Source organism: Durio zibethinus, chromosome 27 (genome assembly GCF_047325235.1).
Source record: "Durio zibethinus cultivar Kanyao isolate XHJ-2024 chromosome 27, ASM4732523v1, whole genome shotgun sequence".
Taxonomy (NCBI): Eukaryota; Viridiplantae; Streptophyta; class Magnoliopsida; order Malvales; family Malvaceae; genus Durio; species Durio zibethinus.
In genome coordinates this window covers 16,419,765-16,491,853 of record NC_143188.1, presented here as the reverse complement: position 1 = coordinate 16,491,853, position 72,089 = coordinate 16,419,765, and the positions used below count along the sequence as shown (strand labels likewise).

Here is a 72,089-nt window from a genome sequence, read left to right as displayed (position 1 = left end):
AAACTAATTTACTTATTTCAATTAAATTTGTTATTAAAATGTTAATAATATTTTATATTAATATTTTAAAATTAAAATTTAATTAAAATATATTATTTATTAATATAATAAAATTCTCAAGTTGAACTCAAGTTTCAAAAATCATATTTAGGACTGGATCCAAGTCTTTTGACCAATAACCTAAAAAGTAGTTGGGTTTAACAAGTACTCCAACTATACAACTAAGAGAACGATTGTGAAATGAATGATTTTTTATCAAGATTGATCATCGATACAAAAAATAATAATAATCAAAACAATTAAATAATAGAAAATTAGTATATTTATAGAAATTTTAAATTAAATCCAACATATATACAATGAGATTTGATCATAAAATCTAATGCTTCCAATCCCTCTTTCTTATTATTGAGACAAAACCTTATATATATATATATATATATCTATATATAGCATGAACAAAGTTTTAATTTGTGGAAAATAAAAGTCTATTGCTTGATTTTTCACGTAAAGGCACGCACTTGTCTCATTGCAAAATTTTTTCTAAATTATGTCAGCCACTTTCAAGAGAGAGTGATTTTAGTGACTAATTTATTCAAGTTTCAATTCCAAGAACAGTAGAATTCACCACCGATAGGAGAAAAAGAAAGAGACTAACACTCCTTTTGGTAAGAAGGAAAGGAAGAGGGAATTTTCTTTTCCTTTCCCTTTTCTTTCTTTCCTACAAAACAGAGTGTAAACGAGGACCTTGACTTGCCAACGTTTCCTTGACTTGATTTCCTTACTGCACTGTCAATATATATTGTTTTTGAATAAAAAATAATAAACCAAATTAAAATATTTAACAAAATATTCTGTAGACAAATTTTAATCAATTTATATTCAAAAGCCATTTTATAGGGATGGCTATTATTGCCAAACTCCTCGATTGTCTATATATATTAAGCTCGATGCAAGGCTTATTATTATATATTTAGAAGTAGCAGTTGAGAGAGAATTGAAAATATAGAGATCATATATAAAGAAAAAGAGATGATGGAACCCAAATGGTTGTGGTTGAGTGTGTTGTTGTTGTTGTTAGAAGGATGCAGATGGTATAGCACTGATGCGTGTTGGGAGGATGAGAGGATTGCTCTCTTGCAACTCAAACCTTTCTTCAACCATTATAATGATCTGAACAGCTGGGTGGAGGAGGTCAAGGGTTCAGATTGCTGCCAATGGGAAAGGGTCGAATGCAACACCTCCTCCTCCTCCTCCAGGCGAGTCATAGGACTCTCTCTTTATCAAACAAGATGGTCCGACGATGAAAGATGGTATCTCAATGCCTCTTTGTTTCTCCCTTTCAAAGAACTGAAGCGTCTTGATTTATCAGGGAATAGAATCGCTGGTTTTGCTGAAAATGAAGGTCCCTTTTGCCCTTTCATTGCTAATTTGCAATATGAAAATTCATTCATAACTTTTTCATTTTTACAATTTCATATTTAATTCTATTATTGTTTTATTGATGAAAAGCCACTAAGTCCTTATTATATATTTAAAAGAACTCTCTTGTAGGTTTTGCGAAGCTAAATTTGAGATCCTTGATTTAAGTGACAATTACTTCAATGATACAATTTTATTATCTTTGAGTCAGCTTTTATCTCTCAAGGATTTATATCTAGCAGGAAACTTGTTCACCTGGATCCAGTCATGCAAACGGTGGAATTAAATTAATCTAATAATGATTATGAATGATAAACAGTAATTAAAATATTAATCTGTCTTCATTATAGGTTTTCAATGGCTTTCAAGACTTAGTAAGTTGGAAACTCTTAATTTAAGGTACAACTCTTCGAAAAATAACATATTGTTTCATATGAATGGTCTTTATCTTTAAGGACTTTAAATTTGAGTGCAAATCACTTGGAAGGAACCATTCATATTCATGGTAAACTTGCTTTACCTTTCTTTTACATTCAAATCAATTGTTGTTTCAGGAAAAGGTGTTGCATAACATTTGCTTTTATACATAATATTAATTGCTCTTTGGTATGGAATACGATTGAATAATTTGATAAATTTGGATAACTTAGATTTAAGCTACAATAAAATTGAAAGCTCCTAACCATCAAAGCAAGGTAAAAATATATATTTCAATTCACTCAACTAAGTTCTTAATTATGTGATCAATGTATAAAATTTCCCATTAACAGTAGCATATAATAGAAATATTCTTCTACAGGAAAGGAGATAAAACTAAGGATGACCAATTTGGAGGTTCTTGATTTAAGTAATAATCTCTTCAAGAACGACACTTTTGCAATCCTTTCTGGCCTTCCAAGTCTAAAGTCCCTGCATATGGGGAACAACCAATTGCAAGGCTCAATAGATATTAAAGGTAAAGCTATTACAACTCCCTTTTTTTTTTTTTTTTTAATTCTATTTTAGAACCCTTTTGCTCATCAAATAGGTAAAATCTCATATCACATTTGGGGATTTTTCCTCTTCATTTAAAGCTTTAGATTTGTTTTGCCGTTTATTTCATTGTAAAGTCATTAAAAATATTCAGTAAAAGATTATTTGAGTAACCAGGCTAACATAATGATTATTTGAATTGAACTTGGACATAGAATTGAATAATTTAAAGAATTTGAAGGAGTTGTATTTACACTCCAACAAAATTGAAAGCCTTCAATCCTCACAAGGTATGCATTTATATTTGTTCAATTAGTCAAGTTGTTATATATAATTAAATATTATGTAAATCTTTTTTTAGTGATGAAATTATGTAAACCTTATGTAGATAGTGGGAGACAGCTGAACTTAACCCATTTAGAAGAATTTGATTTGAGTGATAATCTCATTAAGGACAGCATATTTGCATCACTTAGCGGGCTTTCAAATTTGAAGTATTTGGATATAAGCTCCAATCAGTTAAATGGATCAATAGATATGAAAGGTAAAATTACTTTTTTTGCAAAAATTTTGAATTTGTTAACAAAAATCTTAATTCATGTTTCAAGATAATATAACAAATAAGTTTATCTGTCTCTTTTCTTTAATGATGAAATTATGTAAATTATTTATAGATACTAGGAGACAGTTAAAATTGACCAATTTCTTAAAGCTTGATTTAAGTCATAATCTAATTAATTATTACTTTTCAACCAAAATTTTAACTCTGTTATAAATACTTTAAAAAAAAAAAAACACATTTCGTGTTTTGAGATGATTTAATGAAATTTATATATTACTTTTTTTTTTCAGACTTAGGTGCTTTTACCAACATAGAGGAACTGGTTATGAGCGATAATGATTTGAATGAATTTGTGGCCTGTAAAGGTATGGATTTCAATAAATTTTTTTATTTTTATTTGTGAGGTTTATAATGGTGTAGATGTTTTAATGAACAACAAATTTAGCATATTAAAATTTAATGCTTAATTTTTTAAAGAAAGAAATTAATTATTTATTATATACTTTTTACTACAATATTACAATTCTCTAATTATAATAAAGAATTACATAAGAATCCACCATTTATAAGTGTGACCTCCACATAAAATTTTGTTAGACCTCACACAATTTTGAATTGTGATTACTTAATTGTATTACAATAATTGTAGGTGAAATGCTCTCATTAAACCTAATTTTTTAAAGGAAGAAATACATTATAATTTGATTACTAATTAGAAATGACATATATTTGCATTAGGTAATTGCATTTTTTAAGAAGTGTTGCAGTTGCATACCAAATATTTCCATTTTTATTTGTATTAGCTTGTTGTGTTTTAGAGTTGGACTTGTTTGCTTTTTGCCATTCTGTTTTAGACTACTGCTCATTCTTATTCCCTTTAAAAAAATTTTGCCTTTTCATGTTATAGTTTTGTTTGATTTTCATCTTCTTGATTGTTTTGTATATTAAAATTTATATTAAAAATTGTTACCGTTTCAATATTCTTCTCTATTAAAAATTCATCTCGCATAAATCTTGGATATATAATCTTATCTACAAAAATAAAAATTTACACTTGTTTATTTTTTCCATTTACAGAATATAAGAGTTTGAAAAAGTTAAAAGTTCTTTATCTAAATGGGGTTTTCACCAATGGAAGCATTCCATTACTACTAAAATTAGTAGAGGCATTCCCATCGGTTAAGACCTTCGTTCTACTAGGGAATTACTTAAACAAGACTATGACTACTCAAGATCAAGGTAAGTCATTAATTTATTCCAAAAGGACTAAAAATTAGTAGATGTTTGTTGATTAACATCTAATAATGCCTCCATGCTATGATTACTCAGAATTGCATGTGTGGAGCAATGTGGAGGAAATATTTCTAGACGGTTCTTATCTCAACAACAACATTTTGCAAAGCATTGGAGTATTCACTTCTCTTAAAACTTTGTCTTTATCTGGCTGTGGACTCATGGGTTCCTTGCCTAATCAAGGTAAATTAAAGACTCCATAATTTCTCCAATATAACTTACAGAATACATCTCTTTCTAATAATCCTTTATTCTATTTCTTTTATCTAATATCTCCTATATAATTTGACATGGAAATTAAAATTTAATTAGAATTTCTTCCATGAATTTATAAAATTTTCAGGTTGGTGTGATTTAAAGAACCTTGAAAAGTTGGACATCAAAGAGAATGCATTTGAGGGGATACTTCCTTATTGTTTGGGTAACTTGACATCTCTTCTTGAGTTAGATATCTCCGACAATCAATTTACTGGAAATTTGACTCATTTAGCAAATCTTTCATCACTTAGATCTGTCACCCTTTCAAGAAATCGTTGTCAAATTTCAATGCCATTCCTATCACTTGCAAACCTTCCAAATCTCAAGTTTCTCTTGGCTGATGAAAACAATATAGTAATGGAACCTAATTCCTTTCATACTTCAATTCCAAAGTTTCAACTAAATGTTTTCAGCTTGTCAAAGTGTACAACAGATAAAGGACTTAGCCTACAACCTCCTAAGTTCCTTTATTACCAATATGACTTGAGATATGTTGATCTTTCCTATAACTATTTCAGTGAAACAGTCCCGTTATGGTTGTTAGAAAATAACACAAAATTAGAAAATCTCTTCTTGTTGGGCAATTCTTTCACCGGTCCTCTCTTGTTACCACAACTTCCTAATCCTAAAGTGTCTGTAATTGACATATCTAATAACAAATTGCAAGGCCAAATTCCGACAAATATATGTTCAACTTTTCCAAATTTGGAATGGTTATTGTTATCTAAGAATGCCTTTGAAGGTAATATCCCTCCTTGTTTAAGTAGCATGGACACTTTATCATTTTTAGACCTATCGGACAATCATTTGTCTGGAAGATTACCAGAAGAGTTGATCATGGGAAGTTCATTAGATATTCTTAGGCTATCAAATAACAACCTAAGTGGAAAGATTGTTCCTATGATGTTCAACACAAGCAAGTTGTCAAATTTGTATTTGGATGGCAATAATTTTACCGGAGAGATTCCTGATATTGATGTCTCTGCTTCTGATTTGTCATATTCATCACTAGAGGATATTGATCTCAGTAATAACAGTTTTAATGGAAAGCTCCCAAGATGGATAGGGAATGTACCGCATTTGAAGAGATTGGCTTTGTCCAACAATCATTTCGAAGGTTCTATTCCAATGGAATTGTGCAACTTGTATGAGCTTGAATTTTTGGAGCTTTCTGAAAACAATTTATCTGGCTCTATTCCTTCTTGTTTCAATCCACCATATTTGAGACATGTCCACATGAAGAGAAACAGACTAAGTGGTCCATTGACACTTGTTTTTGATAGCTCTACATTAGTGACATTAGATCTTAGAGGGAATAATTTGACCGGTAATATTCCAAAAAGGATTGGCACATTTTCTACTTTAAGCGTCCTTCTTTTGAAAGATAATCATTTAAACGGTGAAATTCCAGTTCAATTATGCAAGTTGTATTCATTGAGCATCATAGATCTTTCTGGAAATATGTTTTCTGGTCCTATACCTTCTTGTTTGGGCAATTTAACTCTGGCAATGAAAGAGGAGAAGTCTCTCATAGATGATTATTCGTCTATATCAAATCGAATACAGGATCCACTAGTACCAATAGACATTTGGTTTGATTTATCACATATTCGTCCTCATAGCTGCATGGAAGAATGGATAGAGTTTACAACAAAGAGTGTGTCCTACTCATACGGTGGTGACATTCTTAAGTATATGTCTGGAATTGATTTATCTTGTAACAGGTTAACTGGGCAAATCCCAGTGGAACTGGGAAACCTGAGTGAAATCTGTTCGTTAAACTTATCACACAATAACTTAGTCGGAGTTATACCTTCATCATTTTCACAACTTAAGCAAATTGAGAGTTTGGACCTTTCTTACAACAACTTGAGTGGGGGAATCCCTATACAGTTGGTTGAGTTGAACTTTCTAGAGGTTTTCAGTGTGGCACACAATAACTTGTCAGGTAGTACTCCAGAACCAAAAGCTCAGTTTGGGACCTTTGATGAAAGCAGTTACGAGGGAAACCCTCTTCTTTGTGGGCCTCCACTGCAAAATAACTGCTCTAAAACTGACTCACCAACAATAGTACCAACTACAGCAGATGATGAAGGAGAAGGTAGTTTCATGGACACATATGTTTTTTGTGTGAGCTTTCTGGTTTCATATGTGATTGTTTTATTGGTAATTTTTGTTGTTCTATACATAAATCCATATTGGCGACAAGCATGGTTTTCTTTCATTGAGAGTTGCATCACAACTTGTCGCTACTCAGTTGCAGGCAATTTTCTTGAGTTATACATCTTCAAAAGATGTGTTTAGGTGTCATAGGAGATCTTATGATTTGCCCTTAGTTTGATTGTAGTGAAGATTTGGAAAAAGTTTATTTTTGTTGTCAAAAGAAATTTGGTGATTTGATCTTTTAAATGAGGGATTTCTTTTAGCTGATTATTCTGTTAAAATGGTTGTAGAAAGAGTTGTGGATTTGGTTACTCAGATTGCTTAGAAAGAGTACTTTGATGATTTTGCACTTTCAACAGAGCTTTTTGTCTCCGTTGGAACTCTGTTTTTGGTATTTGTTTTGTTTGGAAGGAAGCACTGTCTTTTGGAAATTAGTATTACTTTACAAAATGAGCCAATTCAGCATTGATCGATGAAAATGATCGCAAAATGCATTTATTTTTTTATAGGGTTACAAAATATTCCAAAATAAAAATAATAATAATAAGTTGATATATCTCATACGCAAGAAAATCCCATCAAATAAATAAATTAAATGCATAATCTTTCAAAGCAATAATAAATATAGGGTGTTAGCTACTGGGCCAAGGACTTAGTATAGTTTGTTAATTAATTATTTTATGATTGTAATTTGATTATGATGTAATAATTAATTATTTAATTAATTATATGATATAATACTTGATTATTACTATAAAAATTTTTAAAAAATAATTAAAATTTCTGAATTCATGCTTTGCATGGTTAATTTTTATTTACAGTACTACTTTTTTTTATAACTTAAAATTTGTTAAATGTAAAACTTTTACCATTAAATTTAGTGAAAATACATTTATTTATTTATTAACAAAGAATATAATTTAAACTTATTTTATTTTATTCTTTTAAAATAATCAAAAATATTTTCAAAATTTTAATTGGATTTATTTTTAGATAATTTTAAAAATATATTCTTTCACATTGATTTGATAATTTTGATGTGTTTTTTTTACAAAAGTCTTATTTTAATTTTTAATGAAAATAATTTAGTAGTAAAAGAGGAAGATTAAAATGTTTTATGTGATTTGATTTAAAAAAATTTTAATTGGATATTTGAATTATAATTTTTTTAATTAATATGATATGCTATTTATTAATCACATGTCATTATTTAAAACTTATAAGATTAAAAGTAAATATCAAATTAATTAATAAATTTATAATTTAAATTATTAAAAAATTTTAAAATTAAAATATTTAGTTTTTTATATTTAACTTAAAAATCTATTCATATATTGAAAATAAACCCCTAAAAAATGATCAAACTACCCCTCTCTTGGTTTGATAAGAATTTGACATATAACCAAATTGATTATTTTGCCTTCATACCATAATTAAAAAATATCTTTTTCTTTTATAATTATTTACTATAATACTCCATATCATAATTATAGAAAATTCTTCTCTTAAATTAATTATTATACTCTCATACCATAATAAAAAAAATACATATTCTCTTATAATTATTTATTATAATATCCTCGTACCATAATTATAAAAATGTTCTTTTTATTATTAAATTACAAAAATACCAATTCTCTTATTATTGACTCAAATTACTATAATACCTTCCTGACATAATTATAAAAATACATTTCTCATAATTGATCAAAATTACTATAATACTCTTTCACCGTAATTACAAAAATGTTTTTATGAATGCTTAATAGAAAGTTGACATGTGATACTTTGTTTCAAAATTAATAACATATATTAAAACAATCTTTTTGATAATTAGTATAACAACCCTTTGTTTTTTTGATATGATATCGATATGTATCTAAATTTACTATAATACATTTATATCATAATTACAAAAATACTTATCTTTTTATAATTAATTAAAATTATTATAATACTCTCTTACAATAATTACAAAAATACCACTCATAGTATAATTGACTAAAATTATTAAAGTATGGTTCTTAATAAAATTACAAAAATACCCCTACCACAAATGGCAAAAAATTACTATAATGCCTTTCAAATGGAAATGCTTTTATGAGTACTTCATAAGAAGTTAACATGTGGTATTTTGTTTCAAAATTACTATAACACATCTATTAAATTATATATTAATTTTTAACATAACATAAAATTAATCACATATTAAAGTACTAAAATATCATTACAATTGGTTTATAAAAATTTGACATGTGATATTTTATTTAAAAATTACTATAATATCATTATTAAATTACATATGAAATTTTAACATCATATAAAATTAACTACATTCTAAATTACTAAAATACCTTGGCCGTTGCTTAATAAAAATTTGACATGTGAAATTTTGTTTTAAATTCACTATAATAACCCTATTAAATTCTTATTAAATGTTAAATAACATATTAAAATAATTCCCGTAGAAATTGTTATAACACCACTTTGTTTATTTGATGTGATTTTGATATGTATCTAAATTTATTATAATGCTTTTACATTATAATTAAGAAAATACCTTTTTTCTTATAATTAGTCAAAATTATGACAATGCCCTTCTACCATAATTACAGAAATACCAAAATTACTATTATGTCATGCTATTATAATTACAAAAATACTCCTTATTATATTTAATCAAAATTACTATAATACCCCTCATCCACGCCTACTTCACTGGATCCTTTTTCCCATTTAAGGCATCAATCTATTTTGGTATCATTAATTATTTTCTTATCGTCAAGGTTTACCTTTGGTTTTCCTGGAGGATCCAATACCAAAGTGGTACCATGATACTAGGATAAAAGGCTTATTGCAAGTAGAATATCAAATTATAATGTGGCTCTCTGAATTCCCTGTCCTTCCCTCCCTGGATTTAGAAGTGATAAAATCCATGTAGCGCTTCCCGGAATTAAAATCTTATGGTGAAGTATTACTTAGCCGTGCTAACTGAAGTCTTCCAACATTTGCTCTCCTTATGTGGGAACTAAGCTAAATAGAGAACTCAATTATTTTGTTTGCTTAGAATGGCAAGGTTATTTTCTAAAACCTTCTAAAAAATTGAGGTGATAGAGGCAAAGCCGCTTAGAGGATTGAGGTAGAATATAAAATGAGAGAAGAGTGAGCTTACCACCTGTGGCTGTGTTTATTCTAAACCTTTTAGCCTTTGTTATGTGTGCTTGATCGTCAATGATGAATTATTACTTTCTTCCTTTATCCTTTTTCAGGGTCTGTTTTTATTTTTTTTTGTTTGGTATCAATGTAAATGATTGTTGATAAGCTGGCTGGCATTTATCTTGGTCCCTCTACCGTTTAGCTTAGGGTAATTGTGCTTTGTAATAATAATAATAATTTTTTAATTATTGACCGTAGTTGAAAGTAGGCGGTATGAACTTTACCAACACTGTATGCTATTCTTGTAGTCTATGAATTTTAAATTGGGTTGAAGTTCAACTCATGTCTTATGTTCTTTTTTCTGTTGGTTAAAAGAAAAGGGAAAAAGGAAAAGCCAGTTATGTTATTGATATTCTTTTTATGTTGTCCAGTTGGTAAAAGAGAATTCAGTTGAGAATAATATGGTCATTACATGTATGTTACAGGATTTGGAAATCATTTAACCTGAAATGCCTGTATATATGGTGTTGCAACGTGGATATCCACCAACATCGACAGGTCCTAAGCCGAACAAACTACTGCAAAAGAATAATGTAATGATAACAACTTAAAGTTGTGATCTGTGTTTTCAGTTGCGAGGCTTGCGTGATGGTGTCTCAGCTCTCTCAGCTAAGTTTTGCAGACCCTTAGTCAATTGCTGGGTCGATTGGAATGGAATTGGGGAAGAGGGGAGTTTGCAAAATCCAACAGTGGCACTTTCCAAGAGATGGTTTTGAGAACCAAACTCAGGTAAGTGATGAATATTGAGTTGAACATTCCAAAAGATTTGGGTTTCCGTGGTATTCTAGCCTTTCCTCTTCTCAATACAATCGATTTGATCCATTTTTTACAAAAATAACAACACCTTACGAAAAGAGGCTATTTTTTACAAATATAACATTCTCTTACAAATAGAGTTGTGCATGAATAAGTTGGATCAAATAAAATAAAATTCTATTGATATTTTTAAGTAGAATTGATAATTCATGTTATTATATTATGTAAAATATTATATTCATATCGTATTTTATATGAATATAACATATTACAGTTTTACGAAAACATAAAATTTAATTTTTTAATTTTATTAAATTTATTTATAATTTTTTAAAAAAATTTAAATTATATTATTTTTACATCTTTTTGTTGTATCGTATTTTAAAATGACAAATTTACTTTTAAGTTTAGGATCCATCTGACCCATCTATTTATATCCAAATCAATCATTTTTACTGTTTAAAAATATTAAAAATTATTTTTAAATTAATAATTTTAATATGTTCTAAAAGATTTGAATTTTAAATTTAAATAAAAAATATTTATTACCGTAAAAATAATCCATTGTTGCCCAAAAAAAAAAATCCAGATCAAATCAAGTAAAACCTGACCCTTAAAATCCAACTCCAATGAAATTCGATTAGACATTAAACTATCTTTTTTATACCAAAAGGTTTATCTTGCAAAGTTTAGTTCGGTTTTTAGAACTTCTTTGTCATGTAACATTTATACACAACAATCTAATTTCCCTATCTTCTCAACTTATATTCTCACCAAAAAAACATATATTAAAACAAATCTAGAAAGGGAACCATCCGAACCTGAATTTTTACTGTAACATCAAACAATCTGCTCCTTAGAAATCAACTCTAGGCTTGATTTTGTAACAACCAAACTGCGATTCTTTTTTAAGGCTTTATGAAAGGTGCTTGGTCAAAAATTTGCACCCGGGTTGTGTGTGAAGAATTATAAGTTGTCCATTTACACTGTAATTAACTAATTAAGTTTACCTTAGTAAATCAAAATTCATGAATTCATAAATTCTGAAGATTGGACAGTCCTCATAAGCTCCTTCAAATTTGCGAGCACACGTCGCGGTCCTAAGCTCTTGATGCCGATGAAATTCAAAAGTTGCTCTATATCCTGCAAGCACAGGGAAGACTTTTGTGAATTCATTTCAAAATGAATATTTGAAAATATATATATATAATTAAAATGTCATGCATCTCAACAAACATTTTTTTGTACAAAAAAAAAAAAAACCTGTAGCCTAAAAATAGAGAAAGAACTTGTAGGTACTAAAATTTGAATCTTATATCGGTTAAATGTCGCTTATGATTGCATAAACAATTGATTTAACTCAAGAAACATTTTGCAAAAAGGAACATTGACTAACTCTTAAAAACATTATTACAACAAATTAAGACAAGGATGAATGCTAGCTTGACCCATTGAGATTTGTCACGCACCCATACATTCATATGAATATGAAGTTGGTCACAAATATACATTTCTAACCCATTTGCAGTATGTTGGCCTTCTATGCTCAGATAACAAAATTTAACATTAATATTTCAAGATTCCTTAACAGATAATTATAAGGTTAGTATGTGTTAGTCTCATTTGAGAAGTATCCACTCTTTCTCTACTTTTGTTCTTCCTTACAAACCCCTCTTAACCTAAAATGATATTTGGCCTTAACCATATTCAGTAAAATATAAATAGACCATGGAGACAAGCAACTTAATCTGGTCTACCAATGATTGACTGAACTCCCTTCTATATAAGTGTTCAGGTTTAATGCTTGCTATATTTGAAATTGATTAACAACATCATAAAAACTTCAATAGTTAGTTACCATAAAATGGCAATTTCTTTCATTAAAATGTTACAAATATCAGAACAGCTAGAAGATATACAATGGTAAAACAAGTAAACAAGCAGAATGTTACATAGTGGTTTACACTTGATACACTAATGTAACAATTACAAGTGGATTGGGAAACTATTTCCGATTAAGGAGTTGGGAATAGAATTATTTTATATGACAAAACAAAGATTAAAATTTTAAAGAGAAGGGGACATAAGAGGAGAAAGAGAAGGGACCAAAATTGGAAACTCAAATAATTTGCATGTTTCCCAATTAGCCTTTTGATAATTTAGGAGAGAGGAGATTTTGAGTGCTATTGGATGTAAGGTCTGACCATCATCACGGTTTTTCCTATTTAGTGAATAATCCTATATCAGACATTTAAGAATAAGGACTGAGCAAATTAAAATTCATTGATGTGCAAGACTTAGATTATTAGAACAAACAGAAACTTAGTAAAAGATAAACCACATAGAAAGTTAGAAGCAGTGTAAACTTATTACAATAATGTAAGTGGATTATAAGTGAGCATTTCTCCTTAAGGAATTTGCAACTAAGGCATTATAAACAAAAGAGAAGAAAAGAATAAACTTCTGGAAAGAATTTTCAAAGTAGGGAAACAAGGGAAGAGGAAGAGAAAGGGCCAGAAACTGGAAAAACAAAAGTTTGGTCACTACCTTTCCCATTTAGATGTTTAGCTGAGTTATGGGGAATGGGATTTGAGTGCCAGACCTCTTTTAGACGTAAGGTGTGGCTATTATCACATTTTTCAAATCTGTTGATAATCCTTCATCTCATCTCATAGTTAAAAATAAGGATTTAATGTTACACTCTGATATGGCTGGTGACATTTATAGATTGTCTTAAGAGCCTATTCCCTGAAACTGGATGAAATTAAATACAAAATCTACGGACTTTTCAACCATGATGATGAATCTTGATTAGCCACGGCCAACAACATAATATGACTTGTAAATGATATATATTTGCCTTAGATAATTGCTTTCTTTAAGAAGTGTTGCAACGGCATATCAAATATTTCCCTTTTTGTTTGTATTACCTTGTTGTGTCTTAGAGTTGGACTTGTTTGCCTTTTGTCATTCTGTTTTAGATTACTACGTATTCTTATTACCGTTTAAAAAATTTTGCCTTTTCATGTTACCGTTTTGTTTGATTTTCATCTTTTTGATTGTTTCGTATATTAAAATTTATATTAAAAATATTTAACGATTCAATATTCTTCTCTATTAAAAATTCATCTTGCATAAATCTTGAATATATAATCTTTCTACAAAATTGAAAGCCTTCATTCCTTACAAGCTATGCATTTATATTTGCTCAATTAGTTAAGTTGTTATATATAATTAAATATTATGTAAATCTTTTTTTAGTGATGAAATTATGCAAACCTTATGCAGATAGTGGGAGACAGCTGAACTTGACCCATTTAGAAGAATTTGATTTGAGAAATAATCTCCTTAATGACAGCATATTTGCATCGCTTAGCGGGCTTTCAAATTTGAAGTATTTGCTTATAAGCTTCAATCAGTTAAATGGATCAATAGATATGAAAAGTAAAATTACTTTTTTTCCAAAAATTTTGATTTTGTTAACAAAAATCTTAGTTCATGTTTCAAGATGATATAACAAATAAGTTCATCTATTTCCTTTCTTTAATGATGAAATTATGTAAATTATTTATAGATATTGGGAGACAGTTAAAATTGACCAATTTCTAAAGGCTTGATTTAAGTCATGATCTAATTAATTATTACTTTTCAACCAAAATTTTAACTCTGTTATAAATACTTAAAAAAATATCTCACCTAAAAAAAATCCTCTCTGGCTTCGGCCAGAGTTTGACGTTGGACCGCCGCGTCGGTCGCAGCCTGGGTCACCGTCGGTGGTAGCCGTTGGTGGTCGTCGATTGCGAAAAATATCAAAATACTCCCAAACGTTCACCTCAACGCCCTCTTTCTAGATCCGATGTCTGTTTTACCAGAAACAGCCCCGATCGACATAAATCGAGGCTTGAAGTTTTCTACCTTTTTTTTTTTTAAAGAGACTAATGTGATTTTTTCTTTTTGCTTTTGCACGTAGGGCAGCGCTGGGTTCCTCCCTGCGGGGAGGATTATGTTTGTCCTTTTTTTGTTTCTTTTTTTTTTTGTTTGGGTATTTGGGTATAGTTGGTGTGGGTTCTATTTAGGGTTGTTGAAGGGAGAGGTTTCATCTGAGCTTGGGGATTTCTAGTATTCGAGTGGAATGAATGGGCTTTTGATATTCGAAAGAGAGAGAGATCCCAAGGAGAAAAAGCTAGAGGTTTTTAAGGAGCTTCAAAAGGGGAACATTTGGTGGCTATAAAGTGGCTGTAGGTGGGTTGGGGTAGGTTGTAGAAGTGGGCTATAGGGTGGCTAGTTGGTGGTTGCGGCACCGTTCACCAGCCACCCTACTTTTTGTTTTTTTGTTTTTCCCATTTTCTCTTTTTTTTTAATTAATATTTTTAAAAAAATATATATTAGTATTATTATTATTATTATTAATTATAAAAGATCCGGACAAAATCTGGTGTCTACACATCTAAAAATATCGAACATAATTAACACCTTAAAATTTTATGTTTGGTCAAATCTTCCATTTCATTTTTTATTTATTATTAAAATATTAAAAAGATTTTTATATTAATAATTTACTATTTTTAAATATATCTTAAATTAAATTAACAATATTGTTTAACGAGAACAAAATAAGCAATTAACCTTAATAAAAACTTTTAAATATTTTGTTCAATACTTGATTGAGTTGAAACTAGCAAATGGTCCGACACATAGACGAGTCTAATAACAAGCTATCATAGAAACATTTACATTATTTTATATAGCCAATGTTCAATTTATGGTGACAAATTATAAAGATGATTAATATTATGAATGGTCTTTAAATTACAAAAAAATATTTAATATGTTACTTGAATTTGGAACATTTCTAATATAGCACCTAAAATATAATAAATTTTAAAAATAATAACATCCTAATCGTGTTATTTGCAAGGAGTAATTGTGGAGCTGCAAAAATAATTGGCTTTCTTAATTCCCTAAAAATATATTATTTGAAAAAAAAAAAGTGTCCATGAACTAAGAGGAGCCGACCGTGGTTGACATATAGAAATCTTAGGTTTGGTGGGCTCTGCATTTCATTTTTATTTATAATTAAAATATTAAAAATATATTTATACTAATCTTTTAATGTTTTTAAATATATTCTAAAATAAAATTAAAAAATAAATTATTTTATAATATAATAACACAATCAATCTGAACTAGACTTAAAAGACTTTGACAAGTCAAGGTCCTTGCGTAGACTCTGTTTGGTTTCCTTTCCTTTTTACCAAAAAGGAGTGTTAATGTCTTTCGTTGTCTTCTCTCATCGAAGGTAAATTTCGGGAATTGAAACTTGAATAAACTAATTTATTACTAGGATCACACTAAGATCACACTTTCTTGAAAGTGGCCGACATACTTATAGAAAAATTTTGCAATGAGATAAAGTAAGTGCCTTTGCGTGTAAAACGAAGCACAAGACTTTTTATTTTCCACAAATTAAAACGTTATTCACGCTAAACTAAAACTAATAGTGAAGATATGACTATAAATAATGTGAAGTGTCAAGCAAGTTGGAGTTAATTTCTCAATAACTTTCTATGGGGGCTGGCCAACAACCAATGTTGCAGTTGCTTTTAAGTGACCAATATTTACTTTTTGTACTTAGTTTTTTCTATTTCCATTTTCCTTTTTTTCACTTTTTAGGACTTTTTTTTTTTGTATAAAAGCCAAAAGTGCAATTGGATATTAAAGTAAGTATTTTTTGAAAACTAAAAATTAAAAAAAATATTTTTTAAAGTATTATTATTTATCATATTATTCAATTTAATATTATTTTTTATAATATATTTTTTAAGAAAATCTCATGCAAAGCGAGGGCTTTATTCTAGTGATATATGAAAGAATTTTTTTATCCTTTATTAATAGTGTAGACACCCTATTTTGTCCAGGATTCTTTGTCAATTGAGACTAATCCAAGCTCAGTTGCAGGAATTTTTATTCATTTTTATTTTATATTTTTTTATTTCATATTTATCATTTTTTTATTATCTGATTATTTTTTAAAAAAAAAAGGAAAGATTGAGATTAAGTTGGATGATGATCAAAAAGTATGATTGGTGGCTAATCTTTAGCATTGGAGGACTAAGTGGAATAGAACTGAAATTCTATAAAAAAACAGCATAGTTTTTATAAAACGAAAAAAGAGGGAGGAGAAATCGGAATAGGAGAGAAGAAGAATCCGAATAGGAGACGGAAAAAAAAGGGGAGAAAAAAAAGAGAGAGGAGTAATCTGAATAAGAGGAGGAGTCCGAATAGGAGAGAAGAAAGAGGGGGGAAAGCCCCCATCTCCACCAGCCCTCAAGGCCTCTCTTTGGTGGGCGATCTCCCCTTCCATGAAGTGTTTAGAGACCAAGACATCGCATTTGTCAATGGTGACGTGCCTTTGACTGCCCTCTGAGCAAACGGCAGATGTGACATAGCTTGGAACCTCGGGTTGAGCTGCTGAAATGGAGAAGCTAGCTAGACAGCCCGTGTGTGACCATGTAAAGGCGAAATCATTGAAGCAGGATCTTAAGAGGGAAAAGGAATTCTGGAGATGTCAGTCTCGGGTTCAGCGGCTTCAAGCTGGTGATAAAAAGACAAGTTCTTTCCCATGCTTCGTGTGTTCAGAGGCGAAGGCATAATCAAGTCAGGGATTGGTTTTTATGACAGTGGTATGTGGAAAGAGGATCATGAGGGTATTCGGGGTGTGATACATGACTTTTCCACCATTTTCACTTCCTGCAGTCCGTAAAATATTACAGAAGCAGTGAGTGGTATATCTCAGGTATTACACCCACAATGAATGATGATCCCGTCCGGGATCATGGTCTATCGCAAAATCAAAATCCTGAGGGCATCCCGTTAGATCGAGGTGCTGGAGGCACCCTCTCGAGCCAAAACGAAGTTACCCAACGAAGGAGATCACGAATGCTTGCTGGTCAAACATTAGCGGCTAACCCCTAGGGTCCAAAGGAGACTTGCAATTTACTTTGTCCTTTGAATATCTTGTTGACGAGGATACTGAATAAATTCTGCATCTGATTTATTGCTGGAACGCAACCGTGAACAGTGTTTGGTTCATCTTTTGGTTCCTTCTCTTGCATTGCTGATCACTCTTGTGCAGAAAATTACAGGAAGCTAAGGAGCAGCAACAGGAAGAAAGATCCAGAGATCAGAAACTGAAAAAAAAAATTCCCCTGATCCCGCTACCAATTTTGCTTGAGCGCATGAGCAGGTCTGTTGAGCAACAAAAGTTGGCACAGGCGCAAGCTGAGCCCAATCGCAGCTGTCTCGGTCTCGAACTCAGGAGCCGTGGCGATAGTCCATGAAGGAAGGCTTTGCTTCGAAAGAGGAGGTGGAAGATCACCTGTAGAACCTGCTTTGGAGAACACGTTGGAAAAGGCGCTCCACTTTGTTACGTCGAGCAACGTGTATGGCTAAGATGGTGGAATGTGCAACTGATCCTCCTTTGGCTGCTTTTCAGAAGCTGTGTCCAAGGACTTGCAAGCTGTTGAATAATCAGAATTTTATGGCTAAGGCTTCCCTTTTGGCGGTAGTGGCGAGTTTGTCACAGGAGGGAGCAATTGCACCTCAGAGCTTGGAATCCTTGCGGCAAAGCATCCATGAACGCCTTGGGAGCACAGATTGGATGATGCGAAAGGCAGCAACTGATATCACAGATGCAATTACAGACTACTCAGCTGCAGCAACAATTGGGTTTGCAACAGCAGCCCAATCAATTACACCAAAATATGCAGCCAAGGATTCACACATCAAGCTTGGAGTTTTCAACAACAAAGCTTCGTGTTATTCGAGCAGTTGCTGTCCTTGGAGGTTTTCTTCAAAATTTTCTCTTCACGTGTTCGGGTGGTATAACAATTTCGCTATATGTTTTTTGCAGTTATGTGGAGGACTGTGCTGTGGGTTTGCTGTTTGCTTTACTTCAATTCTAGGTGGCAGTTCTGGTGTCCTTCAAGGAGTACTATCCACGACTAAATCGTTGACTAAGGAGCTCTATCAGTTGACATCCATAGCATTTTTGCTTGCTTGCTGTTTGGTGATGAGCTGGGTTCATTTGTTGCTGGAATGATGATATCAACCTCTGATTTGAATCAGCATACACTTGAACAAGTTGAGCAAATTCGCAATTGCTTTGTTGCTCTCTTCCTGGCCAGTATTGGGGATGTTGATTCATGTGCATTTCCTTTGGAATCACGTTGATATATTGCTAGCAGCTGTAATATTAGTGATTGTTATTAAAACAATGGTAGTTGCTGCAGTTGTTAAGGGATTTAGATACAGCAACAAAACTTCACTTCTTGTTGGGATGCCTTGGCCCATTTGGGGATGCAGCTTTGTTTTCTGGTTTGCATCGCTACTATAACATGAGGTTCCTTTGGATGTCCTCCTGTAAACTAACTCATCAAGGTTGTCAGGAGACTGTCCATGTTACGCCTCGCCTAGTGGTTGAAGTGACTAGGTTTGCTGTTGAGAAGGAGATGGTTGACTTTGTTGAAACATTATACATGTATCGGTGTCTTAAAGGGTCAAGAATCGATGCACTTAATTCAATCACCATCTCGTAAGCAAAGGTGGTGCAAGAAGATGTTCATTTGTTCTCGTGTTGGATACCAAGTAAGTTTAAAATGTTTCACAGGAAATTTTGATCTGTCAAGCATCTTTTAAATAACTCTTGAAGATAAAACGATTAAAAAAAAATATATTTTTGAGGAAAAGTTGAAAGTATCAATTTTCCTTAAAAATAAATTTCCAAAAAATTTTTGGGGAAAAGTTGAAAGTATCAATTTTCCCTACACAAGAACAATCATCCTTTCCTTCCTTTCTATTTTGATTTTTATTTTGATTTTTCTTTAATTAATCCGACGACGGAGCCTCTGCAAGTGAAACAGTAGTTCTTTCTTGCATACTCCTGAGGTGAGGGAATTTTCTCAATTTTCTGCTAAAAGTATTAGAGTCAATTGAGAATAATTTCCAACAACTAATTACTTGGTAAAATTTTAAGGCTTTTTGGATAACATAAATTTAAGCTGGTACCATCTTTTAATGGGCGTTGTGAGGGTGCTATAACCTTCCTCACACGTAATCGAACTCCCGAACCTTGTTCTGGTTAGCAGACCTGAACCTATTCTTTTAGGGACCCTTAAACTTAGGTGTTCCCTGAAAGGACAGATTCCATAGGTGGCCAATCGCACCTAGATAAAAAAGATTGGTGGCGACTCTCTAAAACCAATGTCTAGCGATAGATCCCCGGATCTAGACGTTATGACAGCTTGGCGACTCCACTGGGGACTTTGAGAGTCAGGCCAGCAAATAATTTGTGTTATCCAAAAAGCCTAATAAAATTGAACCCTTCTGTATATATGTGTTATTATTCATTCATGTTTATTTACTTTGTTAATTATGTCATTCATGTGCATGTGCATAACATGAGCTCTACACCCGAGCTCCGTCCCTCTAGGAGGGAGTAAAGTACCTATTGCTTTCGTGAGGTCTAATGCCTCCGCAGTGGCTAGCGAAATACTCTTACTCAAATTGAACCTTTTTCGCTTGTAGCCTGTAATGGGTGAGGATTAGGGTATCTTACTAGTCTGTGATGGACAAAGATGTAAGGAACAATTTGAGGACCTTTAGACTCTGACCTTAAAACCGCATGTAGTGAACCTTAAGAGTGCCTACACCTAAGATAGAGCCCTTTCTACCCAATGATAGATATACCTTGAAATTAGGACATAAAAATGGTGTTTGTCTAATCATTTTGACTGTTTAACTTTGTGTATTATTTTTATCATATGTAACATTATGCATCAGCATCACTTACATTTCATCCACGGAACTAACTATGTTGTTTTTCTGATTGTATGCATCTGTATTCTTTTCATGATCATGTTTCAACACAATCATTTGCATTCATTTCATACTAGATTTCATTCAAAAAATGTACATTTCATTTGTGTATCAAAGCATCATACATAAGGCACAGCATAATATTTCTAATCATAAGTATGGTACTCAAGGTCCGAGGATAGCTCCATCTAGCGAAAACTCTGCTCATCCATACAACACAAGATCCAGAGCAAGGCAAATGGAAGAAGAAAGTTCTCATAGATTTGAAAAGCTAGAAAAAGCATAAGAAAAGATTGAAAGTGAGCTAAGCAAGATTCTGGAAGCTTTTAATAACATAAATAAAGGAAAAAGAGTTGAAGAAAGTATAAGCCACCAAGTTCCCCCATTACAAGAAGTGGCTGACCCTCTGTACCCTCCAGGTTTTGGTCCACCTCAAACTCATTCTGCTCAAAAGGTCCCGCCACAACACTTCGCATATCCAACATATCCGAGAATGCCATCAGCTTTCAACCCAGGGCAGTATAACAGCAATATAAATCCTGTCTTCACTGAAAAGATAGCAGAACCAATTCCTGATCTAGAAGAGAAGGAGAAGGAAAAGATAAGGGTGGAAGCTGAGGAAAGCTCCAAAATTAGCATGATAAAGCAAAGGCTAAGGGCTGTGGAAGGATTTAGCTTTTATGGGTCAGTTGATGTTGCTGGGCTCTGCCTAGTTCCTGATGTGGTTATCCCCTATAAGTTTAAAGTACCAAAATTTGAAAAATACGACGGTACAAAGTGCCCCAAAACCCACATCACCATGTATTGCAGGAAGATGGCAGCTCATGCTCATGATGAGAAACTCTTGATGCATGTTTTTCAGGACAGTCTTACTGGCTCTGCAGCCAGATGGTATGTTCAGCTGGATAGGACTCGCATTCGCTCTTGGAGCGATATGGCACATGACTTTATCAATCAATATCGACATATCATCGATTTGGCCCCTGATCGTTTGTCTTTGCAGAATCTGGAGAAAAAGTCAAACGAGTCTTTTAAAGAGTATGCCCAGAGATGGAGAGATATAGCTTCACAGGTATAACCTCCTCTGACAGAGAAAGAAACTACAGTGTTATTTGTCAGCACTTTGAAGCCTCCCTATTATGAAAAGATGATAGGGAATGCAACGAAGAATTTTGCCGACATGGTGATCTCTGGAGAAATTATTGAAAATGCCATAAAAAATGGTAAGTTGAAAGGAGGAGAAACCAAGAAGACATCAGAAAAGAAAGAAGCTGAAGCTCAAGCTGTGAGCTTTGATAGACAACAATTTAGGGGTTATCAACCCTATCCATCCCAAGGTTACTCTTCATACTATCCTACTGTGAATAATGCCTCATCCTACCCATACCAGTTAGCTCCACAACCATCTTATTCATCCACTTACTGCCTTAACATTCAAGCTCCTGTAAGAACTCAAGTTCGCCCTACTAACCTAGCAAGTGGCTCACGAGAACAACGGACTACTCGAGAAAAACCTGTATTTGATCCAATCCCTATGACTTATACAGAGTTATATCGAGAACTCTATAATAGCCACTTGATTGCCCCCAGCCATATGAAACCGCTTAAACCACCCTATCCAAAGTGGTATGATTCTACAGCCCGCTGTGATTACCATTATGGAATTACTGGCCATTCTACTAAAAATTGTACTGTTTTAAAGTATAAGGTGCAACGATTGATCAATGATGGAATGGTAAGTTTTGATCAAGGAAAAGCAACAACATCTAATGTTAGCGCTCTGAGTGAAAGTCAAGAACAGAAAGGGTTCGAAGAGTCACAATGAATTGGGGGGCAAGATGTCAATAGAGATTCTTCACCTGATCGCATAAGGGGACAATTTTAAAAAATGGAGATAAGGCTGGTTGAAGGTTTCTTCTGTCATTTTAGGATTTCTTTTCAAATAATGTTAGATTTCTTTTTGTAATATGACTTCACTTGTTATCATTTTAATAAAGGCAAGTCAATGCATTTCATTACATTTTTCTCTTTCACTTGACCATTACTCCATGCTCCGTTACCTTTCATAACTTTATACTCCCATTCCTAAATTTCAGATGATGAATATTTAGACAATGATGACAGTAATTCTGGGATTTAATTTTGAGAACTCATCCACATTAATATGGAAAGATGATTTGAGCAAAAAGTAAGCTGTTACTGGAGGTGAAATAGATATGTCTTGAAGATGTACAATCTTTTATACAAGTTCATGAGCTTTGTTCAATAGATGATGTTCAAGAAAGGTATTCACAATTGAGATGAAAAATGGCCATTTTTCTTTTACCATTTGAAAAACCATTTATTGTTACCCCTTTGAGCCTATCATTTTTTTTCTGAAGAACCCCAACCAAGGATCACCCTCTACATTGGAGGGTAATTTTTGAAAAAAAAAAAAAAAGAAAAAAGAAAAAAGAAAAGACACCACAAAAGGTCTCAAAGATGGAAAAAGGAAGAAAAGCAAAAGAAAAATAAATGCCACACATGACTTGGGGCAAAGTAATGAGAATCCTTTGTGTGATGAAAGAAAAAAGTAGTGAAATGATGTGGGGGCAAAATGCCAAGCTGCATCAAATGATCCTTTGGTTTTGAACCTTTTTAATACATGTTTTGAGCCTATTATATCCATTTTTTTTTATGACCCTTCATCTTGGCCTACATTACAACCTTGAAAAGTCCATTTGGATCAAGTGTGAATACTCAACTTGAATGGTCATATGTTGAACAAAGACGTGCTCATGATGTAGCAATGGAATCATGCTACATTGCTCTAGAGTTTGATGTATGAAAGATATCAACAATGAATAAAAAAATGAAAAAAAAAAGAAAGATGATGAAAAAAGAAAAAAAAAGAAAGAAAGAAGAAAGAAAATGAAAAAAGATTGAGATTGAAAACCTGAAAGGTTGATAGAAAAAGATCCAAGTCAAATGGCTCACATGAATGGAAGATCCCTCAAAGACTGGGGTAAAGTTCGCCAGGCTCAAGATGACTTCAACAGTAAATGGAATGAGTTTTTGAAAAAGAATCCTAAATTAATGTTGAGAATTGTCTGAATATTCATCATTTGGACATACCATCCATCTCAATGACATCCAATTCATTTCCTTTCCCATTTGTTTTATACCAAAATAGATCTCCATTGATAATTCACCTTGTTTTTTCTTATTGTTTCACCCCTAGAATGAATTGAGAAAATGCTTGATTGCATTGTATTTGTCAGGATTTGAAATGATAATGAATGAATGAATATACGCTTAAAAGAGTCTTGCATTCATTTGAAAAGAAATCTAAGATGATGGTGGTAACAAAATGAAGAAATGATGATTTGGAAGGATATATGATGTGACCGAATGAAGAATATAATGGGGCAAATCTTGAAAAGTGATGAGTACAAGGATGAATTGGTCGATATGACTTGCAAGATATGATTGAATGATGAGAACAATCAGTGGACAAAGTCTGTTTTGGATTGGTTAATGCTGAGACACCTGTGAGCAATGACTCAGTGATGGTGGATGAAACTTGTTTTGAAATTGGTTAGTGCTGAGAAATTCATTGAATGATGGTCAAGTGATGATCGATTGATGAAGCTTATTCCAAAGTATTGAAAAATAGAACAAGGAAGAATCTGAATGGAAGAGACAATTAAGAACTACACTGGTTCGATCCTAGAAAAGCAGTGTAATTGGATCCTTGAAGAATCAAAGGGCTTGACACCCAAGAAAGAAAAGAGCTTGAGAAACTTGAGTACCATACATTGAACAGGAATTGATTGACCAACATTTGCATAGCATGCATTGAAATTCATATGCATTTGCATAGCATACACTACTTTCAGGAAAGTATAGTGTACAAATTCAAGAAGCAGGGGTGTTCCAACATCCCACATGGAAAAGATAGATATGAAAAGACTTTGCAAGTTTGAGAAGAAACTTGTCAGGTAAGTTCCTAATCCTTGAAATAGGACGTCTCTTGGTATCAGGGTTGATTTATAAGACCTTTGGGCATAATCTCCTGAAATCCCTTCAAACACAACTTTCAACTCCTTTGGACATGATTGTCAAAGAGCAATTTACTTTCAAAGTTCGTTGCCTCTGTTTAGAGGAGCAATTTACATTTCAAAAGTCGTGGTACCTCTGTTGAGAGGAGCAATTTACTTTCCAAAGTCGTGGTGCCTCTGTTTAGAGGAGCAATTTACTTTCCAAAAGTCGTGGTGCCTCTGTTTAGAGGAGCAATTTACATACATTTCAAAAGTCGTGGTACCTCTGTTGAGAGGAGCAATTTACTTTCCAAAGTCGTGGTGCCTCTGTTTAGAGGAGCAATTTACTTTCCAAAAGTCGTGGTGCCTCTGTTTAGAGGAGCAATTTAATTTCCCAAAGTCGTGGTGCCTCTGTTTAGAGAAGCAATTTACTTTTCAAAGTTCGTCGCCTCTGTTTAGAGGAGCAATTTACTTTCCAAAAGTTGTGGTGCCTCTGTTTAGAGGAGCAATTTAATTTCTCAAAGTCGTTGTGCCTCTGTTTAGAGGAGCAATTTAATTTCCCAAAGTCGTGGTGCCTCTGTTTAGAGGAGCAATTTTACTTTCCAAAGTTCGTTGCCTCTGTTTAGAGGAGCAATTTATTTTGTTCAAAGTCGTTGAGCCTCTGTTTAGAGGAGCTTGGGTAAAAAAAAACAAAAACATAAACAAAAAAAAAAAACACAAAAAAAAAACAAAAATAACAAAAAAAGTTGCCTATATTTAGAGGAGCTTTGTTTATGTTTTTCAAAATCATTGAACCTCTGTTTAGAGGAGCTTTGATCAAGATTTTTTTATTAAAGAAAAAAAAGAAAAAGAAAAAAATGAAAAAAAAAAATCTAGTTGAGTCTTAAATGGGTGTCTACGTCTTTGCACAATTTCTGTTTCACAAAAAATGTGCAAAGAGGGGCAGCTGTAGACACCCTATTTTGTCCAGGATTCTTTGTCAATTGAGACAAATCCAAGCTCAGTTGCAGGAATTTTTATTCATTTTTATTTTATATTTTTTTATTTCATATTTATCATTTTTTTATTATCTGATTATTTTTTTTGAAAAAAAAGGAAAGATTGAGATTAAGTTGGATGATGATCAAAAAGCATGATTGGTGGCTAATCTTTAGCATTGGAGGACTAAGTGGAATAGAACTGAAATTCTATAAAAAAACAGCATAGTTTTTATAAAACGAAAAAAGAGGGAGGAGAAATCGGAATAGGAGAGAAGAAGAATCCGAATAGGAGACGGCAAAAAAAGGGGAGAAAAAAAAGAGAGAGGAGTAATCTGAATAAGAGGAGGAGTCCGAATAGGAGAGAAGAAAGAGGGGGGAAAGCCCCCATCTCCACCAGCCCTCAAGGCCTCTCTTTGGTGGGCGATCTCCCCTTCCATGAAGTGTTTAGAGACCAAGACATCGCATTTGTCAATGGTGACGTGCCTTTGACTGCCCTCTGAGCAAACGGCAGATGTGACATAGCTTGGAACCTCGGGTTGAGCTGCTGAAATGGAGAAGCTAGCTAGACAGCCCGTGTGTGACCATGTAAAGGCGAAATCATTGAAGCAGGATCTTAAGAGGGAAAAGGAATTCTGGAGATGTCAGTCTCGGGTTCAGCGGCTTCAAGCTGGTGATAAAAAGACAAGTTCTTTCCCATGCTTCGTGTGTTCAGAGGCGAAGGCATAATCAAGTCAGGGATTGGTTTTTATGACAGTGGTATGTGGAAAGAGGATCATGAGGGTATTCGGGGTGTGATACATGACTTTTCCACCATTTTCACTTCCTGCAGTCCGTAAAATATTACAGAAGCAGTGAGTGGTATATCTCAGGTATTACACCCACAATGAATGATGATCCCGTCCGGGATCATGGTCTATCGCAAAATCAAAATCCTGGGGGCATCCCGTTAGATCGAGGTGCTGGAGGCACCCTCTCGAGCCAAAACGAAGTTACCCAACGAAGGAGATCACGAATGCTTGCTGGTCAAACATTAGCGGCTAACCCCTAGGGTCCAAAGGAGACTTGCAATTTACTTTGTCCTTTGAATATCTTGTTGACGAGGATACTGAATAAATTCTGCATCTGATTTATTGCTGGAACGCAACCGTGAACAGTGTTTGGTTCATCTTTTGGTTCCTTCTCTTGCATTGCTGATCACTCTTGTGCAGAAAATTACAGGAAGCTAAGGAGCAGCAACAGGAAGAAAGATCCAGAGATCAGAAACTGACAAAAAAAATTCCCCTGATCCCGCTACCAATTTTGCTTGAGCGCATGAACAGGTCTGTTGAGCAACAAAAGTTGGCACAGGCGCAAGCTGAGCCCAATCGCAGCTGTCTCGGTCTCGAACTCAGGAGCCGTGGCGATAGTCCATGAAGGAAGGCTTTGCTTCGAAAGAGGAGGTGGAAGATCACCTGTAGAACCTGCTTTGGAGAACACGTTGGAAAAGGCGCTCCACTTTGTTACGTCGAGCAACGTGTATGGCTAAGATGGTGGAATGTGCAACTGATCCTCCTTTGGCTGCTTTTCAGAAGCTGTGTCCAAGGACTTGCAAGCTGTTGAATAATCAGAATTTTATGGCTAAGGCTTCCCTTTTGGCGGTAGTGGCGAGTTTGTCACAGGAGGGAGCAATTGCACCTCAGAGCTTGGAATCCTTGCGGCAAAGCATCCATGAACGCCTTGGGAGCACAGATTGGATGATGCGAAAGGCAGCAACTGATATCACAGATGCAATTACAGACTACTCAGCTGCAGCAACAATTGGGTTTGCAACAGCAGCCCAATCAATTACACCAAAATATGCAGCCAAGGATTCACACATCAAGCTTGGAGTTTTCAACAACAAAGCTTCGTGTTATTCGAGGAGTTGCTGTCCTTGGAGGTTTTCTTCAAAATTTTCTCTTCACGTGTTCGGGTGGTATAACAATTTCGCTATATGTTTTTTGCAGTTATGTGGAGGACTGTGCTGTGGGTTTGCTGTTTGCTTTACTTCAATTCTAGGTGGCAGTTCTGGTGTCCTTCAAGGAGTACTATCCACGACTAAATCGTTGACTAAGGAGCTCTATCAGTTGACATCCATAGCATTTTTGCTTGCTTGCTGTTTGGTGATGAGCTGGGTTCATTTGTTGCTGGAATGATGATATCAACCTCTGATTTGAATCAGCATACACTTGAACAAGTTGAGCAAATTCGCAATTGCTTTGTTGCTCTCTTCCTGGCCAGTATTGGGGATGTTGATTCATGTGCATTTCCTTTGGAATCACGTTGATATATTGCTAGCAGCTGTAATATTAGTGATTGTTATTAAAACAATGGTAGTTGCTGCAGTTGTTAAGGGATTTAGATACAGCAACAAAACTTCACTTCTTGTTGGGATGCCTTGGCCCATTTGGGGATGCAGCTTTGTTTTCTGGTTTGCATCGCTACTATAACATGAGGTTCCTTTGGATGTCCTCCTGTAAACTAACTCATCAAGGTTGTCAGGAGACTGTCCATGTTACGCCTCGCCTAGTGGTTGAAGTGACTAGGTTTGCTGTTGAGAAGGAGATGGTTGACTTTGTTGAAACATTATACATGTATCGGTGTCTTAAAGGGTCAAGAATCGATGCACTTAATTCAATCACCATCTCGTAAGCAAAGGTGGTGCAAGAAGATGTTCATTTGTTCTCGTGTTGGATACCAAGTAAGTTTAAAATGTTTCACAGGAAATTTTGATCTGTCAAGCATCTTTTAAATAACTCTTGAAGATAAAACGATTAAAAAAAATATATTTTTGAGGAAAAGTTGAAAGTATCAATTTTCCTTAAAAATAAATTTCCAAAAAATTTTTGGGGAAAAGTTGAAAGTATCAATTTTCCCTACACAAGAACAATCATCCTTTCCTTCCTTTCTATTTTGATTTTTATTTTGATTTTTCTTTAATTAATCCGACGACGGAGCCTCTGCAAGTGAAACAGTAATTCTTTCTTGCATACTCCTGAGGTGAGGGAATTTTCTCAATTTTCTGCTAAAAGTATTAGAGTCAATTGAGAATAATTTCCAACAACTAATTACTTGGTAAAATTTTAAGGCTTTTTGGATAACATAAATTTAAGCTGGTACCATCTTTTGATGGGCGTTGTGAGGGTGCTATAACCTTCCTCACACGTAACCGAACTCCCGAACCTTGTTCTGGTTAGCAGACCTGAACCTATTCTTTTAGGGACCCTTAAACTTAGATGTTTCCTGAAAGGACAGATTCCATAGGTGGTCAATCGCACCTAGATAAAAAAGATTGGTGGCGACTCTCTAAAACCAATGTCTAGCGATAGATCCCCGGATCTAGACGTTATGACAAATAGCTTATGTAAATTTTACAATCACAGTTATGGCTTCTGGTATTATGTTATTAATCGTTTGTTACTATCTTATTCATCATTTACAAAGAAATAAAGAAGAAAATGAAAAACTTATAGGCAAATCACAATATTTTATATTCATATATACTTTAAGAATCCAAGTATATATTCCAATTAAATAACGTGGATATCACGGCAATGTGAATTTCAATGTTGACAGCAATGTCAAGATCCTCTCAATCAATATAATATTTGATGTTATAGTCTCATAGACTTAAAAATAGATATGAAATGCTTTTCAAAAAAAAAAAAAAAAGAAAATGGAACTTGCAATAAAAATTCTTCTTTCCACGAAGAAATAGAATGTAAGAAGAAACCACAAGGAAAGGGTGGAAAGAATTTTTTAACCCAAACTCCACGATTTCATGTAAAAGTCACACTACGAGCTAAAGTATTAATTACAAAATAAAATAAAAAAGTATATCATTTACAATTGTTATAGTAACTAGTTATAATTAAAATTTATATGAAATTTATAAAAATTTTATATGAAATTCACATTTATAAGTGATAGATCCATACATAATTCTTTAAGTAATTGAATAATTATAGAATTATAATAAAAAGAATTGTAGGTGAAATACTCCAAAGTTGATTTACCTGTTATTAAATTTGTTATTAAAATGTTAAAAATATTTTTATATTAATATTTTAAAATTAAAATTTATTATTTGTTAAATAAAATTCTCAACGTTGAACTCAAGCATAGAGGTGTTTATAGGCTGATCTAGGTTGGGTCAATTTTTTATATTAATAGTTTATATGCTTGCTTAGGTTTGGTTTGGTCTGATATTTTGAGTCTCAAAAATTTTTTTAAGGTCAACCAAATTTGAAAAAGTAAATACCAAGCCCCTCCATTAAACCTAATTTATATAACAAAAATTAGAAAATCCTTTTTTTAAATATATAAAAAAAATTTCATATATTTATATATATTTATATAATTATAATATTTCAATTATATATATTTTATTTGAGTCGGATCGGATTCGGATTTTAATTTTTCCATACCCAACCCGAAATTTAAACAAGCTTATAAAAATGTGCCCATGCCCATTTAATATACTTTTATTTTTTGTCTAAACTTTTTCAAAATTTGACGAGCTTTTAGGCTTAGCTTGACTTTAGAACAAATCTACTTAGGTAGAAAAAACATATTTAGGATTGGATCAATGTCTTTGACCAATAGCCTAGATAATAATTGGGTCTATAAACACCTAATAATTAACAACTACTTCAACTATAACAACTAAGAGAATGATAGTGAAATGAATGATTTTTAATCAAGATTGATCATTGGTAAAAAAATAGTATATTTAAAGAAAAATCAATAAACAAATCAATATAAACCAACATAGAATTAAATTAAATCCAACATACATGAGATTCGATTATAAAATCTATTGCTTCCAATCCCTTTTTCTTATTATTCAGACAAAACTTTATTGATAGTATGAACAAAGTTTTAATTTGTGGAAAATAAAACTCTATTGCTTGGTTTACATGCAGAGGCACATATTTGTTTTATTGTAAAATTTTAGTAATAATTATACATAAGTTTAATAAAAACAAAAATATATATTTTATATTTTTATGTTGATATAAATTATGATATATAATTTTCATATAAAATACAATACAAATACATAAATTTTGATATTTAAATGATACGAATACACAAATGGTTAAGTATAGTCTAATAACAAGATATCATAGAAGCATTTACAATGTTTTATATAGACAACATCTAATTTATGGTAGAAAATTATAAAAATGATTAATATTATGAATGATTTTTAAATTATAATAAAGTATTTAATATGATATTTAAATTTTAAACATACCTAAAACAATATAATATCTATAAATTTTAAAAATAAAGTAACATCCTAATCATGGTATTTGCAAGGGATGATTAACCGTGGAGCTACAAAAATTATTGGCTTTCTTAATTCTCTAAAAACATATTATTTGAAAAAAAAAAAAAAAAAGGTGTCTATGGACTAAAAGGAGCCGAGTTTGGTTGAAACCTAAAATTCTTAGGTTTGGTGGGTTTTGCAATTCATTTTTATTTATCATTAAAAAGATTTTTATATTAACAATTTACTATTTTTAAATATATTTTAAATTAAATTAACAAATATTGTTTAACGAGAACAAAATAAGCAATAAACCTTGTTAAAAGCTTTAAAAATTTTGCTTAAGACTTGATTGAATTGAGACTAGCATATGGTCTGACACATAGACAAGTCTAATATCAAGCTATTATAAAAATATTTACATTATTTTATATAGCCGACATTCTGTTTATGGTGGTACATTATAAAAATAATTAATATTATGAATGATTTATAAATTATAATAAAATATTTAATATGATGCTTAAATTTTAAATATTTCTAATATAACACTTAAAATATAATAAATTTTAAAAATAGTAACATCCTAATCGTGTTATTTGCAAGAAGTGAGTAATTCATGGAGTTGCAAAAATAATTGGTATTCTTAATTCTCTAAAAATATATAATTTGAGGAAAAAAAAAAAAAGGTGTCCATGAACTAAGAGGAGCCGAGCACGGTTGAAATCAAGAAATCTTAGGTTTGGTGGGCTCTGCATTTTATTTTAATTTATCATTAAAATATTGAAAATATATTTATACTAATCTTTTAATATTTTTAAATATATTATAAAATAAAATTAAAAAATAATTTTTTATAATATAATAACACAATTAATTTGAAGTAAACATAAAAAACTTTGGCAAGTCAAGGTTCTTGCGTAGACTCTGTTTGGTTTCTTTTTCTTTTTGCCTAAAAGAGTATTAGTGTCTTTTGTTGTCTACTCTCATCGATGGTAAATTTCAGGAATTAAAATTTGAATAAACTAATTTATTATTAAAATCACATTTTCTTGCAAGTTGCCGACGTACTTTACAAAAATTTTGCAATGAGATAAGGTGCGTGCCTTTGCGTGTAAAACGAAGCACAAGACTTTCAACAAATTAAAACGTTATTCACGCTTAAGTAAAACTAACGGGGAAGAAATGACTGAAGTGTCAAGCAAGTTGGAGTTAATTTCTCAACAACTTTCTTTTAGGTTTGGCCAACAACCGACATTGCATTTGCTTTTAAAAGACCAATAGTTATTTTTTTTATTCAGTTTTTTCTATTTGTATTTTTTTTTCACTTTTTGGAATTTTTTTTTATGTAGAAAAGCCAAAAGTGCAATATGATATTAAAGTATTTTGAAAAACTAAAAATTAAAGAAAAAAAAAGTTTTTTAAGTATTATTATTTACCATATTATTCAATTTAAAATTATTTTTTATAAATGATTTTTTTTTTAAAAAAAAATCCCATTCAAAGCGAAAGCTTCATTCTATTGATATATGAAAGCATAAATTTCTTTTATCCTTTATTAATAGCTTATGTAAATTTTTAGTATTAAAATTATGAAATTTAATATCATATTATTGATCGTTTACTACTATTTTATTAATCATTTACAAAGAAATCAGAAAAGAAAATGAAAAACTCAGTAGACAAATCACAACATTTTATATTCATATATACTTTAAGAATCCAAGTCTATATTCCAATTAAATAACGTGGATATGAAGACAATGTGAATTTTAAGGTTGACGCCAATGTGAAGATCCTTTCAAACAATGCAATATTAGATGTTGTAGACTTATAGATTTAAAACTAAATATGAAATGCCTTTAAAAAAAATAGAAATCAAATGGAACATGCAATAAAAGTTTCTTCCAGGAAGAAATAAAATGCAACAGGAAGTCACATGGAAAACGTGGAAACAATTTTTAACCCATACTCCACGATTTCACGTAAGTCACATTATGGCCTAAAGTATTTATTACAAAATGAAAAAAAAAAAAAATCAATTGTATCATTTACAATTATTATAGTAGCTAATCACAATTTAAAATTATGTGAGATTTATTAAAATTTTATATAAAAATCACACTTATAAGTGGTGGACCCATATATAATTTTTTTAATGTAATTAAATAATTATAATATTGTAATAAAAAAATTATAGGTGAAATGTTCCCAAACTCATTTACTTATTTCAATTAAATTTGTTATTAAAATGTTAAAAATATTTTATATTAATATTATAAAATTAAATTTTAATTAAAATATATTATTTATTAATATAATAAAATTCTCAACGTTGAACTCAAGTCTTAAAAAAATCATATTTAGGACTGGATCTAAATCGTTTGACCAATAGCCTAGAAAGTGGTTGGGTTTAACAAGTACTCCAACTATAACAACTAAGAGAACGATTGTGAAATGAATGATTTTTTTATCAAGATTGATCATTGGTACAAAAAAAACTAATAACCAAAACAACTGAATAATAGAAAAATAGTATATTTATAGAAAATTTAAATTAAATCCAACATATATACAATGAGATTTGATCATAAAACCTAATGCTTCCAATCCCTCTTTCTTATTATTGAGACAATTTTGCTCTAAATATGATTTTTAATTTGAGGAAAATAAAAGTCATTGTCTTATTGCAAAATTTTTTTCTAAATTATGTCGGCCACTTTCGACAGAGTGATTTCAGTGACTATTTTATACAAATTTCAATTCCAAAAATAGTAGAATTTACCACAGATGAGCGAAGACAAAGAAAGAGACTAACACTCCTTTTGGTAAGAAGGAAAGGACGAGGGGAAAAAAGTTCTAATATTTTTTTTACTTTCCCTTTTCTTTCTTTCCTACAACACGGAGTCTAAACGATCGAAGACCACCTTGATTGTCTATATATATTAAGCTTGATGCAAGGCTTATCGTTATATATTTAGAACTAGCAGTTAAGAGAGAATTGAAAATAAAAAGATCATATATAAAGAAAAAGAGATGATGGAACCCAAATGGTTGTTGTTGAGTGTGTTGTTGTTGTTGTTAGAAGGATGCAGATGGTATAGTACTGATGCCTGTTGGGAGGAAGAGAGGATTGCTCTCTTGCAACTCAAACCTTTCTTCAATCCTCAGAACGATCTGAACAGCTGGGTTGATGAGATCAAGGGTTCAGATTGCTGTCAATGGGATAGGGTCGAGTGCAACACCTCCTCCTCCTCTTCCAAGCGAGTCATAGGACTCTTTCTTAATTATATAAGATGGTCCAAAAACGAAAGATGGTATCTTAATGCCTCTTTGTTTCTTCCTTTCAAGGAACTGAAGCATCTTTATTTGCCAGGGAATAACATCGCTGGTTTTGTTGAAAGTGAAGGTCGCTTTTGCCTTTTCATCTTCAATTATTTCATTGTTAATTTGCAATATGAAAATTCATTCATCAGTTCTTCATTTTTACAATTTCATATTTAATTCTATTTTTGTTTTATTGATGAAAAGCCACTAAGTCCTTATTATATATTTAAAAGAACTCTCTTGCAGGTTTTGCAAAGCTAAATTTGGAGATCCTTTATTAAGTTACAATTACCTCAATGATACAATTTTATTATCTTTGAGTCAGCTTTCATCTCTCAAGGATTTATATCTAGCAGGAAACTTGTTCACAGGATCAACTTATGCAAACGTTAGAGTTAAAACCAATCTAATTATGATTATGAATTATATACATTAATTAAAATACTAATCTTTTTTCGATACAGGTTTTCAATGGCTTTCAAGACTTAGTAATTTGAAAACTCTTGATTTAGGGGACAATTCTTTGAAAAATAACATATTGTTTCATATGAATGATCTTTCATCTTTAAGGATTTTAAGTTTGAGTACAAATCACTTGGAAGGAACCACTCATATTCATGATAAACTTGCTTTATCTTTCTTTTACGTTCAAATCAATTGTTGTTTTAGAAAAAGGTGTTGCATATCATTTGCTTTAATATGAACTATTAATTATTCATTGGCATTGAATAGGATTGAATAATTTGACAAATTTGAAGAACTTGGATTTAAGTAGCAATAGAATTGAAAGCTTTCAACCATCAAAGCAAGGTATAAATATATATTTCAATTCACTTAATTAAGTTCTTATTTATGTGATCAATGCATAAAATTTCCGATTAACAATGGCATATAATAGAAATATTCTTCTACAGGAAAGGAGATGCAACTAAGGATGACCAATTTGGAGGTTCTTGATTTAAGTAGTAATCTCTTCAAGAACGACACTTTTGCATTCCTTTCTGGCCTTCCAAGTCTAAAGTCTCTGAATATGGGGGACAACCAATTGCAAGGCTCAATAGATATTGAAGGTAAAGCTATTACAGCTTTTTTTTTTTTTTAATTCTGTTTTTTGAACCTTTTTGCTCATCAAATAGGTACTTGCTTTATCTTTCTTTTACGTTCAAATCAATTGTTGTTTTAGAAAAAGGTGTTGCATATCATTTGCTTTAATATGAACTATTAATTATTCATTGGCATTGAATAGGATTGAATAATTTGACAAATTTGAAGAACTTGGATTTAAGCAGAAATAGAATTGAAAGCTTTCAACCATCAAAGCAAGGTATAAATATATATTTCAATTCACTTAATTAAGTTCTTATTTATGTGATCAATGCATAAAATTTCCGATTAACAATGGCATATAATAGAAATATTCTTCTACAGGAAAGGAGATGCAACTAAGGATGACCAATTTGGAGGTTCTTGATTTAAGTAGTAATCTCTTCAAGAACGACACTTTTGCCTTCCTTTCTGGCCTTCCAAGTCTAAAGTCTCTGAATATGGGGGACAACCAATTGCAAGGCTCAATAGATATTGAAGGTAAAGCTATTACAGCTTTTTTTTTTTTTTAATTCTGTTTTTTGAACCTTTTTGCTCATCAAATAGGAACTTGCTTTATCTTTCTTTTACGTTCAAATCAATTGTTGTTTTAGAAAAAGGTGTTGCATATCATTTGCTTTAATATGAACTATTAATTATTCATTGGCATTGAATAGGATTGAATAATTTGACAAATTTGAAGAACTTGGATTTAAGCAGAAATAGAATTGAAAGCTTTCAACCATCAAAGCAAGGTATAAATATATATTTCAATTCACTTAATTAAGTTCTTATTTACGTGATCAATGCATAAAATTTCCGATTAACAATGGCATATAATAGAAATATTCTTCTACAGGAAAGGAGATGCAACTAAGGATGACCAATTTGGAGGTTCTTGATTTAAGTAGTAATCTCTTCAAGAACGACACTTTTGCATTCCTTTCTGGCCTTCCAAGTCTAGAGTCCCTGAATATGGGGGAGAACCAATTGCAAGGCTCAATAGATATTGAAGGTAAAGCTATTACAGCTTCTTCTTTTTTTTAATTCTGTTTTAGAACCTTTTTGCTCATAAAATAGGTAAAATCTCATATCACATTTGGGGATTTTTCCTCTTCACTTAAAGCTTTAGATTTGTTTTGCCGTTTACTTCATTATAGAGTCATTAAAAATATTGAGTAAAAGATTATTTGAGTAACCGGGCTAACATAATGATTATTTGAATTAAACTTGGACATAGAATTGAATAATTTGATGAATCTGAAGAGGTTGTATTTATACTCCAACAAAATTGAAAGCCTTCATTCCTTACAAGGTATGCATTTATATTTGCTCAATTAGTTAAGTTGTTATATATAATTAAATATTATGTAAATCTTTTTTTAGTGATGAAATTATGTAAACCTTATGTAGATAGTGGGAGACAGCTGAACTTGACCCATTTAGAAGAATTTGATTTGAGTGATAATCTCATTAATGACAACATATTTGCATCACTTAGCGGGCTTTCAAATTTGAAGTATTTGGATATAAGCTCCAATCAGTTAAATGGATCAATAGATATGAGAGGTAACATTACTTTTTTGGCAAAAATTTTGAATTTGTTAACAAAAATCTTAATTCATGTTTCAAGATGATATAACAAATAAGTTCATCTGTTTTTTTCTTTAATGATGAAATTATGTAAATTTTTTATAGATATTGGGAAACAGTTAAAATTGACCAATTTCTAAATGCTTGATTTAAGTCATAATCTAATTAATTATTACTTTTCAACCAAAATTTCAACTCTATTACAAATACTTAAAAAAAACAAATTTCATGTTTTCAGGTCATTTAATGACGTTTTTTTTTTTTTCCAGACTTGGGTGCTTTTATCAACTTAGAGGAACTGGATATGAGCTCTAATGATCTGAATGAATTTGTGGCTTGTAAAGGTATGGATTTAAATAAATTTTCTATTTTTATTTGAGAGGTTTATAATGATGTGGATGTTTTAATGATCAACAAATTTAGCATATTAAAATTTAATGCTCAATTTTTTAAAAGAAGAAATTAATTATTATTATATGCTTTTTACTACAATACTACAATTCTCTAATTATAATAAAGAATTATGTAAGAATCCACCATTTATAAGTGTGATCTTCACATAAAATTTTGTTAGACCTCATGCAATTTTGAATTGTGATTGCTTAATCGTGTTACAATGATTATAGGTGAAATGCTCTTATTAAAATTAATGCCCAATTTTTTAAAGGAAGAAATTCATTGTAATTTGATTACTAATTAGAAAATGATATATATTTGCCTTAGATAATTGCTTTCTTTAAGAAGTGTTGCAACGGCATATCAAATATTTTCCTTTTTGTTTGTATTACCTTGTTGTGTCTTAGAGTTGGACTTGTTTGCCTTTTGTCATTCTATTTAAGATTACTACGTATTCTTATTACCGTTTAAAAAATTTTGCCTTTTCATGTTACTGTTTTGTTTGATTTTCATCTTTTTGATTGTTTCGTATATTAAAATTTATATTAAAAATATTTAACTATTCAATATTCTTCTCTATTAAAAATTCATTTTGCATTAATCTTGAATATATAATCTTATCTACAAAAATGAAAATTTTCACTCATTTATTTTTTTCATTTACAGAGTATAAGAGTTTGAAAAAGTTAAAAGTTCTTCGTCTAAATAGGGTTTTTACCAATGGAAGCATTCCATTACTACTAAAATTAGTAGAGGCATTCCCGTCGGTTAAGACCTTCGATCTACAATGTAATTACTTAAACAAGACTATGGCTACTCAAGATCAAGGTAAGTCATTAATTTATTCCAGAAGGACTAAAAATTAGTAGATGTTTGTTGATTAACATCTAATAATACCTCCTATGCTATGATTACTTAGAATTGCATGTGTGGAGCAATGTGGAGGAAATACTTCTAGACAATTCTTATCTCAACAACAACATTTTGCAAAGCATTGGAGTATTCACTTCTCTTAAAACTTTGTCTTTACGTAACTGTGGACTTATGGGTTCCTTACCTAATCAAGGTAAATTAAAGACTTTATAATTTCTCCAATATAACTCATGGAATACATCTATTTCCAATAATCCTTTATTCCATTTCTTTCATCTAATATCTTTTATATATATTCTGTTTTGGAAATCAAAATTTAATTAAAATTTCTTCCATGAATTTATAAAATTTTCAGGTTGGTGCGACCTAAGGAACCTTAAGAGTTTGGATATCAGAAGGAATGCACTTGAGGGGATACTTCCTTATTGTTTGGGTAACTTGACATCTCTTCTTGAGTTAGATATCTCCAACAATCAATTTACTGGAAATTTGACTCCTTTAGCAAATCTTTCATCACTTAGATTTGTCTCCCTTTTAAGAAATCGTTTGCAAATTTCAATGCCATTCTCGTCACTTGCAAACCTTCCAAATCTCAAGGTTCTTTTGGCTGATGAAAACAAGATAGTAATGGAACCTAATTCCTTTCATACTTCAATTCCAAAGTTCCAACTAAACATCATCAGTTTGTCAGAGTGTATAATAGACAAAGGACTTAGTCTACAACCTCCTAAGTTCCTTTATTACCAATATGACTTGAGATATGTTGATCTTTCCCATAACAATTTCAGTGGAACAGTCCCGTTATGGTTGCTAGAAAACAACACAAAATTAGAAAATCTCTTCTTGTTGGGTAATTCTTTCACTGGTCCTCTCTTGTTACCACATCATTTTCATCCTAATGTGTCTTTAATTGACATATCTGAAAACAAATTACAAGGTCAAATTTCGACAAATATATGTTCAACTTTTCCAAATTTGGAATTGTTATTCTTATCTAAGAATGCCTTTGAAGGTAATATCCCTCCTTGTTTAAGTGGCATGAACACTTTATCAATTTTAGACCTATCGGACAATCATTTGTTTGGAAGAGTACCAGAAGAGTTGATCATGAGAAGCTCATTAGATGTTCTTAGGCTATCAAATAACAACCTAAGTGGAAAGATTTTTCCTTTGATGTTCAACAAAAGAAAGTTGTCAAGTTTGTATTTGGATGGCAATAATTTTGGTGGAGAGATTCCTGATATTGATGTCTCTACTACTGATTTTTCACATTCATCACTAGAGGATATTGATCTCAGTAATAATAGTTTTAATGGAAAGCTCCCAAGATGGATAGGGAATATATCGCATTTGAAGAGATTGGCTTTGTCAAACAATCATTTTGAAGGTTCTATTCCAATGGAATTTTGCAACTTGTTTAAGCTTGAATTTTTGGAGCTTTCTCAAAACAATTTATCTGGCTCTATTCCTTCTTGTTTCAATTCACCATTTTTGAGACATGTCCACGTGAAGAGAAACAGACTAAGTGGTCCATTGACACTTGCTTTTAATAGCACTTCATTAGTGACATTAGATCTTAGAGGGAATAATTTGACCGGTAATATTCCAAAATGGATTGGCACATTTTCTTCTTTAAGCGTCCTTCTTTTGAAAGATAATCATCTAGATGGTGGAATTCCAGTTCAATTATGCAAGTTGTATTCATTGAGCATCATAGATCTTTCTGGAAATATGTTTTCTGGTCCTATACCTTCTTGTTTGGGTAATTTAACTCTGGCAATGAAAAAGGAGAAGTCTTCTATGGATGTTTTGCATAGAGTAGTTTCAATGTATGATCTACCAATAAACATTCCATTTTATTTTTCACATGATTATCTTAGTAGCTACATGGAAGAAGGGATAGAGTTTACAACAAAGAGTGTGTCCTATTCATATAGTGGTGACATTCTTGAGTACATGTCTGGGATTGATTTATCTTGTAACAGGTTAACTGGGCAAATCCCACTCGAAATGGGAAATTTAAGTGAAATCCATTCGTTAAACTTATCCTACAATAACTTGGTCGGAGTTATACCTTTATCATTTTCACAACTTAAGCAAATTGAGAGTTTGGACCTTTCTTACAACAACTTGAGTGGTAGAATCCCAATACAGTTGGTTGAGTTAAACTTTCTAGAGGTTTTCAGTGTGGCACACAACAACTTGTCAGGTAGTATTCCAGAGCCAAAAGCTCAGTTTGGGACCTTTGATGAAAGCAGCTACGAGGGAAACCCTCTTCTTTGTGGGCCTCCATTGCAAAATAACTGCTTTAAAACTGAGTCACCACCAACAGTACCTACTACAACAGACAATGAAGGAGAAGGTAGTTTCATGGACACATATGTTTTTTGTGTGAGCTTTCTGGTTTCATATGTAATTGTTTTATTGGGAATTTTTGTTGTTCTATACATAAATCCATATTGGCGACAAGCATGGTTTTCTTTCATTGAGAGTTGCATCACTACCAGTCGCTACTCAATTGTGGGCAATTTTCTTGAGTTATGCATCTTCAGAAGATGTGCCTAGGTATTATGGGAGCTCTTATGATTTGCCTTTTGTTTGAATGTGGTGAAGATTTGGATAAAGTTGATTTTGTTGTCAGAAGAAGTTTGGTGATTTGATCTTTTAAATAGGGGATTTCTTTTAGCTGACTGTTCTGTTAAAATAGTTGTAGGAAGAGTTGTGGATTTTGCACTTTGAACAGAGCTTTATGTCTCTGTCGAAACTCTGTTTTTGGTATTTGTTTTGTTTCGAAGGAAGCCTATAGCTTTGTGTCTTATTGATTTTATTTTCTACACAAATATTCAATTCTCTATTCTCCATCATCTACAAGTTATTATTAATATCTTTTCCAAGTTATTATTCAAATTGGCAAATTTTTCCTCATTAGTTTTGACTTAGTTTTGAGCTTCTAGTAAATGATATCTGGCATAAATTGTAGCGAAGGCAAAGATTGCTGGCTATGGCCTACCAAGAACATTTCTAAAGTTGTATTGGTTGGCTTCATTTGTTTTAACCAGATTTTATATCGATCGTAAAAAGCTTTTTCAATTTATTTTCTTTGATGCTTAAAAAATTAGATTTTAAACAAAAACAATACTAATTGTATTAGTAAGAATTTGAATTTTAAATGCAATACATCACAATAAGTCAATAATTAAGAATATATAAAATTTTTTAAAAGAAATTCTATCATATTAAAGTAATATGAAATAGTCAAGAATGTGTTTTGTTTTTTATTATTTATCAATTTCTCATTTCTAGCTCTTTTAAAGAGGTTTATTTTTATTTAAAATTACTTAATATTTGTTGTCTTTCGGAAATTAGTATTAGTTTATAAAATGGGCCAAATAAGCATTTATTGTTGAAAATATCATTTTGATCGCAAAATGCAATTATTTTCTTTTATAGGGTTACAAATTATTCCAAAATAAAAAAAAAAATTAGGTTTATATATCTCATACACATGCAAACCCCATCAACTAAATAAATTAAATGTTGAATCTTCCAAAGCAACAATGAGATCATGACTTAGTAGTTATGTTATAAAGGGTGTTAGCCAATGAGATCATGACTTAGTAGTTACATTGTAATTTATTAGTTCATTATTCAATAATTATAATTTGATTATGATATAATAATTGATTATTCTGTTAATTATATGAATGTAATACTTGATTATGATTATAACAATTAAAAAAAACTAAAATTTTTGAATCTATTCTTTGCGTGGTTAATTTTTATTTTAAAAAAAAGCTTAAATAATATATACCATATAAATAGTGATTTCAAAAGTTCAAAGAGTTTCTCTTTAAAAAAAACAACCCTCATACTACTTTATTCAAAAATAAAAAATAAAAAATAAATTTAAAAAACATAAAAAAATAATAAAAATAAAACAGCAAAGGTATCAAAGGAAAAAAAATTAAAAAAAAAAAAGAATAACCTCATATCTAACTGTAGCATTTCCATGAAAGAAAATGAAATAATGGAGTAAAATCCTCATCCTTTTTCACCGCAAAGAACTTATGTGTAAATTTGATCACATATAAACCAATAAATAATCATAAAATAAGTACACCTGGTCTACAAATAATTAATAATTGGTATACAAAGATTACAAAAAATTAAACACATTTTATTATTTCTAATAAAATTGAATTATATTAATTTTTTAAAATATTTATTTTTAAATCATTGATTAATGGAGAATGAGAAAAGATTAAAATTAATCTATACCTTACTACTAAGGATCCAGAACATCAACTTAACATTTGTAAATTGAATTACTTAATTTCATTTAATGACACTTATCCTAAAAAATCATATAGCGTTTGCATCCATGAGGTATTGGTTGGTTTTGTAAGGGGCATAGATATGAATATATATATATATATATATATATTCATAGAACTTTTTGGTTTTTTTTCTACATTGATCCAACTAAATTTAAATAAAAATAAATAAATAATAAAAACTATATATATTCATAGAAATTTTTGGTTTTTTTTCTACATTGATTCCACAAAATTTAAATAAAAATAAAAATAATACAAATAAAATTTAATCTATTTTATAAAACAAAATACAAGTGAAATGACTAAAAAAATCAAATCTATTATACTATAATAGTTGTCCAATTATGTACAAGGATACACTCAAACAATTATATATCGAGATTAGCAGTTATAAAATAATGTTATTCAATATTTTTCTAATAATGGGATAAGATATATTTAAATTTATCATTTATATTTTAGATCTGGGGAAAGGAGATTAGGTTGGGTTAAATTAATGTTAGAGGGGTTTATCATTTATAATTGTTTCAAAATTATAATCTATTTTTATATTGTTGAATTATATAAAAAATGCTAATAATCTTGCAATCATTTGGTAGTTAATATAGCATTAAACTCCTAATTTTTATGATCATAATTTTATTCTTGATATATTCAAATACCAAAAAATTAAGAGTTTAAATTTATATTAGAATGATCATTGATAAGTACTATACATTTACCAGCATCAAATCAATATTGATTGTAAATCTTAACACTAATTAACTTATTTAAAAATAATTAATTAAAATAAAATTAAAAAACATTAGGACAGCCTAAATCGTTTTCTCAAATCTTCATTTAAAAAAGTTGATAAAAACCTAAGATAAAATGTTAGTCACTTATAAAAAAAAAACAAAATTCCCAATGAAGATTTGATTCCATTCTCTTTTGTTGTTTGCTATAGATGGCTATAACTTCTAAAAAATGATAAATATTTATGGAAGAGATATCAGTGCGGTGTTGTTCTAAGAGACTGCGAGGGTAATATTAGAAGTTTGTTTTATGGCCCTCTTGGTGATCAGGAGTCAAATACTGCAGAAGTTTTGGCCATTAAGACTGCACTTCAAATGTTTTCTTCTTCACCTTGGCTGGGAAAGGTTGTTCTAGTTTTGAAATCAGATTCAAAAGTAGCAGTGAGTTGGGTGCGTAATAAGAATGCCAGACCATGGAAACAATGGCTGATATTTGCGGAAACTTATAAGCTAGTGGAAATCATAGGAAAAGGTTAAGTTTGGACACATTTTTGAAGAAGCCAATTACTTTGCTGATTCATTGGCAAGGAAGGGGGTAGACAGTCTTAGTTTGTTTTATGCATGGCTGTAATATGATAATATTTCCTGTGGTGAATAGGTAGTTTCTGGAAATATTGCTATCAGGTGCAAAGACTGTTTCTGATCAATAAAATTTTTTTGACTGAGAAAAAAAAAGAACGAAGAGAAGTTTTCAATCCATTGTTGATTAAAAACCTATAGCCTCATCTAAAAGAGGCAATTTTTAATCAAAATTAATGAAAATTTTGAGAAGATGAGAAAAGAGAGGAGAAAATTGCTAGAGCTTCTTCATTTTCTCATTAAAGCTCTATTTCGTTTTTTTTTTTTTCAATTAATTGTTAGTTATTACTAGTTGAATATGTTAATTAAAGAGAAAGGTTATTATGGATTAGTTTGGTTTCACTTTCATACATAAATAGGTTAGTTAAGGATTAAAGGTTATTATAAATTAATTTGGTTTCGCTCTCATAGAAGCGTGATATTAGTTTCAATCTTTTAAAAAATTATAATATGGTATTTTATTATTGATTTTCAAAAATTTAGTTTTAGGATCATTATGATCCTAGTGAAACCCAAAAAAATATATAGTATAAATTTTTTACATATAATTAAATATTATATGACTTCTTATTAAAAAAAAATTTAACTAAGCCATCAGTTATGTGGGAAAATGTCTTTGATTTAAGAAGGGATTTCTATTCGAGCCATTGCTAAGAAAAATGGACATTTCGTGAGGAATTGAGAGTGTCACCTAATACATCCTTCATGGCAAATAAAGAGAACAACCAATGCTTTTTTTTTCTTTTCCTTTTTGCTATTTTTTCACAAATTTTGGATTGCCATTTTTGTTTAATTTGGGCTTAGAAAGCCCTAAAATAATTTGGGTTGCCTTTCCTTTTCTTTTTTCCTATTGGTCTCTTTTTCTTTTTTTGTGTTTTGTAAATTTTTTTTTACAAAAATACAAAAAAGTGGATATATATATCTAAAAAAGTGCATGTAGGCAGATTTTTTTTTTTTTTAAAGTGGATATAAGCATGTATCTTTTAATTTTAAATTTTTTATAATATTTTATTTGATTTTTTTTTATCAATTCTCCCAACTAAACTTGTGTCATTCATTTGACTCATAACGTGAGTTTTAACCAAAAATTTTATATTAGCACTGGAACTTTAACATAGTGCAAAACATGTTTTGAACAAAAAATTGTGTTCTGAAAAAAATAATATCTAAAAAAAGATGCGTAATTTTTTTAAATTGAAAACACATTTGTATCTTTTATTTAAAATTTTTATAATATATATATATTTTGCCAATTCACCCAACTAGTTGCTATCACTTGAGATATCAAAATCAATCGGGAGTGTATGACTATAGATATCTATACTAATATTAGAGGGATGTTATACGGTTAAAACCAAATATTATGTCGATCAACGCAAGGAAGCGATGTAAATGCAGTAAGCACTCAGAGTAGAGGGAACAACCAGGAGGTGTGGAAAAGAATATGGTCTCTGCAGGTTTCAACCAAGATTAGAGCTTTCATGTAGTGGGTTTGTCATGATATTATATAGCTAATGGTTAACTTGGCAAGAAGGCAGATTCCAATGGAAAAAACTTGCTTGCGGTGCGGGGGTGGTGAATGTTCATGAGCAACAAAGTGTGGGGACACCTAAACTATTAGTGGGAGATGATAACGAAGTGCAGTAAGAGAGTATAGGTTGGTTCCCTGAGATGATTATGAAACTTAAGCACAATTGTTGGCGATAACATGATGGACAATATGGAATAGTCGAAATTATGAGGCTCTCGGAGAGCAAAGGAGGAGTTCCCTCGGGTCAGCAACATTCGCCAAAACTTACTTGCTGGAATTCACCAAGCTTAGTAGCAGCAGATCATAATTCTGCAAACGCCAAATGGTATCTCAAAAATGAAAACTCCCAGTTAGTGACTGCTATAAAATAAACTTTGATGGGGCCATTGACAGAGAGCAAAAAATTAAAATTATAATGATAAAATATAGTTAAAGGATATTTTTTCTTTTAATTTTCAAAAAAACTACGTACACATCTAAAATCACATAAATTTTTTTTAACTCACTTTTTTTTTCTCATTTTTCACCTAGAACATTATCATTTTCGATAGACTAAAAAAAGTAATAATCTATATAGATTAAATATGACAAGACTCAAAAATGTTAAAATAAGTTATCTTATATCTACTAAATTATCAATATCATGTAGTCTTATATTCAAGTTGAATCTTTTTATTTACTATCAATTAATTTTAAGTTGGATACTTAATATAATATCAAAGTCAAAAATTTTTTTCTATTGTTCTTTTTTAATTTGTTACATGAAAATTTTCTTTCATTTTCACCTACATGTGACGGGGTTTATTAAAATGAGTTAGTTTATATCTAATAAATTTTTAATATTTTGTATTTTTATATTCAAGTTGGATTCCTTCACTTAGTATCAATTGATTTTAAATTGAATACTTAATAAAAAACATACTTACACTGAATCACTAAAATATATGAAATCTTTGTTTTATTTATAGGATAGATGTTTTCAATATATATATATATATATATATATGCAAAATTTTTCTTTGAAAGGCTATATATTTGTTTGTAAACTATTATGTGTAGACACCCAATTTGGTCCAAGCCCAGATCAATTGGGCCTGGCCCAAATAGATAAGCCCAATTTGGTTCTTATTTGAGGTTATTTTTATTTTATTTTTTTCTTTCTTTTGTATTTTATGTATTTTATTTATTTATTATTACTATGTATTAATATCTTTATTTATTTATTTATTTATTTATTTATTAATATTTATATGTATTTTATTTATATAGTTATATATTTATTATTATATTATAATTTATGTATTATTTTTTTCTTGTAATATTTTTTTCAGATTTTTAATTATCTGTTAATAATTTTTTTTCTCTTTTTCTGTTTATCTGATTTGTCGTTTATCTGATTATTATTTTTTTTTCTTTTTCTAGGGCTGCAATTGAAAGCTGAAGAATCCTGCTGAGAATGAGGATTCAATCAGAAAAGTCCAAATTGATTCAAAGATTGAATCCCCGTCCAAAGAGGAATTGGGATTGATCAGAAACTCCTGATCAATCCCTATAAAAGGGACCCTCTGGAACAGAAGCAATGGACAGAAAAAAAATAGTGAGCAAAGCTACTGATTTGAGAGATAGAAGAGTATAGGAGGCTAAGAAGTGTTCTGGAGTTAGTAGGAATTTTTTTTGAAGATTTTTGGCGATTTTTTTTTCTTGGAATTTTTGGAAAATTCCAGATTCAGTGAATTTTCTGACGAAAGTTAAATTTTTCGGTGAAAATTCTGACCAACTTTGAAGTTTTCGGTGAGCTGCCCAGTTTCCGGTGACCTTTCCTAGAAACCGACCAACTTTCGGCCAACTTTCGACGAAAAAAAATCAGATTCCGACGACAAATCCCAGAATCCGATGAATCTTCAACCGGAGTTCTTCGGCTTTTTAGAGAGAAGAGAGAGGAAAAAAAGAAGAAGAGAGAGAGAGAAGAGGAGCGTTCTGTCGAAAAACAGAGGGAAGAGCCTTATATACCCTCCCAAAACGACGTCGTTTTGGCCTTAAGTGACCTAGAGGATCCGCGCATTTTGTTGAGATCCGACCCGACCCGAGCGTCGACCCGTTTCCTGACCCGCGCGTGTCTGTCCCCCTTCGAGCCGAGCTTCCGAGCCGAGCCGAGCTTTCAAGCCGCTCTCCCAAGCCGTTTCTCTTCCTTGAGCCGAGCCGAGCCGAGCCGTACTTCGAGCCGAGCCAGGTTTTTTTTTTATTTGTTTTTTTATTTATTAGATTAGGTTTATTTAATATTCTTTTTATCTTTATTTTATTTTTATTTTTTATTTTTCTTTTTTTTTATTTTTTTATTTATGTTCACTTTTATTTTGTTTTATTATTCTATTTTCTTTAAATAAAAATAAAAAAAAATATTTTTGGGGAAAAGTTGAAAGTATCAATTTTCCTTGAAAATAAATTTTCAAAAAAGGTTTTTGAGGAAAAGTTGAAAGTTTCAATTTTCCTTGAAAATCAAAGTTTCCAAAAAAAATAATTTTTGGGGAAAAGTTGAAAGTATCAATTTTCCTTAAAAATAAATTTCCAAAAAAATATTTTTGGGGAAAAGTTGAAAGTATCAATTTTCCTTAAAAATAAAATTTCAAAAAAAGGGGTTTTTGAGAAAAAATTAAAAGTATCAATTTTTCTTGAAAATCAAAATTTTCAAAAAATATTTTTAGGGAAAAGTTGAAAGTATCAATTTTCCTTAAAAATAAAATTTCAAAAAAAAAAGGATTTTTGAGGAAAAGTTGAAAGTATCAATTTTCCTTGAAAATCAAAATTTCCAAAAAAAAAAATATTTTAGGGAAAAGTTGAAAGTATCAATTTTCCTTAAAAATAAATTTTCAAAAAAAAAGTTTTTGGGGAAAAATTGAAAGTATCAATTTTCCTTAAAAACAAAATTTCAAAAAAAATATTTTTGGGGGAAAAGTTGAAAGTATCAATTTTCCTTAAAAATAAATTTTCAAAAAAGTGTTTTTGGGGAAAAGTTGAAAGTATCAATTTTCTCTGCACAAAAACGATTATTCTTTCCTTCCTTTTTATTTTGATTTTGATTTTGATTTTGATTTTTCTTTAAATAATCCGAAGACCGAGCCTTTGCAAGTGAAACAATAGTTTTTCTGGCATACTCTTGAGGTGAGGGAATTTTCTCAATTTTTGAAGTATTAGAGTCAATTGAGAATAATTTTCAATAATTAATTACTTGGTAAAATTTAAGGCTTTTGGACAACACAAATTTAAGCTGGTACCATCTTTTGATGGGCGTTGTGAGGGTGTTATAACCTTCCTCACACGTAACTGAACTCTCGAACCCTGTTCTGGTTAGCAGACCTGAACCTATTCTTTTAGGGACCCTTAAACTTAAGTGTCCCCTGAAAGGACAGATTTCTTAGGTGGCCAATCGCACCTAGATAAAAAAGATTGGTGGTGACTCCCTAAAAGTCAATGTCTAGCGATAGATCCCTAGATCTAGACGTTATGATAGCTTGGCGACTCCACTGGGGACTCTGAGAGTCAAGCCAGCAAATAATTTGTGTTATCCAAAAGCCTAATAAAATTGAACCTTTTTGTATATATATGTTATTATTCATTCATGTTTATTTACCTTGTTAATTATGTCATTGATATGCATGTGCATAACATGAGCTCTACACCCGAGCTCCGTCCCTCTAGGAGGGAGTAAAATACCTATTGCTTTCGTGAGGTCTAATGCCTCCGTAGTGGCTAGCGAAATACTCCCATTCAAATTGAACTTTTTTCGCTTGTAGCTTGTAATGGGTGAGGATTAGGGTGCTTTACTAGTCTGTGATGGACAATGATGTAAAGAACAATTTGAAAACCTTTAGACTTTGACCTTAAACTACATATAGTGAACTTTAGAAGTGCCTAACCCTAAGATAGAGCCCTTTCTACCCAATGATAGATATAGCCTGAAATTAAAACATAAAAAAGGGTGTTTATCTAATCATTTTGATTGTTTAACTTTGTGCATCATTATCATATGTAACATTATGCATCAGCATCACTTTCATTTCATCCATGGAACTAACTATGTTGTTTGTCTAATTGTATGCATCTGCATTATTTTCATGATCATGTTTTAACACAATCATTTGCATCCATTTCATACTAGATTTCATTCAAGAAAATGTGCATTTCATTCATGCATCAAAGCATCATATACAAAGCATAGCATAACATTTCTAATCATAAGTATGGTACTCAAGGTTCCAGGATAGCTCCTTCTAGCGAAAATCCAGTCCATCGACACAACACAAGATCCAGAGCAAGGCAAATGGAGCAGGAAAATTCCCAGAGATTTGAAAAGATAAAAAAAGCACAGGAGAAGATTGAAAGTGAGCTAAGCAAGATTCTGGAGGCTCTTAATAACATGAATAAAGGAAAAAGAGTTGAAGGAAATACAAGCCAGCAAGTTCCCCCATTACAAGAAATGGTTGACCCTTTGTATCCTCCAAGTTTTGGCCCACCCCAGGCTCAATCTGCTCAAGAGGTTCCACCACAACACTTCGCATATTCGACATATCCTGGAATGCTATCAGCTTTCAACCCAGGGTAGTATAATAGCTATGTAAATCCTATCTTCGCTGAAAAGGCAGTAGAACCAATTCTTGATCTAGATGATTTAAAAGAGAAAGAGAAAAAAAAGATAAGAGCGAAAGTTCAGAAAAGCTCCAAGATTAGCATGCTAGAGCAAAGGCTACGGGCTGTGGAAAGATTTAGCTTGTATGGGTCAGTTGATACTGCTGGGCTCTGCCTAGTCCCTGATGTGGTTATTTCCCATAAGTTTAAAGTACCAAATTTTGAAAAATATGATGGTACAAAGTGCCCCAAAATTCACATCACAATGTATTGTCGAAAAATAGCAGCTCATGCTCATGATGAAAAACTCTTGATGCATGTCTTTTAGGATAGCCTTACAGGCTCAGCAGCCAAGTGGTATGTTCAGCTGGACAGAACTCGCATTCGCTCTTGGAGCGATATGGCACATGACTTCATCGATCAGTATCGATATATTATCGATTTGGCCCTTGATCGTTTATTTTTACAGAATCTGGAGAAAAAGGCAAACGAGTCTTTTAAAGAGTATGCCCAGAGGTGGAGAGATGTTGCTTCTCAAGTACAACCTCTTTTGACTGAGAAAGAAACTATAGTGTTATTTGTCAGCACTTTAAAGTCTCCCTATTATGAAAAGATGATAGGGAATGCAACAAAGAATTTCGCTGACATGGTAATCTCTGGAGAAATTATTGAAAGTGCCATAAAAATGGCAAGTTAAAAGGAGGAGAAACCAAGAAGGCATCAGAAAAGAAAGAAGCTCAAGCTCAAGCTGTGAGCTTTGATAGACAACAATTCAAGGCTTATCAACCCTATCCATCTCAAAGTTACTTTCCATACTATCCTGTTGTAAATAATACCTTATCCTACCCATACCAGCTAGCTCTATAACCACCTTATTCATCCACACACCAATCAATTTTTAGCCCCCAAGATCTTACATATAGCCTTAACATTCAAGCTCCTGCAAGAACCCAAATTCGCCCTATTTACCCAGCAAGTGGTTCACGAGAACAACGAACTACTCGAGAAAAACCTGTATTTGATCCAATCCCTATGACTTATACAGAGTTATATCGAGAACTCTATAATAGTCATTTGATTGCCCCCAGCCATGTGGAGCCGCTTAAACCACCCTACCCAAAGTGGTATGATCCTACAGCCCACTGCGACTACCACTATGGAATTACTGGCCATTCTACTGAAAATTACACTGCTTTAAAGCATAAGGTGCAACGGTTGATCAATGATAGAATGGTAAGTTTTGATCAAGGAAAGGCAACAACACCTAATGTTAGCGTTCTGAGTGAAAGTCAAGAACAGAAAGGGTCCGGAGAGTCACAATGAATTGAGGGCAAGATGTCAATAGAGATCTTTCACCTGGTTACCTAGGGGCATGATTCTAAAAAGGATGACTGGTTGAATGCCACTTGTCATTCTAAGAGTTTTTTTAAAGTAATGTTAGGATTTCTTTTCTGCAATATGATTTCACTTGTTATCATCTTAATAAGGGCAAGTTAATGCATTTCATTACATTTTCTCTTTCACTCGACCATTATTCCATGCCCTGTTACCTTTCATAACTTCACATTCCCATTCTCAAATTTCGGATGATGAATATTTAGACAATGATAACAATAATTTTGGAATTTAATTTTGAGAACTCATCCACATTAATATGAAAAGATGATTTGAGTAAAATGTAAGCTGTTACCGGAGGTGAAATAGATATGTCTTGAAGATGTGCAATCTTTTATACAGATTCATGAGCTTTGTTCAATAGATGATGTTCAAGAAAGGTATTCACAATTGAGATGAAAAATGGCCATCTTTCTTTTACCATTCGAAAAACTATTGCTACCCCTTTGAGCCTATTATGATTTTTTTTTCTGAAGAACCCCAACCAAGGATCACCCTCTACACTGGAGGGCAATTTTTAAAAAAATCACAAAAATTCTCAAAGATAGAAAGAGAAAGAAAAGTAAAAGAAAAAATAAATGCCACACATGATTTGGGCCAAAATAATGAAAATCCTTTGTGTGAAGAAAGAAAAAAGAAGTGAAATGATGTGGGGCAAAATGTCAAGTTACATAAGATGATCCTTGGTTTTGAACCTTTTTAATACATGTTTTGAGCCTATTATATCCATTTTTTTATGACCCTTCACCTTGACCTACATTACAACCTTGAAAAGCCCATTTGGATCAAGTGTGAATACTCAACTTGAATGATCATATGTTGAGCGAAGGTATACTCATGATGAAGCAATGGAATCATGCTACATTACTCTAAAGTTGGATGTATGAAAGATATCAACAATGGATGAAAAATGAAAAAAAAGAAAAAAAGATGATGAAAAAAAAAAGAAAAAAAGAATGAATGAGAAAATGAGAAAATGAAAAAAGAGATTCAAATTGAAAACCTGAAAGGGTGATTTTGGTAGAAAAAAATCCAGGTTAAATGGCTCACATGAATGGAAGATCAAAGACATTTGAAGATCCCTCAAAGACTGGGGCAAAGTTCGCCAAGCTCAAGATGACTTCAACAATAAATAGAATGAGTTTTTGAAAAAGAATCCTAGATTAATGTTGAGAATTGTCTGAATATTCATCATTTGGACATACCATCCATCCCAATGACATGTATCCAATTTATTTCCTTTATACCAAAGCAGATCTTCATTGATTATCTTTATCATAATCCACCTTGTGTTCTTTTATTGTTTCACCCCTACAATGAATTGAGAAAATGCTTGATTGCATTGTATTTGTCAAGAATTGAAATGATAATGAATGAATGAATATGTGCTTAAAAGAGTCTTGCATTCATTTGAAAAGAAATCTAAGATGATGGTGGTAACAAAATGAAAAATGGTAGAAACCTAAAAGAGATGATTTGGAAGGATATACGATGTGACCAAATGGAGAATATGATGGGGCAAATCTTGGAAAATGGTATAGCCAAGTGATGAGTACAAGGATGAATTAGTCGATATGACTTGCAAGTTATGATTGAATGATGAAAAAAATCAGTGGACAAAGTTTGTTTTGGAATGGTTAGTGCTGAGACACCTATGAGTAATGACCCAATGATGGTGGATGAAACTTGTTTTGAAATTTGTTAGTGCTGAGGAATTCATTGAATGATGGTCAAGTAATGATCGATTGATGAAGCTTATTTCGAAGTATTGAGAAACTGAACAAGGAAGAATGTGAGTGGAAAAGATAATCAAGAGCTACACTGGTCCGATCTTAGAAAAGCAGTTGGATCTCTGAAGAATCAAAAGGCTTGATGCCTAGGGAAAAAGCTTGAGAAACTTGAGTACCATATATTGAATAGGAATTAATTAGCCAACATCTGCATAGCATGCATTGAAATTCATATGCATTTGTACAGCATACACTACTTTCAGGAAAGTATAGTGTATAAATTCAAGAAGCAGGGGTGTTCCAACATCCCACATAGAGAAGACAGATATGAAGATATTTTGCAAAATTGAAAAAGAAAAAGCTTGTCAGGTAAGTTCCTAATCCTTGAAATAGGATGTCTTTTGGTATCAGGATCGATTTGTAAGACCTTTGGGCATAATCTCCTGAAATTCCTTCAAACACAATTTTCAACTCCTTTTGACATGATTGTCAAGGAGCAATTTACTTTTCCAAAGTTTCGTTGCCTCTGTTTAGAGGGGCAATTTATTTTTCAAAGTCGTAGTGCCTCTGTTTAGAGGAGCAATTTACTTTCCCAAAAGTCATGGTGCCTCTGTTTAGAGGAGTAATTTACTTTCCCAAAAGTCGTGGTGCCTTTGTTTAGAGGAGCAATTTATTTTGTTCAAAGTCGTTGAGCCTCTGTTTAGAGGAGCTTTGGTAAAAGAAAAAAAACAAAAACAAAAACAAAAGCACAAAAAAAAATAAAAAAAAAAACAAAAATGAAAATATTGAGTTGAGTCTTGATTAGGTGTTTACGTCTTTGCACAATTTCTGTTTCACAGAAAATATGCAAAGAGAGGCAGCTGTAGACACCCAATTTGGTCCAGGCCCAGATCAATTGGGCCTGGCCCAAATAGATAAGCCCAATTTGGTTCTTATTTGGGATTATTTTTATTTTATTTTTTTCTTTCTTTTGTATTTTATGTATTTTATTTATTTATTATTACTATGTATTAATATCTTTATTTATTTATTTATTTATTTTTTATTAATATTTATATGTATTTTATTTATATAGTTATATATTTATTGTTATATTATAATTTATGTATTATTTTTTTTCTTATAATATTTTTTTTGGATTTTTAATTATCTGTTAATAATTTTTTTCTCTTTTTTCGTTTATCTGATTTGTCGTTTATCTGATTATTATTATTTTTTCTTTTTCTGGGGCTGTGATTGAAAGCTGAAGAATCCTGCTGAGAATGGAGATTCAATCAGAAGAGTCCAGATTGGATTCAAAGATTGAATCCCCGTCCAAAGAGGAATTGGGATTGATCAGAAAACTCCTGATCAATCCCTATAAAAGGGACCCTCTGGAACAGAAGCAATGGACAGAAAAAAAACAGTGAGCAAAGCTACTGATTTGAGAGATAGAAGAGTATAGGAGGCTAAGAAGTGTTCTGGAGTTAGTAGGAATTTTTTTTGAAGATTTTTGGTGATTTTTTTTTTCTGGAAAATTCTAGATTCCGGTGAATTTTCTGGCGAAAGTTGAATTTTTCGACGAAAATTTCGGCCACTTTGAAGTTTCTTATGAGCTGCCCAGTTTCCGACGACCTTTCCCAGAAATCGACCAACTTTCGGTGAAAAAAAACCAGATTTTGGCGACAAATCCCAGAATCTGGTGAATCTTCAACCGAAGTTCTTCGACCTTTTAAAAAGACGGGAGAGGAAAAAAAGAAGAAGAGAGAGAGGGGAGGAGCGTTCTGTCAAAAAACAGAGGGAAGAGCCTTATATACCGTCTCAAAACGACGTCGTTTTGGCCTTAAGTGACCTAAAGGATCCGCGCGTTTTGTCGAGATCCGACCCGACCCGACCCGAGTGTCGACCCGCTTCCTGACCCGCGCGTGTCTGTCCCCCTTCGAGCCGAGCCGAGCTGAGCTTCCAAGCCGCTCCCCCGAGCCGTTTCTCTTCCTTGAGCCGAGCTGAGCCGTACTTCGAGCCGAGCCAGTTTTTTTTTATTTGTTTTTTTATTTATTAGATTAGGTTTATTTAATATTCTTTTTATCTTTATTTTATTTTTATTTTTTATTTTTTACTTTTCTTTATTTTTATTTTTTATTTATGTTCACTTTTATTTTGTTTTATTATTCTATTTTCTTTAAATAAAAATAAAAAAAATATTTTTGGGGAAAAGTTGAAAGTATCAATTTTTCTTAAAAATAAAATTTCAAAAAAAGGGGTTTTTGAGGAAAAATTGAAAGTATCAATTTTCCTTGAAAATCAAAATTTTCAAAAAATATTTTTAGGGAAAAGTTGAAAGTATCAATTTTCCTTAAAAATAAAATTTCAAAAAAAAAAAAGGATTTTTGAGGAAAAGTTGAAGTATCAATTTTCCTTGAAAATCAAAATTTCCAAAAAAAAAATATTTTAGGGAAAAGTTGAAAGTATCAATTTTCCTTAAAAATAAATTTTCAAAAAAAAAGTTTTTGGGGAAAAATTGAAAGTATCAATTTTCCTTAAAAACAAAATTTCAAAAAAAAAGTTTTTGGGGAAAAGTTGAAAGTATCAATTTTCCTTAAAAATAAATTTTCAAAAAAGGGTTTTTGGGGAAAAGTTAAAAGTATAAATTTTTTCTACACAAAAACGATTATTCTTTCCTTCCTTTTTATTTTGATTTTGATTTTGATTTTTCTTTAAATAATCCGAAGACGGAGGCTCTACAAGTGAAACAGTAGTTTTTCTGGCATACTCTTGAGGTGAGGGAATTTTCTCAATTTTCTGCTAAAAGTATTAGAGTCAATTGAGAATAATTTTCAATAATTAATTACTTTGTAAAATTTTAAGGCTTTTGGATAACACAAGTTTAAGCTGGTACCATCTTTTGATGGGCGTTGTGAGGGTGCTATAACCTTCCTCACACGTAACCGAACTCTCGAACCCTGTTCTGGTTAGCAGACCTGAACTTATTCTTTTAGGGACCCTTAAACTTAAGTGTCTCCTGAAAGGACAGATTCCTTGGGTGACCAATCGCACCTAGACAAAAAAGATTGGTGACGACTACCTAAAAGTCAATATCTAGCGATATATCCCTGGATCTAAACGTTATGACATTATGACTAATGAAATTACACATAACTTGCTTTCAAAAAAGTACACATATAACTTTCACATAAAATTCTTGATTTTTTTTAAGTGTATGCTAGAAAAATAAAGTTATATGTTTATAAAAAAAAGAAAATAAGGTTAAATGAATATGATGTTAGATAAATACAAAAATTCACCAAAAGAAAGTTACGAATTAAGATGATGATCAATGATTATCAACTAATAATTGATAAAATTAATAGGAGGGATTTTTTGCTTGGCACTATAGGAATACTTCTTTTATAAGTAAAAACCAAACTTAATGGATGGATGAATTGTTTTTATTTTTCATACCGGTGCCATTAGAAAAAAAAAATTATAATACTTCTTTTTCTTTTTTTAACTTAAAACTTGCAATATAAAAACTTTACCATTAAATTTTGTGAAAATACATAAATTTATTTATTTATCCTCAAAGAATATAATTTAAACATATTGTATTCACTTAAGATAATTAAAAATATTTTAAAAATTTTACTTGGAAATATTTTTTAAGTAATTTTGAAAATATATTCTTTTATAGTATTTGATAATTTTGAAATGTCTATTACAGAAGTTTTATTTTAATTTTTAATGAAAATAATATGACAGTAAAAGAGTAGGATTAAAATGTTTTATGTAATATTTAAATTTTAAAATATTTTAATATAATATTTAAAATTATAATTTTATTAATTAATATGATACGTTTTTTTGTCAACTGTCTTTATTTAAAATTTACAAAATTAGAAGTAAATATAGATTAATTAATAAATATATAATTTAAAATTATATAAAAAAATTTTTAAATTCGAATATTTACTTCTAATATTTAAATTAAAAACGCCGACAATACCAAACGCAACCGGCAAAATTTCTTCCCTCCGCCACCGCCCCCACCGTTTTCTCTCGGCTCAGTATCGAGCTCCAAATAAACGCATCCCTCAACCAAAATTTTATCCCCCCAAAAAAACTCTTCTCTCTTTCGCTCGTCTCCTCAAACGTCTCTATTTTCCTTTATTCTGCTCTATTTTGAACAAAAAAAGACTTTTCTTCACTTATTTTTCTAATATCTCTCACTATCTCTCTCGATGCCCTAGCCACCTTCCCTCACCGGAACTCCACGGGGCGCGTCGTACCGCCGGCGATATCTGTGGCACTAAACTTCCGGTTTGGTTTGTCTTTTTTCTATTGGATTCTGGAATTATCTTTGAATTTGGATTTGATTACGCAAAAAAATCGAAAATGACGGCGTCGAGGATTTGTTAGGGTTTTAATCTTGATGTTTGGGACTCGTAAAAGGGGAGAGAAGAAATCAAAAGTTAAGAATTTAAGTTTAGGAGATCTTGTTCTTGCCAGTCAAGGGTTTCCCTGCTTGGCCTGCCAAGGTCTCTTCCTTTTTCTCTTCCCTTTTATTTTATTATTATTGTTACTTTCTTTCATCCTGAGTTATGGGTACTTTATATTTGATGATTAAATTTTTAATTTCTTACATGCTTATTTGAACTTATATATTTGAATAAATCCATGATGAGTTTGGGATTTTTTTTTTTTTTTTTTAAGTTTTGCATGATGTTGTTAAGTTTATTTTATGCTTACATTGTCATACTTTGTATTTTATTTGTTGCTTTTATACTCAATTTGTTTCCTTTAGTAAATTTTGTTTTATTTTGTGAAAGGCCTATTTTTGGAGTTCAAAGTTTTGCCATGCTTATGTTAGCTGATTGTGTTTTTAGTGTTTCAGGTTTGGTACTTTGCCTGTTTATCAATTGGGTTACTTAATGCAACTATGCAAGTTCTTTTTTTTTTTTTTCTTTGGACTGAAAACAAGTCGGACAAATGTGTGTTTTTTTTTTTTTTTGGCTGCATGCTAGATTTTTGATCCTAGAAAGTGTCATCAGAAATTTAGTGAGGAATTTTCAATTTATTTTCAATTTAGTATTTTGTTTTATTATTGCCTTTATTATGTTTTATAAGTATTATTAAAATTAATTACCATATTATTCAATTTAAAATTATTTTTCATAAATAACTTTTTAAAAAAATGTACCATGCAACATGAGGGCATCATTCTAGTGATATATTAAAGTATAAATTTTTTTCCTTAATTAATAGCTCATATAATTTTTTACAATTAAAACTATGTATACATATACCTATATGTATTTCATTTAATTAACGTGAATATGAAGGCAAAGTCAATGTCAAGATCCCCCCAAAAAATAAAATATTTGGTATTATATAATCTCGTAGACTCAAAAATAGTTATGGACCGGAACTCACAATAAAAGTTTTTTTTCTTTCCACGGAGAATAAAATGTAACAGAAAGCCACATGGAAAGTGTGGAAAGAATTTTTTATCCCACACTCCATGATTTTATGACTCACACTTTGGATTAAAGTATTAATTACAAAATAACAAAATGAAAACCCAATAGCAGTTGGAGCCGCCAATTTGTCCGATTTGATTATATTTATTACTCTCTCTGTCTCTTTTTTTTTTATTTTTTTATAATGTCCTAAAATTATATATTTTCTTTTTAAACATCTAAAACATTTACTTTTTTATATTTTAAAATTATTGTTAAGATTTTTTTTATTTTTTAATATTAAAAATTATGAAACTTTAATTTTATAAAAAAAAATTTAAATTTTAATATTAAATACATTAAAGTCAAAAAAATTTTTAAACTCTGTAAAAGTCAATAAATAATAAATATTTTGAGACGGAGGGAGTATTATAATATCAAAATTATATTGAAAGCAAAATAAATTTTCTTTAAAACAAAAAATAAATTTGCATATAAATTCAAATAAATAATATTTAAAAAATATTTTTTTTTTGAGAAATAGTACATAACAATTTTAAGCAAATTCAATTTAAAATACACACTTAAAATTTTTATCATTTCGAAACATCAACCAATTTAAAGTTAACATTATTAATTAAGGATTGAAATATTTAAAATTAATAAATTATCAAAGGCATATATATATATATATCATACATATATATATATATATGTCATTTACTGCATATTTGCAGTTTTAAAGTTTATAGTTTTTAATATAGTATAGGTAAATATAGATATAGTAAAATCTTATAAAGCAAATAACATTAACCCAATGAAAGTACCTAATATATTCAACACTTTCTCTTCCCTTAAAACTTCTTGAAATGTATCAAAAAATGGAATTAACAAAGTGGTCTTACATTTTTCTTTTGGTGTTTATCTAAGCCTATAACGTTTGACTTACAAAATCAAAGTAATTTACTCACATTTTAAGTATTACTCCTAACATTTGGGTGTTTCTCTTTTATATTCTTTAAAACGAAAATAATTTAATTATCCACTGTTGAATTATATAAAATATGTCAATAAATCTATTGGTAGAGCAATGAAATCTTAATTTCTAATTTAATCATGGACACCTTCAAATAAAAAAAAAAAGTTTAAACTGATGAACCTAAAAATTGAGTTTTTAGGCATCAACTAGAAACATGCCACACATAATTATTTAGAAGCTTTTGATGAATATTATAAACTTACCAACATCAAACCAATTCTAATTTTAAATCTTAATGCTAGTTAACTTATTTAAAAATAATTAATGAAATAAAATTAAAAAGAAATTGGGAAAACTTAAATCGTTTTCTCACATTTTCATCGAAAAAAATCGAACATGGTTAGCACCTTAAAACTTATGTTCAAACAAATCATCAATTTCATTGTTTATTTATTATTAAAATATTAAAAGATTTTAATATTAATAATGTAATATTTTTAAATATATTTTAAAATAAATTAACAAATATTATTTAATTAAAACATAATAAGCAATCAACCTTGATAGAAACTTTAAAAATTTTATTCAATATTCAATTAAATAGAGATTAGTAGATGATCTGATATATAGACAAGTCTAATAACTAGGTATCATAGAATCATTTACGCTATTTTATAAGACAATGTCTTTACGGTGACAAATAATAAAAACAAATTATTTCATTACAATCAAATACATTGCTCAAAAAAAAAAAAAGACCATTCATTTACTCCAATGATCAAGATTTGTAGGACAAGAGAAAAGTAAATGCATCAGCATCTATCAATTGTAATTAATTAAATTGCAAATTGAAGGAAACTTTGGCAAGCGAAGTCAAGGCCTTCTATTTCTCTTTCTTTCTCAATCTCATTAGTTGTAAATTCTACTATATATTGACAATTTTATATTTTTAGTGATAAAAATGCAATTTGTTAGAATATATTCTTAGAAATGACACTTGGAAAAACTAGTCCTTAACATCACACTTCCCTATTTTTCTATAACGTGAGAGAAAAATTATGCAATGAGACAATTAGTATTTTGTTTAGCGTGTAAAACCAAGCATAAGGCCTTATTTTCCACAAAACTAAAACTTTCTTCACGCTACATACTCAATGTAGTTGTGTTATTAGAAATTTTTAAATATCTGAATATCCAAATTTAAACTAAATCAATAAGAAAAAAATTGATCCTAATCCAATATTATATTTTTGAATCAATTTTTTATTTTTTAATTTTTATCTCATCGTACAAGTTGGCTTCTTTCTGTTCTTTTATGAGGAATGATGATGAAATCCTCATGGCTATGTTGAAATGGTTCCTATATGGCTATCAGGAGAAAAGTTTTGGCATTGGCAAAATATCAGGAATTAAATCTCAAAGGTATAAAGACGGATTACATTTGAGAAAAGCAAATGCATCAACATCAGTCGTAATTAATTAAATTGTAAAGTGAAGGAAATTATCTTTGGCAAGGTCCTGTCAAGATCGTCTTTCTCTCATCGTTGATAAATTTCACTATTTTTCGAATTGACATTTGAATGAACTAATGATTAACATCACTCTTTCTCGAACGTAGCCGAAACGTTATAGAAAAAATTTGCAATAAAACAAGTAATATTTTCTTTAGCGTGCAAAAACAAGCAGAGAAGAACTTATTTTCCACAAAACTAAAACCATTGTTCACGCTACAAACTAGATAATAGAAACTCATTGTCAAGCAAATTTGAGTTAATTTCACCAATTACTTTTTATAAAGGCCAACCAACATCATTAAATGCATGACTTGAATTGCATGTTTTGACCCCAAACCCAATTTCGGTGCGGAAAGGAGCTAGCTCATCACCGAATTGGGCTTGTACTAATTGGCTTCCATTTTACTATTTTATTTTTTAAAATTTTATGCTATTTAATTTCTAATTACCATGATGAATTAAATTTTTTATTTTTAAAACATAAAATAATGCATTGAATAAAAATAAAAAAAATAACGAAAATAATAAATTGAATAGTGAAAATTTATTTTATTTCAATTTTTTTAAATTCAATATTTTATATTTATTGTTTTGGATTTATTATTATTCTTATTCTTTTAAAAATTTATATTTTAGAATTAGTATTTTTTTATTATTGCTGTTATTATGTTTTATAAGTATTATTAAAGTTAATTACCATATTATTCACTTTAAAATTATTTTTCATAAATAACTTTTTTAGAAAATGTCCCATGCAACATGAGGGCATCATTCTAGTGATATATTAAAGTTTAAATTCTTTTCTTTAATTAATATCTCAATTAATTTTTTACAATTAAAATTTTATAATTTATCACTATGTTATTGATAGACAAATCCAAACTTTTGGTATTCATAGTTTAAGAATTTATATATACATATATATTCCATTTAATTAACGTGGATATGAAGGTAATGTCAATGTCAAGATTCCCTCAACCAATGAAATATTTGATGTTATATAGTCTCGTAGACTTAAAATTAGACATCGACTGGAACTCGCAATAAAAGTTTCTTCTTTCTATGAAGAAATAGAATGTAGCAAGAAGCTACATGGAAAGGGCGGAAAGAATTTTTTAACCCAAACTCCATGATCTTATGTAAAGTCACACTTTGAGCTAAAGTATTAATTACAAAATAACAAAATGAAAACCCAAGCAGCAGTTGGAGCCCTAGCCAATTTGTCCGTTTTGATTATATTTATTACTTCCTTTGTCTATTGTTTTTTATTCATCTTTTCCTTTTTGGAATGTTCTAAAATTATGTTTTATTTTATTTTTTGAACATCTAAAACACTTACTTTTTATATTTTAAAATTGTTTTTTATTTTTTATTTTACTTTTTGATATTAAACATCATGAAACTTTAATTTTATAAAATAATTTAAATTTTAATATTAAATACATTAAAATCAAAACTTATTTCTTAAACTCCATAAAAGTCAATAGATAACAAACATTTTGGGACGAAGGAAGTATTAAATATCAAATTATATTGAAAGCAAAATAAATTTTCTTTAAAACAAAAAAAATAAATTTGCACTTAAATTCAAGTAAATAATCTTTAAAAGAATATATAGATATTTTTTGAGAAATTGTAAATAACAATTTTAAGCAAATTCGATTTAAAATACATACTTAAAATTTTTATCATTTCAAAACATCAACCGATTTAAGGCTAACATTATTAATTAAGGAAGAAACATTTAAGTTAATGAACTATCAAAGGCACACACACACACACACACACACATATATCGTTTGCTATATATTGGCACTTTTAAAGTTTATAGTTTTTAATATAGTATAGATAAATATAGAATAGTAAAATCTTATAAAGCAAATAACATTAACCCAATGAAAGTACCTAATATATTCAAGATTTTCTCTCCCCTTCAAACTTCTAGAAATGTATAAAAAATGGAATTAACAAAGTGGTCTTACATTTTTCTTTTGGTGTTTATGCAAGCCTATAGCATTTGACTTACAAAATCTAAGTAATTTACTCTCATTTTAGGTATTACTCTTAATATTTTCTTTCTAAAATTTAAATTTGAGACTTTCAAGTTAAATATGTTGTCCTTGAGTCAGTATCTTATATATTATGAATATGATCATATATATTGGATGCAATGTTGTAAGGTGAATAGGACAATACCACCTCATTAATGAATAAATTTTTAAAAATATATATTAATTTTTGTATATTTTATTTTATGCACTGATATTTATTCATTAATAAATTGACATCATCTTATTCAGTTACAATATATAGAATCTATATACTAATGCATTAAATATAAACCCAAAATGAAATTACTTATAGTAAAATAAAAGAATTTGATGAAACCAACAAAAACATAAAAGTAAAATTGTAAACTTTTATTATGGTAGAACTTATAATATCATTATTCATTTCTGAACCAATTTGTTTTAATACGTTAATAGCTCGAATTTATAAAGAAATATGAAAAGAAAAAAAAACTCTTAGTTGACAAATCAAAATATTTTGTGTTCATACCTTAAGAATCCAAGTATACAAATATATATATATATATATATATATATTCCAACTGATTATAGTGGATATGAAGGCAATGTCAATTTCAAGGTTGACGCCATTGTCAATATTTGATGTTATAGTCTTTTAGACTTAAAAAAAAAATAGAAAAGTAGATATATTGACCCGAACTTGCAATAAGATTTTCTTCTTTCCATGAAGAAATAGTATGTACCAGGAAGCTACATGGAACATTAAGTGTGGAAAAATTTTTTTTTTCTCTCATTGATTTTTCTTTTTATCATATTAACTCAACTTTAACCATTAATTTTGAAAATATAATGTAATAATAAATTTTCAAAAATATATAATTTGAAAACTTTGGAATTCAAAATTTCAAGTCTTAGTTTTTAAAAATATATAGCATTATAATCTTCTGAAAAATAATAGTTAAAGTTGAGTTCATTTAATAAAAAAAGTCACTAAAAACAAATTAATTGAAATGGATAGAACATTAAACACCGAAACAAATTTGACATTGTACTATGGATTAATATTTAATTTTTTCCTTAAAATTTAATTCGTTGAATTTTGTCACAATACTTTTAATTTAGGTAATTTTTTAACAAAAATGAAGAAATTGAAATAATTCACGAAATAATTTATTTATGCAAACGACAAATCTGCTCAATGCACTGTCAATTAATGTTGATTTTGAATATATCAGTATGAAAATGACAAACTTTCATTAATTTCATCCCTTATATTCAAAAGTCATTTTTTAGAGATGGCTATTATTGGGTAACTCCTTGATTGGCTATATATATTAAGCTCCATGCAAGGCTTATTGTTATATATTTTAATTTTATCATTTATAGTAATGGAATATAAAATTTTTAAATAAAAATTTAAAAAAATCATAAATTAAATTTTATCTATTTTTCATATAACAAAATACAAATAAATGACTAAAAAAAATTCAAGCGTATTAAACTATAATAATTTTCTAATTATATAAATGGAAAGTAACAAACAACTATATCGAAAGATAAAATTCAAAAATAAAATTATTCAATTTTTTTGAAAAAATAATAGGATAAGATATATTTAATTTTTTTATTTATATTTTAGATTTGAAGGAAAAGATATTCGATTGGGTTAAATTAATATTCAAGTGTTTATCTTTTATATTCTTTAAAACAAAAATAATCTATTTCTATACTATTGAATTATATAAAATATGTCCATAAATTTGTTGGCAGAGCAATGAAATCTTAATTTCTAATTCAATCATTGACACTTTCAAATACAAAAAAAAAAAAAAAGTTTAATTATATTCAGATGACACTAAAAAATGAGATTTCAGGCATCAACTAGAACATGCCACACATAATTATTTAGAAGTATGACTATTATATACTTACCAACATCAAATCAATTCTCATTTTAAACCTTAATACTAGTTAACTTATTTTAAAATAATTAATTAAATAAAATTTTAAAAAATTAGGAAAACTTAAATCGTGTTCTCACATTTTTATCTAAAAAAATTGGATATGGCTAGCATCTTAAAATTTTATGTTTGGGCAAATCGTCAATGTAATTTTTTATTTATTATTAAAATATTAAAAAGATTTTAATATTAATAATTTAATATTTTTAAATATATTTTAAATTATATTAACAAATATTATTTAATTAAAACATAATAAGCAATCAACCTTGATAGAAACTTTAAAAATTTTATTCAATATTTGATTAAGTGGAGACTAACAAATAGTATGATGCACAGACAAATCTAATAACAAGATATCATAGAATCATTTATGCTATTTTATTGGACAATGTCTTTATGGTGGCAAATAATAAAAACAAAGTTTTTATTGCAATCGAATATATTGCTCAAAAAAAAAAAAAAGACCATTCATTTACTCCAATGATCAAGATTTGTAGGACAAGAGAAAAGCAAATGCATCAACATCTATCAGTTATAATTAATTAAATTGCAAATTGAAGGAAACTTTGGCAAGCGAAGTCAAGGTCTTCTATTTCTCTATCTTTCTCAATCTCATTAGTTGTAAATTCTACTCTATAGTGACAATTTTATATTTTTAGTGATAAAAATGCATTTTGTTAGAATATATTCTTCAAAATGACACTTGAAAAAAATTAGTCATTAGCATCATACTCTCCCTTATTTTTCTATAACGTGGTGGAAACGTTATAGAAAAATTATGCAATAAGACAATTAGTATTTTGCTTAGCGTGTAAAACCAAACATAAGACCTTATTTTCCACAAAACTAAAATTTTCTTCACGCTATATATTCAACGTAGTTGTGTTATTAGAAATTTTTAAATATCCGAATTTAAACCAAATCAAATAAGAAAAAAATTGATCCTAATCAAATATTATATTTTTTAATCAATTTTTTATTTTTTAATTTTTATCTTATTCTATAGGTTAGCTTCTTTATATTCTTTTATGAGGAATAATGATGAAATCCCCATGGCTATGCTGAAATGGTTCCTATATGGCTATCAGGAGAAGAGTTTTGGCATTGGCAAAATATCAAGAATTGAATCTCAAAGGTATAAAGATGAACTAAATTTGAGAAAAGCAAATGCATCAACATAAGTAGTAATTAATTAAATTGTAAATTGAAGGAAATTAACTTTGGCAAGTCCTGTCAAGATTGTCTCTCTCTCATCGTTGATAAATTCCACTATTTTTCGAATTGACATTTGAATGAATTAGTCATTAACATCACTCTTTCTCTAGAACATAGCTAAAACGTTATAGAAAAAATTGACAATAAAACAAGTCATATTTTCTTTAGCGTGTAAAAGCAAGCAGAGAAGAACTTATTTTCCGCAAAACTAGAGCTTATTTTTCACAAAACTAAAACCTTTGTTCACGCTGCAAACTAGACAATAGAAACTCATTGTCCAGCAAATTTGAGTTAATTTTTTCAATTACTTTCTATCAGGGCCACCCAACATCATTAAAAGCATGACCTAAATTGCCGGTGATTTTTTGACCCCAAACCCAATTTGAATTGTAATTAATTAAATTGTAAATTGAAGGAAACTTTGGCAAATGCATCTCTGTCTTATTGATCTCATCAGTTGTAAATTTTACTACATAGTGATAATTTTATATTTTTAATAACAATTTTTACCTTCACTGAAAATGTAATTTACTAGAATATATTCTTCAAAATGACACTTGAAAGAACTAACCATTAACATCACACTATCTTGAACGTGTTCAAAATGTTATAAAAAAATTATGCAATGAGACAATTAGTATTTTACTTAACGTGTAGAACCAAACAAAATACCTTAATTTCCACAAAACCAAAACTTTCTTCACGCTACAAAGTCAAAGTAGAAACTCTCAAACATCATTAAGTGCATGAATTGAAGTGGCTGTGCTGTTTTGAACCAAACGCGTTTCCAATGCAAATATAATACTAACATTGCACTTGACTAAATTGCAATTTAAAGGAAATTAATATTGGCAAATCCCTTCAAAGTTGTCTTTTTCTCGTCTTGATAAATTTCATTATTCTTCGAATTAATATTTGAATGAATTGGTCATTAATATCACACTCTTCCAAACGTAGCCAAAACGTTATAAACAAAGTCTACAACAAAAAAAGAAATAGTTTCCTTAGCGTGTAAAACAAAGCAGAAGAACTTATTTTCCACAAAATTAAAAACTTTGTTGACTCTACAAACTAGAAAGTAGAAACTCATTATCAAGTAAATTGGAGTTAATTTCACCAATTACTTTCTATCTGGACCACCCAACATCATTAAATGCATGACCTGAATTGCCAACGACGTTTTTGACACCAAACACAATTTCGTTTTGACCCCAAATGCGGTTATTACTTTTGTTTGAATTGGATTTTTCATGTATAAAAAGCTAGATGCAAGAATGCATTTGAGAAATTTGAAGATTTTGAACAACTTTGGAAAAAAATAAATGGAATGAAGCCTTGTTTATCAGATTATTTAATTATAGTATGAAAAAGTTAGTTGGTTGCCAATAAATTTAAGATCCAAGGGAACTATACAATTGGCTAATTCAATGTCTTTATATATTGTCATAACGTCTAGATCCGGAGATCTATCGCTAGACATTGACTAAAGGGAGTCGCCACCAATCTTTTTTATCTAGGTGCGATTGGCCACCTAAGGAATCTGTCCTTTCAGGGAACACCTATGTTCAAAGGTCCCTAAAAGAATAGGTTCGGGTCTGCTAACCAGAACAGAGTTCGGGAGTTCGGTTACGTGTGAGGAAGGTTATAGCACCCTCACAACGCCCATCAAAAGATGGTACCAGCTTAAATTTGTGTTATCCAAAAGCCTTAAAATTTTACCAAGTAATTAATTGTTGGAAATTATTCTCAATTGACTTTAATACTTTTAGCAGAAAATTGAGAAAATTCCCTCACCTCAGGAGTATGCAAGAAAAACTACTGTTTCACTTACAGAGGCTCCGTCGTCGGATTATTTAAAGAAAAATCAAAAATCAAAATCAAAATAAAAAAGAAGAAAAGAATGATTTTTTTGTGTGTGGGGAAAATTGATACTTTCAACTTTTCCCCAAAAACGTTTTTTGGAAACTTTAATTTCGAAGAAAATTGATACTTTCAACTTTTCCTCAAAAATCCTTTTTTTTTGAAATTTTATTTTTAAGGAAAATTGATACTTTCAACTTTTCCCTAAACCTTTTTTGAAAATTTAATTTTTGGAAAGCTTATTTTCAAGGAAAATTGATACTTTCAACTTTCCCCAAAAATATTTTTTTGGAAATTTATTTCTAAGGAAAATTGATACTTTCAACTTTTCCCCAAAAATATTTTTTTTGGAAATTTATTTCTAAGGAAAATTGATACTTTCAACTTTTCCTCAAAAATATTTTTTTTTTGAAAATTTATTTTTTGGAAAGCTTATTTTCAAAGAAAATTGATACTTTCAACTTTTCCCCAAAAATACTTTTTTGGAAATTTATTTCTAAGGAAAATTGATACTTTCAACTTTTCCTCAAAAATATTTTTTTTTTGGAAATTTTGATTTTTATTTAAAGAAAATAAAATAATAAAAAATAAAGAAAAGTAAAACAAAAATAAAAATAAAATAAAGATAAAAATAATATTAAATAAACCTAATAAAAAAACAAAAAAAAAATAAACAAATAAATGAAAAAAAAAAAAAACCTGGAGCGGCTCGGATCGCGGCTCGGCTCGGCTCGGCTCAAGGAAGAAAAAACGGCTCGGGGGAGCGGCTTGGAAGCTCGGCTCGGCTCGGCTTGGAGGAGGGGCAGTACGCGCGGGTCAGGAAAGTGGGTCGACGCTCGGGTCGGGTCGGGTTCGGCAAAACGCGCGGATCCCCTGGTTAACTTAAAATCAAAACGACGTCGTTTTGGGAGGGTATAAAAGGCAGTCCCCTCTGTTTTTCAGCAGAACGCTCCTCCCCTCTCTCTCTCTTCCTTCCCTTTTCTCTCCCTTCTCTCTAGAAACCGAAGAACACCGGTGCCGAATTCTGGAAAAGTCACCGGAATCTGGAAATTTCGCCGGAATCTGGCCGAAATTTCGCCAATTTCTGGGAATCTTCACCGGAAACTGGGCAGATCGCCGGAAACTTTAAAGTTGGCCGGAATTCTGGCCGGAAAATTCAAGCCTTGCCGAAAAATTGGTCGGAATCTGGAAATTTCTCAGAAATTTCCAGAAAATTTTTTTCGCCAAAAACTTCTAAAAATTTTTTCTCACTCCCAGACCACTCCTGAACTTTTCTTAGCTTCCTATACGCTTCCTTTTCTCTCAAATCAGTAGCTTTGCTTACTGTTTTCTGTGTGTCTTTCATTCTGTTCCAGAGGGTGCTTTATATAGGGATTGATCAGGAGTTTCTGATCAATCCCAACTCCTCCTTGGACGGGGATTCAGTCTTTGAATCCAATTGGACTCTTTAGATTGAATCCCCACTCCCAGTAGGATTCTTCAGCTTCAATCTCAACCTTCCAAAAAAAAAAATCAAATAAATAAAAAAAATAATAGATAATTAGAACAGATAAATAATAAAAAAAACAGATATATTATAGGATAAATAAAAAAATAACAGATATATAATTAGATAAATAAAAATACAAAAATAAATAAAATATAAAAATAATAATAAAAATAATAATAATAATAATAATAATATACATATAAATCTATTCTAAATAAAAAAATAAATAAATACAGATATACATATATTAATAATAATAAATATAAAAATACATAAAATACAAAAGAAAAGAAAAAAAAAGAAAAGGAAAAAATAATAATAATAATACATGATTGAATTGGGCCTTACCCATTTGGGCTAGGCCCAATTGATCTGGGCCTGGACCTAATTTGGTGTCTACAGCTGCCCCTCTTTGCACATTTTCTGTGAAACAGAAATTGCGCAAAGACGTAGACACCCAATCCAGACTCAACTCAACATCATTTTTTTTGTTTTTTTTTTTGTTTTTTTTTGTTTTTTTTTGTTTTTTTTGTTTTTTTGTTTTTTTTTATTTTTTTTCTTAACCAAAGCTCCTCTAAACAGAGGCAACGAACTTAAAAAATAAATTGCTCCTCTAAACCGAGGCACCACGACTTTGGAAAGTAAATTGCTCCTCTAAACAGAGGCACCACGACTTTGAAAAATAAATTGCTCCTCTAAACAGAGGCACCACGACTTTGGAAAAATAAATTGCTCCTCTAAACAGAGGCACCACGACTTTGAAAAATAAATTGCTCCTCTAAACAGAGGCACCACGACTTTGGAAAAATAAATTGCTCCTCTAAACAGAGGCACCACGACTTTGGAAAAGTAAAAGGCTCCTCTAAACAGAGGCAACGGAACTTTGGAATAGTAAATTGCTCCTCTAAACAGAGGCAACGAACTTGAAATGTAAACACTCCTTGACAATCATGTCCAAAAGAGTTGAAAGTTGTGTTTGAGGGAATTTCAGGAGATCATGCCCAAAGGTCTTATAAATCAACCCTGATGCCCAACGACATCCTATTTCAAGGATTAGGAACTTACCTGCCAAGCTTTTCTTTTTCAATTTTGCAGAATATCTTCATATCTGTCTTCTCTATGTGGGATGTTGAAACACCCATGCTTCCTGAATTTATACACTATACTTTCCTGAAGGTAGTGTATGCTGTGCAAATGCATATGAATTTCAATGTGCAAATGCATATGAATTTCAATGCATGCTATGCAAATGTTGGTCAATTAATTCGTTGTTCAATGTATGGTACTCAAGTTTCTCAAGCTCTTTTCTTAGGCATCAAACCCTTTGATTCTTCGGGGATTTGATTACACTGCTCTTCTGAGATCGAACCAGTGTAGCCTTCAACTGTTTCTTCCACTCACATTCTTTTTGTAAGGAAAAAAAAAATCTCTTGCCAGATTCAATGTCCTAATCAGGAACTGAACATCTTGATTCTGCCTTTGTCATTCTTGACTCATTCAATGTAATGTAAAAATCTTTTCTGTTGTTATTCATTCATCAATCATTATTTCAAACTCAAAAAGTAAGAATGCTTTTGCACATTTCTTCCATGGTGGGGTATTGAGAAGAAAAGGATATGAATGGTTGAGAAACAGTCATCAGAACAAGGTATGAAGAATGAAAAATGTTTCTTATTAGCAAAATGTTGGCAAACCTTGGCCAAAAGAGAATTACAAGGATAGGTATGGGGACAAAGCCCAAAATGAACAATCAGATAATCATGATAACACATCTCAAAGTTTTTTCTGAAAACTCAACCCTCTGATGTATTTAACAACTTGAAACTCTTTCGAATTTGCTAACCTCCATATCAGCAGACTTTCGAATTCGATGCTGTATTCTCCTTATCTAAGCCGCCTTTTCAGGTTTTCAACTTAGACAAAACCCCCTATGACTCAAACCGCCCTTTTAGGGTTTTCGCCTTGAGTCCTCCTTTTTCATTCACTTTTTCTTTTTTCTTTTTTCATTTTTTCTATCATTTTTCATTTCTTTTTTTTAATTTTTTTTTATTTTTTCATCATTTTTTTTCATTTTCAAGCATAGTATTTCTTCACAGCATCAGAATTTACAGGATGGGGTAAATCATTTCCATCCATCTCAGTCAGTATCAACGCTCCACCCGAAAAAGCCCGTTTCACCACATACGGCCCTTCCCAATTCGGAGTCCATTTTCCTCTACTATCGTGCTGGATTGGGAGAATTCTTTTCAAAACCAACTCTCCTTCTCGAAAACAACGAGGTCGAATTTTCTTATCATGAGCCCTCATCATTCTTCTTTGATATAACTGGCCGTGGCACAACGCAGTCAATCTATTTTCTTCAATGAAATTTAACTGCTCATAACGTTCTCGAATCCATTCAGCTTCTTCCAACTTGACTTCTTTTAAGACTCTCAAAGAGGGGATCTCTACTTCTACTGGTAGTACAGCTTCCATCCCATAAACCAAAGAAAATGGGGTTGCCCCAGTCAATGTGCGAACTGACGTTCGATATGC

General features: G+C 30.5%; 2 protein-coding genes and 1 pseudogene across 2 annotated transcripts; all 3 read left to right on the top strand.

Annotated features, from left to right (window-relative positions):
* The first annotated feature begins 4,707 nt into the window (after positions 1-4,707).
* LOC149511064 (cuscuta receptor 1 pseudogene) lies at positions 4,708-7,465 on the top strand (annotated as a pseudogene).
* Positions 7,466-32,984: 25,519 nt separating this feature from the next.
* Positions 32,985-36,496, top strand: LOC111279546 (cuscuta receptor 1-like). Its single transcript, XM_089756269.1, has 5 exons — positions 32,985-34,219; positions 34,870-34,947; positions 35,052-35,461; positions 35,566-35,975; positions 36,080-36,496. The coding sequence occupies exons 1-3, from the start codon at positions 33,847-33,849 to the stop codon at positions 35,237-35,239; spliced, it is 639 nt and encodes a 212-aa protein (XP_089612395.1). The 5' UTR covers positions 32,985-33,846; the 3' UTR covers positions 35,240-35,461; positions 35,566-35,975; positions 36,080-36,496.
* LOC149511063 (cuscuta receptor 1-like) lies at positions 35,586-42,267 on the top strand. The gene is made up of 7 exons (XM_089756384.1): positions 35,586-35,721; positions 35,898-35,975; positions 36,080-36,235; positions 36,634-36,789; positions 37,083-37,157; positions 38,129-38,275; positions 38,438-42,267. The coding sequence occupies exons 1-7, from the start codon at positions 35,586-35,588 to the stop codon at positions 40,645-40,647; spliced, it is 2,958 nt and encodes a 985-aa protein (XP_089612510.1). The 3' UTR covers positions 40,648-42,267.
* Positions 42,268-72,089: the final 29,822 nt, after the last annotated feature.

What these genes read in the sequence shown, in the direction of transcription:
- LOC111279546 (XM_089756269.1), top strand. Translation starts at nt 33,847, where the DNA reads ATGATGGAACCCAAATGGTTGTTGTTGAGTGTGTTGTTGTTGTTGTTA. An exon ending in TGGTTTTGTTGAAAGTGAAG is followed by an intron (nt 34,220 to 34,869) that starts GTCGCTTTTGCC and finishes GGCATTGAATAG; the next exon opens with GATTGAATAATTTGACAAAT. An exon ending in CTTTCAACCATCAAAGCAAG is followed by an intron (nt 34,948 to 35,051) that starts GTATAAATATAT and finishes ATTCTTCTACAG; the next exon opens with GAAAGGAGATGCAACTAAGG.
- LOC149511063 (XM_089756384.1), top strand. Translation starts at nt 35,586, where the DNA reads ATGACCAATTTGGAGGTTCTTGATTTAAGTAGTAATCTCTTCAAGAAC. An exon ending in TGAATTTGTGGCTTGTAAAG is followed by an intron (nt 37,158 to 38,128) that starts GTATGGATTTAA and finishes ATGATTACTTAG; the next exon opens with AATTGCATGTGTGGAGCAAT. An exon ending in GGGTTCCTTACCTAATCAAG is followed by an intron (nt 38,276 to 38,437) that starts GTAAATTAAAGA and finishes TAAAATTTTCAG; the next exon opens with GTTGGTGCGACCTAAGGAAC.